Raw genomic sequence first — 72089 nt, 5'->3', positions numbered from 1 at the left:
TCTTCCAAAATGGCGGAGCGATTACCGTTTGCTGGCCTGGCCCTAATGAAGAACGTGTTAGAAGAGTCTCGATGACGAGTGATAAATATATTATTGTTGATGACTACATTGAAGATGTGGGACAAACTGAGGATGCTGGGATGTAAGCTGTCTTTGCCAATTTCCCAGCTGATTAAGTCAAACAATTCTTGTTCAGCCGTCGAATTCAAATTTCCCTAAGCCGCCATTTTGGTTTGAGAACGAAGCGACCTCATCCAGCGATTGGTGCGATTGCAAGCGGCTGAAAGTTAGCACTCCGTTGTCAGGCCAATCGCTGTACATCGCTTGCAAGCGATTGGTTGTTTGCAACGCACCCAATGTTTCACAAACAAATGTTTCACAGGCAAAATGTTTCATCCACATGTTAATAGTGAGTGAGTAAGTTTAGATTTTCCAGCTATATGGCTATATTCCAGCTATATGGCGAAACATTTTAATAGAATTTATGTTGTAGTCATTCACTACAAAACAAAAATTGATTTTCGATCAGCTTGCTTGAGTGAATAAAAGGGACAAAAAATCTATCACAGCAAAAATGCAGTAGACACATCGACGTCGACATCTCCGCTGTCAACGTATATACATTGTAAAACTCTGACGCGGAAGTATGTTAATGAAATAAACCCCTGCCTCCCGATATAGTGAATTTGCAAACAGAAAAACAGATCGGCTACGGTAATACCATTAGGCCCAGACGCAGACATATATCCTATCAACATGAATTAAACACCGGTTTACATATACCCTATAGGATTCCGTCAGACCATGGTGCCTTCACTTGCAGATACACCACTGTTGTGCTGATACCAGCATCAGTCCCATCAGACAAACTATGTGCCAGGACACGCTGTGCTGAACAGTCTGTTTCTAAAGGCGTTGAAAATGACTTTTATTTGTGTGTCTCTGATGGTAACATATTTACCCACTGGCTGCCAGAGTGCTGTCGCTTTATCTTCTCCAGTCGTTTCTTTCTCCCATTATTAAGACGAAAAGGCCGTTGCCGTTTTAGATTGATTTCTTATCTTTTTGGTGGATGTCTCATTTGTCGTGCTTAACTCCACGTTGAGTTTGACATCTTGCTGCATTTAGCTGATTCAAATTTAGATTATAGGAAATGTTGAGAACCTAAGTCAAATGATGAGGCAGAAGTGTAGATTGATTGTAATAAGACTGATGCAATGTGTGTGGAGCGTGATAAAGAGAATCACAGGTTTAGAAATGTGCGTGATGCTCCAGCTGATTATAGTGTGTCTGCAAACACTATGTGTTCATTAAGGAAATGGGAAATATTTCATCGAGAACGCTTACGCACGAACGCACATGTTCATAAAAACGACATACGTTTCCTCTCTTCATACAAGTAATTACACGTTGGCCGAAATGTGACTATTTCGATTCAGTCCAATTTTATATTGCATCTACGATAGGCCTCGTAAAGAATTTCTTGCCAACTTGTGTAATGAGTGCAAAAGAAGTATAGCACTGTTAATGTCATTCCTGACATTCATGACAATATTTGGTTTTTCGACCCTGCGTTCAGAATATAATCATATCCATCCAAATACATAGCACAACTCTATACATGGTGTCAAGTTATTCATTTACTGAGTTATTTATTCTTCGATTTTCACGCGTTATCCTACGACTATAAAATACCCCATAACACGTCCATAAACTGTGACTTTGTCCACTGGGCGCGGTATCGAATCTCACATTCCTCCCTATTATAATGTTTGGTCTGTGAGTACCACATTCGTGGGTTGCACGAATGTGGGTTGCACGAATGTCATGAACGGTTACAGTCTTTGCTTGGTTGGGTGGCTGGTTTGTTGTTTAACGCCGTACTCAGCAATATTCCAGCTATATGGATGCGGTTTGTATATAATCGAGTCTGGACCAGACAATCCAGTGATCAACAGTATAAGCATCGATCTGCGCAATTGGGAACCGATGACATGTGTCAACCAAGTCAGCGAGTCTGACCACCCGATCCCGTTAGTCGCCTCTTACGACAAGCATGGGTTACTGAAGACCAATTCTAACCCGGATCTTCACGGGTTCATCGTCTTTGGGGCTCTCCTCCAAGATTAAACTGACTCGCTGTGACATAACTGAAAAAGTTGAAAGTGTGGTGTAACCCACCAAGTCACTCACTCACTCCCTGAACTGTTTGTGTTTCGTTACTCTATTCCTAAAATTGTTAATGTTTCTAACATTATTCAATGATTCTCACATGCAATTGTTCATGGTATTTTCTGAGTATTATTTGTGCGATACAAAGGTGCAAAGTATAAAAAAAATAAGTGTATGTGGCATACAGAAACTCCCCTAGGCGTGAACTATGGTTCTCTCCTACACAATCAATACTTTTAGAAGAAAAAGTGTTCAATAATACTTTATAAATACTTTAAAATACTTGAGAATTAAATATATTTCCCCAAATTTACTCAGTCCCAGTCTAGTTTTTCAGATGAACAAACCTAAGTCGTCATGTGCTAATGTCACCTGTGGGAGTGCAAGGCTGACTGGTATTCCATTAAACTTACATTTGTTGTGAAATCTTGAGACTGAAAACAAGTTTGAGAAAGACTGAAAGAGTAAAATCTTGGATAATGTGTAAGTACGTACGTGTGAATATGTGTTGTTGTTGTTTTATTTCTTTATTTGTTTGTTTTGTATTTTGTTGTTATTGTTATTATTATTATTATTAATTTTTATTATTATTATTTATATATATTTTTTAATTTATTTATTTATTTTATTTATTTATTTATTTTATTTTGTTTATTTATTTATTTATTTATTTATTTATTTTTTTTTTTTGTGTGTGCGTCTGTTGCTGTTTTCATGACCACGGTCATTGAAAGAGAGCAACACAAGACAATCCAGTGTTGGGTGAGTAAGACTGGTTTTGTCTTTTGATCACACTCCGGCACCATCTACATAACAGTATTCTTGCATTGCCTCTAACGGCATTACTTTGTTGTGCTCTCAAGTCAACACTCAATTCCTCTGGGTCTCTTTCAAAACATTTTCAGAAATAATTAAATTATTTATTATTTTTGGCTATAATCTCAGAAAATAGTGCTTCCTAATTTAATTTCGGAAGCACAGTTACACCCTTGGGAGACACGTTTCTACACAGTATGTTCAGCCATAAAGGTAAGATAAATGTTACGAAGAAGACAGTAAACTTCTATCGAATAAAGCCGAAATTGCGATCAAAGTGCCTCACAGTTACTGAATATGTTGAAGTATTTTAGGGTTTCTGGTCTATGTTTTCCTGCTGAAATTCTATATCAAGTAAAATGATTCATTCTAACTTGAAACAAACTTGAAACTCCCCTCTAAGCAGCAGAATCGCTCCATTTTATCTGATGACCTGGAATTCAAACTGAACATAACATTTTTCACCTAAATCAGTAAATGCAGAATTAAGTCACGGGTTCTTTTGATCCGGAATCGATTGTTCACAGGCCGTCGTCGTCTGACAGTTGGGGTGGTGAGATAGCCCAGTGGTTAAAGCGTTCGAACGTCACGTCGAAGTCCCGGGTTCGATTCCCCACATGGGTACATTGTCTGAGGTCCAGTTCTGGTGTCCCCCCACTGTGATGTTGCTGGAATATTGCTGAAAGAGGGCTAAAACCCAATTCACTCACTCACTCGTCTGGCAGTTGAACTAGTGCACTACGACCAAATATCAGTAACATGTAAACAATCTTAGCGGGTGCTACCGATAAGGCAAGATATCCTTTTCGCGAACACCTGTATCATGACTTAGTTTCATTGATTTCTTAATATCATAAACTTCAGCTTTTATCAGTTTCCAGCATAGACAAGTATCGAATGAATCGGACGTTTTTAAGGAGGAATGTCATGATTGGTATCACCATACCAACTGGAGGTGAATCTGTCAAGTGTTACACACCAGTGTAAGTCTGCTTGCCACGACGACATCGACGGAAAACCATGCCTATATTCTTATCTAGTTTCATCCAATCAGAGTCATCATCAGTTCTGTTGTTTTAACCATATGTCCGTCAAAGGTTATAAACGTCAATTTGATTTAAAAGGACATTTTTACAGAGAAGAAGGAATCGACTGGCAATATTTCTTAAAAAGATATTTTCAGAAAAATATGACTAATTCCTTTGCGCTTAAGCGTGGCCTGTTTGTTAGCAAGTGATTTTGTTTTGATGTCAGAGAACTGTAAAACAGGGTCAGGGATGTTTGTGTACGATGACCTCACATGTCCACTCTGTTGTCTGCACATGGCATGTACACATAGGCTTGTAGTGTGTGCAGTTACAAACATCTGAATATTACACGCATCGGTAAAGTATATAAAGGAAAACTAAGTTCTATGGATAGGCAACTTCTTTATTGCAAGTGCTTGATAACGGTGTTAGTACCTACACCGAAACGTCGCACCCATTGCAATAAAGCAGCTGCCTATGCATAGAACTTGGTTTTCCTTCATCTTTACAACTTCTAAAATGCCTCTCGAAGAAAGTACATAAAGGTAGAGTCTGCAATGTGCAGAAACACTTGTCTGTGTAGCGTCTGCAAAGTGCAGATACGGCAGAATGAAGTGTCTGCAATGTGCAGAAACAGTTGTCAGTGTAGCGTGTGTAGCGTCTGCAAAGTGCTACAATGTATAGGCGTGGTGCGGCCGGATGAAGTGTTTGCCACGAGTACATGCATTCACTGGCAGTGAGCAGATACGGCCGTTTGTCGTGACTGCGACGTCCTAACGACTGTCTGCAGTTTATACGATGCGTAGGTACGCTTCTTGTAGTGTCACCTGTGTGTACATACGATCGTCAGTATACTATCTGCTATGTGAATATACACCCTGTTTTGTGTCTCTTTTCCTTATTACATAAAGTTGTCAATAGAGTCTGCAGTGTGCAGATACGAGTCTACGAAGGCCTCCGTGGTGTAGTGGTTAGAGCGTCCGCCCGGAGAGCGGAAGGTCGCGGGTTCGATCCCCGACCGCGTCATACCAAAAGACGTTAAAATATGGTACTTGTTGGCCCCTGCCTGGCACTCGGCATTAATGGGTACAACAAGGACTGGTCGGCTCGGAGTCAGTATAATGTGTCTGAGTGGGGTATTCATGCTTCACTGCGGCATGGTATCTCAGTGGGATAGCACTATAAAACCAGCTTAAGTCTGGGCTAGTACAAACAGTCGCACATACACATACACATGCATGCACGTGGTCATATGAGCGAACTATTCTCAAGTACGACGTAAAACCCAATTTCACCTCACCTCACATACGAGCCTACAGTGTTCAGATACGGTACTGATCGTCGGTATTTAGGGCGGGCTGTTGTGAAGTGATTATATACTCCCCATCAAAAGTTTAGACTCACTAGTGTAAATATAGCCACATACTTCAGTCAACTGATCTAAACTAGATTTTGCAAAATATTCTATACAGTTTAAGGGTACTGTTTACACATGAACTGATGTATTGAAAAACAAATTCGTAACGTTGAAAAGATTATGGTCATGAGTTCAATAAATGATGAAACTCAGTGAAAATTGGCGAATTCTTAACAAAACGTTACACCAAAACGCAGCTGTTCACATGCACGATATTTGCACATGCTTTTCAGCAAGTTGATGCATGATCATCGTGCAATTCATCTGCATAAGGTTTTTAATTGGTTCCCCCCAAGTTAGTGGAGAAATTCATCTTCGATGTAACCACATGTGTATACATAACATATAGTGAGTGCTTTAAGTGAGTCTAAACTTTTGATGGGTAGTATATGCGACTGTACATGAACACAAAACAGAAACGCCCGAACACCACGACTGTAAACCTGACTGCATCTACGTACAAGGTAAAATACAAGCAATCTTCTACTATTTTGAGAGTGAAGCAGGCGAAGTTTGGGCAACATTTTATTCGTACGGTATTAATTAACCACAAGTTTTTTAAGAACGAATTTGGTGTTCCGCTTATGACTAACCACACGTCTTTCATATGTAATTGTTAAAAGAGTACAAAAAAAAAAGTTTATTTGTTCTTTAAGACGTTGCATTAAGGTCGGAACTGACCCAAATGATGTTTATTTTAGAAACCCTGCACTAACGCTTGCTCAGGCTATCAGTCATTTGTTGGTTTAATTGGATTCTAATCTCCTTGTCGTTATGCTTTATTACAGCGGGAAGGGATGATAAACTGGAATCCAGTGGCCTTGACGTAATGCCAATCGTTCACTGCGACATTTAATCATTAATTTTCCAAACCTTCAAGAAACGTTTTGGATTTTCACTGTTTCACAGTTTGATCTCACTATGTATTCGAGAATGCCTGCCATTAATCGATCCCGAATAATATTTAAATTTGTTGTGAGAACAAAACAGTATGAATACTATTTCCACGAAATGGATGTATTCTTTCCCCCTGGTAACAAAAGGGCTGAATTTCTAAACGAATTGTTAACCCCGCGGTCAGCAATGATCAGAAGAAGAACGATGTTTTGTTTGATATGAGAGTTATATCCCTTGTTGGGAATGGGAATATGTTCTCTGTACTACTTTTTCTGGGTAGTGATTGACATGTCAGTGTTCGTGATGTGTCACCGGAGTAGTGTTATCCGCACGCGATCGATATTAGAGTAATTAACTAATCACGTAGACGTTTATTAACAGTGACAGTTGATACTTAAAAACTACATTTGAATCTCAAAATGCCTTCTGGGACAAACGCCTAATTTTCCAAATTTCTTATTTTACAGTCCAGTGGCTTAGCGCCGGAGAATGCCATTAAACAGTTGTGCGTAGTAATTGTAGCGCAACGTCACCCGGTAATCAAAACGTCGCCCTCTTGCTCTTCTTCCAATTCCTTGAAGACACCATCAAGGAATTACCTTCTCCTGCAAGAACTGCATCACTGGGTTATGAAGAACAAGCAGCTAAGGGGCGGAGGACTGGGATAGAGGAGCAAATCTGCTCCACTCACTTGGGAGGGGGTCAGAACGAAGGTATTATTGTCATGAGCGGCAGAGTGGCAGAGCGGCAGGGTGTCTCCTGTTTACATGGACTGCCATATTGATCGTATTTGTTAGGCTCCAATGCGCTGATTGTTCTCTGGTCTTGTGTGGTTAGGAATGTACTGGAGGGAGGGTACTTATCTTACCACGTTCCTGTTTTGCTCTTTGACATGTAATGCTGACCAAATATTCACCGGACACCAGTAGTTTCAATCCTTATGCCAGTCCTCATCAAACAACTGCACATTTCTGTGCCCAAATAATTTTATGGTCACAATGACTGTTTCGATGTGTTATACTGTATAAATTCTTAAAGGATACCATCCGTGCCCATCCGTGTTGTTTTTAACACGTCTTATAATTACATATATAATGGACATAGGGGTAGGCGAGTTGTTAAAACATGCGCATGTCACGTGGAGGATTCCCCGTAAGAGTACAAAGCGTGAAGCTAATTTTCAGTGATTCCCTCCGTGACAATGCTGGAATTGTGATGAAAAGCGGCATAAAACTATATTCACCCACTCATGACATGACATTATAGTTGATGTGACGTCACTCACTTGTCACGCCACACTTCACCATGACTACATACTGAGTTTTCTCAGCCAGATTCTCCGCAAAAAGATAAAAGGCGTCAATTGGAACTTTATCCTGTGATATTTTAAAGCACACATTTTAGAGTTACGTCATAATGCGCTGACGTCATAACGCTGTTCAATCGCCACAACCCCTCTTTCACTACTGCCAAGTAAGATGGCGCATCCACAACAATTTCCAAACGTGAAATGTTTCTTTAAACTGTCGAAAATCGATATTATAACCTGTGATTAAATATTACAAGACGACCTGACCGATCTCTCATAACATGGGCTTGTCCCAAGCATATTCAAATCACTAGGCCCGTTAGGCCCGTGCAACAGCAGCAACAACGCTGTCCCATCCGGGCGTTGGGGCCACAGAATTATGGCTGTGTTTGGACACAAGCATGAAGAATCCTTGAAAGGTTTCATAACCATATGTACACCTGTGGCTCAGTGCAGGGCGTTCAGCTACTTACTACGGACAAGCAAGCGACCGCTGCGGCTCTTCCAGCAGCTCTTCTGCCAGATCACACCCCTTCGTTCACGTTGGTTATGGCATCACTTAGTGCCACCAACTCGTTAAATACACTATTTCATGGTTCACAGTTATGTCAGGGTGCTGACATGAGAAGTGCAACCAAGTTCCAATGTTTATGAAAAGAAAATACCTCAACTGTCAATCCGTATCACAATAATCAGCGGCACCGACCTTCGGCACGTGTCAGCTCGGCCCCACAATCAAGTGACGTGGTTAAACGGAAGCAAATTATCATAAACACTTAACTTCAACACCTTGGTGATGTGGCATGGGCTTGTGGACAACCACGGATAATAACGTGACTCAGTTAACAATAAACTACCTGTTTCAGTAATATGTGATTATGTTATAACGTACTTTGTGTCTTAACGTAAGGGTCCAGGCAACTGTGTGGAACCGTCCGTCACCCCTGTTAGACTATTTTCAATTTACGGCACCACTTATTACAGATTCGATGTTAAATCCATATAAAACACAAGGTCAGACTTAAATTAGACACCACAGAAAATAAGTTATAAAATTTGCTTTACCCCCATGTCTAGTGGATACAGTTCAGGTTTAACTGCAACTATTAAATCGTCAAAGGGCTCCCACGCAAGCACTCCTGTGTTTTAAACATAATTAGCTCGTTGAGTCATACTATGAGCTTCTACGCATTTTCTGTTACAAAATAGAGTTGACAGTCTAAATCCGAATGCCGCAGTTCATTTAGAAACGTGTGGGCAGCAGTCTCATGACGTATACAACAAGCAGAAAAAGTATCACCCTTGCCCTCTGGCCATCTATTAAGAAAGCAAGAGTCGACCGTTAAAATGTTCTACTGTGCGTCAAAAGACCCCCGTACCCGCTATACGGATTCCATGTTGCCGATACCATGTAACATTTCAACACTTCCATTCAAATAAACCATGTTCGTGGTTTTCATCACAGTATCACAGTAAATTTCAACTGCCATCCTCATAATCTTTAAACAATCTTATACAAAACATCTAATCTGATGATGCTCCTGGAGATGTCGCACAACGATGACATTGACGTTCATACGGAGACGTTGCAAGACCAACGAGTAACACAAAGTCAGCCATCTAACCCCTCTGCCACAGCAGCGTCCGATGAAATGCCTGACTCTGAGAGTCTAGGCTAGACAGAACTAGAATATCTACTTCACGGAGAAAGTGTAATCCCAAATATGACATGTGTTACATTTGACCACTGTCTAAATTGCATTGTGTATTCAAGACGCGAGGGCGGTGGGGTAGCCTGATCGTGACACCGAAGACCCGGGTTCGATTCCCCACATGGGTACAATGTGTGAAGCCAATTTCTGGTGTCCCCCGTCGTGATATTGCTGGAATATTGCTAAGAGCGGCGTAAAATCATACTCACTCACTCAAGACATGACATATGGTTTTTCATTCAATATGTCATATGTTGGAAGGTTTGTTTTTTCGAATTCACTTTCGGGATGGAGAAGGAGAAAATTTCAATGAGATGTACTCGGACAAAGATGTAATTAATCTCATTGAAAACACACACGCGTTAATGTGTACGCTCCAGACACTGTTGAGTGGGTATTACGCAATGCAGATGTTAGCGTTGCGGGAGCCGTGCACGTAAACCAAAGGCTTGAAATACGCGTGTTAATTGGAGACATGTCAACAAGTTGTCACCTTTCAAAAGGGTGAATAACTTATCTCATTACACTAAATAAATAAACAAGAAATGCATTCCACTGAAGAAAAATAAAGAAAATAAAGAAGTTGGATAAGGGATCGACAGCTGTAAGTTTGTTACACGAGGTAAAGCGATTTTTCGTAAATTATTTTTGAAATAGTGTGATACGATAGCAGGCTAGGCTGACGCAGCTTTGAATGATTAACATTATATTACGATACATGTATAAGTAACGTTGAATACTGCGGCGTAAAACTATACTCATACAGTCCCTGTTGATGTTACGCATTGGATAAATCTGGACGATCGGACATAATCTTGGAAAGCACGTCTCACAAAAGACCTTTGATGACGTTGATGATTTTGTCGCCATCAGCTAGCAGATCCTGGCACGGCCGAGAGATGTAACTTCTCTCACTTTGAAAACGTCAGAAGATGGAATGCATGTGATCTCTTCAGCTCACATACAACATCATTTATTCAAGATGACGGAAATATGAATACGAGTGTTTGGACAGACTGGGGGACATTTATTCAACTGTTATTTGTAATCAAAGAATCTGCTTGAAGCGTTGCCAAAAGATTAGATTAAGCATACCGCGTTAATCCCTCTCTCTACGAATTGTCCTCCGCTTGAATGGGGCATCATTATTGATGATGTAAAGAGTCACTGTCATTAAACCAATACTCGCTCACTGCTACAGGCAGTAAGGAGAGATGTGTATTGATAACTCCTTAACAAGATAAGACTTACTATGACACAGAACAACAAGAGATATTCAACAGTATACGCTCCAATAATGACACTGAACCGACCTTTACTACTCCAGGACTACACAATGTCATCCATTAAACCAATATCACTCGCTCACTACCACAGACAGCTGCAGTTAAGGAGAGATGTGTTTTGGTACCACTACGACACAGATCAGCCCCTAATTCAACATACAGCAGTTATTTCAATAACAAACGCTCCACCAACTGCACTGAACCGACCTATTCTACCCCAGGATTACACATTCCTGTCGGTATTGATTTTCTCTTCAGTTTGATCATGTTTGATCACGCTAATTTAGATAATAACATTTCTCAGATAAAAACCTTGTTGATAAGGTGGGTTACGTTTAATGACTAAGTAAGGAGACAGTCGTTTCCTTTTGCGGATGTCTTAGAGAGAGCCTCCAGTGACAGAAAGATGCACAAATGGACACCACAAACACATCAACTTCAGAGGCACATGCAGTATGTAGTTTGTTCTGTCTAAATGTGAGTGAAAGTCTTGGGTATCATATTGTTTCGAAACAATCAGATCTCCAACAGACATTTCAATGTGCCTTTGTTTTTTTACTTGTTTGCCGACTTAATTATTGGATGCACAATATGAGCATAGAAAAGAACACACATATACTGGTTAACATGGTTATTTACTGAAGAGCAAAAGAAAGTATACCGATTTTTTTATTCAGTTATATACTCGATAGTTTATTCACTCGACAGTTTTATTTGAAAATACATGGGTTCCAAGAAGAAGGTAAAAATTGAATTTGCAACTATACAACCCCTTACAAAATGCCTGCGTTTTAAAACAAATTATGTTTTGAAAGATACACAAATGCCATTCAGAAGCATTTTGTGAATCGTGACTAACCAACTGTATACATAATTATTTAATATCATATCTCTACTTAAAATCTAACACTTGATAGAAAAATCCAGTTATTTTCTTCAAAGTATATATGCATCCGAATTCATACTGCTTGCCAACTTCTCATTTTAAAATGAAAGCAGATAAGGTGATTATGATGTTACACAACAAAACAAAACATTCCCCAAATCGTCATTTAAGAATATACCACTAGCTTGACAGCACCAACTTCACACGCTCTTAGTTTCATTTCGAACATAAGTACCTCTTTGCCATACCTCCGAGAGATATATGAGTTGCTCGTATATGACAGTCGACTCCTTTTGCGGATGTCTCAGAGAGAGCTTCCAGTGACATCAGAAAGACGCACATGTCGATCCCACAAACACATCAACTTCAGAGGCAGATACCGTATGTAATTTGTTCTGTCTAAATTTGAATGACATTCTTGGGCACCATATTGTTTCGAAACAAGCAGATTTTCAATACACATTTCAATATGCGTTTGTGTGCTTGCTTGCTTATTGGTTTCCCAATAGGAGTATAGAAAAGAACACACCTACACTGGTTAATATACGGAAGAAAAAAAGAAAGTATACCGATTTGTTTATTCACTGGATAGTTGTATTTGAAAATACATAGATTCCACGAAGAACTACATATTTGAATAACAGTTATATTGTGAAACATACAATAAAACCACTCAGAAGTATTATTTCAATTTATGACTATCTGCATACTTCATTGGTAAATATGATATCTCAAACGAGGATATTTACAACTGAAAATGAAACACTTGATAGAAACAGTTACTTTCTGCACAGTATATATACATCCGAATTCATACTGCTTGCCCACTTCCTATTCTAACATAGAAGCAAATAAGATGATCAGCACGTAACACAACAAAACAAAACATTCCATAAATCATCATTGGATTTCAAAGAATCTGCCACTATCTTGACAGCACCACCTTAACACGCTCTTAGTTTCCTTTCAAACATAAGTACCTCTTTGCTACACCTCTGAGAGATATATGAGTTGCTCGTAATTTTGATAACGTTTCCTATCTGTATAAACACTGAAAATCATCAGTCTCCTTAAACATGGAGTTACACAATCAACACAGGCCATCTTCGTCATGTTGATACAGACAGAGGTCACCTGTACATGTCTGTGCTAACAGGAGTAATGTGATTTGGAAGACAGTCGACGTAAACACAGGAGTGGAGCTGACAAGAAGCAGTTAGGAAGGTACATGGAGAATCTGACTTCATGACGTATAAACTGTATATGTCAACACGCTGTGTCTGGTTCCAACATTAGTGATGATGTACCTACCAGCAATGCACCTTCTCAAAATGCCTCCAGTTACATGTAGTCTGATTGCTTTGCTGCTGCTGTTGTTTATAATGATTGAGGTCACTCTCACCAATATTTCATCAGTATGACGGTGTCCTTTAAATAATCGTTTGAGAATGACACAAACCTGTGGTTGACAAAATGAGAAACATCCATCGTTACTGAGGTACGTTGCCACTGATCCAACCACGTCAAGAAGCATCACCATTCAGTCCATTACGTTGCCCCTAACGACAAGCATTGGTTCCTAGGAACAGATTCGACCTCATCATCTACACGGTGTTTTACATTTAGATAAAAACGGAAATATAGACGCCTCAGGTAAAACTGTATAAGCTGTGTGTACGCTGCATGTGACAGTATGTCAGTTATATTACGGATTTATGAAGGATAACATTCAAAAGTTAGACAGGAAAGTTTTTGTGCTTCGCTGAACAACGCCATTCTGGATTTAGTTCTGGCAAAACAGGGATGGTATACACAGCGACTCTTAAATACAAACACCTGATCATTAGATCCTGGATTCATATGGAAGGCAACTCTTTCTTTGACGAGCTTTTAACCACTAGGATATCTGAAGAAAACAAGTGATTGCCAGAGCATGTCTGACTATCATGTGATTCTTCAGTATGACAAATGACAAGCGTGGGTGGCAAACTTTGAAACCAACTCACTTCTTCTCGGGCGTCAGTATTTCCTGTAAACAATTTACACTTGACAGTGTTACCATAGCAACATAGCCAATGATTACATGTTGATATGTCTCAAGTAATTCAAAGACATGAATTCGAACAATATCACTCAAAACCTTTTTCTCAAACTTGTATGTTCTCATATTGCTCATGACGTTCATCACTGGACTTCCTGGAAAAGACTCGATAATGTTCAGACCGCCATGAAAGAGCTGGACTATTGCCGAGTATGACAACAAGGAAATAAAACACTTTACAAACCAATCCCTTCAAATCAGACTGCGTTGTTACACCTGTCCATGTATTTGTTCCAATACTTACTCGTCTAAATGATGATCGGGTGAATATAACGTAAGGCTGGATGATATCCAGTCTCAATTTAGTGTTTCTCACTCTTGGCAGTCAGTGATCAAATTCACGCACTCACACGCTCTTTCCGCCTAAAAGTCCTATTTATGTCTTTCCCAATCCATATGCAACTGTATGAGAAGTAATAACAACATTTTTTGTAATTACAAAAGACGAATATGCATTTTCGGGCACAAAGGAAAACTGACCTCATGTTTTCCACTCATGAAATATACATTTTAATTCTGAAGACGAAAACGGTTTTTGTAGCACTAATGATTGCATGTCTTTCCAATGCAAATAAACGTTGCATAAAATGATCATTCACTCAAAGCGCAAATCATCACTTTAAACCATTCAACTCCTAAATGGGACAAGTTCGGCTGTGCAAGGGCTGTTTATCTAGATCATTTAATGTCAGTTTCTTGCACGACTAATTCTACGGTCAACAATCCAGTAATCACAAGGGCTTTCTGTGTACAAGCCATCACCAAGAGAACACAAGTTACACCGTCCATCTAATGCAAGTCATTGGACACACTGCCAGAAGTGGGATGATTCTGGCGTTCACTGTAACCAAACGTCACGATCAGAAATCTCCAAAGGCGATTTCCTGAGCAAACAAGCGACCTACTTCTTTGTTTTCAATCTGCACAAGCCAGTTGCGATATGTGCACTCATTATTTGAATACCATCACACTAATGTGTGGTTGGACTTCAATACGTACATTGTGTACAGCCATCGGAGCCTCTGAGTTAACGTCACAAAGACCCCCGCCATGTTTAGAAGATACCTCTGCTGAAAATAGCAGAGTTACGACTATTGCAGTAGCTACACAGCGTTTATTAACAAGCGTTAGATTACACCTTTCCCAATTTTGCAACATCCATGGCATGGCACAGGAAACGTAGCTGGCTTTTCAGAGATATATATGTTATAGAGTGCGTGAGTTCAGTTTTACGCCGCTTGTAGCAATAGTCCAGCAATATCACGGCGGGGAACACCAGAAATGGGCTTCATACATTGTACCCATGTTGGGAACCGAACCCGGGTCTTCGGCGTGACGCGCGAACGCTTTAACCACTAGGCTACCCTACCGCCCATATGTTATAGAGAATAAAGGTAGATAAATACAGGCTATGCCTCATTTGGATGAGTTATGGGAGTCAACAGAAGTAGCAAGACGTCGAAGCGAAATTAAAAGACGAACTAGACAAACGTAATCCAGACACCAGGTGTTCCCGAAACCCGACATTGCCGTCGTGGATACTATGCAGTTGGTCCAACAAACTGGTTTATTACCACTGGTTGACTAACTCACAATAATTTACCTTTGCTCACTTGAGAGCTCGAATCTACTTAACGCATCAGGTGGGTGTCGGAAGGAATTACGATCGTTTCCAATCATCCAGGTACAATCCCGTTATGGTATAATATACAATCAGTACTCTCCCCTCGACCATTGCAGATCTGTGTACTGTTGCCAGTGGGCTGTCAAAATAAAGCGGCCGTTTACCGTTAACCAATCTATCTAATTGTATGCACAATTCTGGAACTGAAATGCATCTCCTCATTCCATTACAACATCGCCAACATGTTTCTCAATAATTGAACAACAGGCGTTCCATGACAGAGTGTACCCAACGTACTCCGTGCTTGACGTCACAGACCATAAATATGGATTCTGTGTTGTACAGGGGAATGGTGAATTGTGTGTCATGGCGGTCCAATTGCCCGAATATCAGGGTGTCATCTTGTTTACCTAACCCAGGCCTGAGTAATACCAAGACACAATCAGATACACAGATCAACTATCTCAAGCTCGCTTCCTTACGAAAGAACAAAATACCATGTGACATCCGGACGTGAAGACGTGGAGACGTCGATAATATCCAATCGCCGCTCATAATGTCCAGAATCGTCATCATATACCTTTTAAATAGCTGCTACATGAAACACACACACGCACACGCAGGCGTGTGTTCATGCACGTAAAAGTAAAAGTGTAAAAAATTGCGAACCGTAATACCTCCATTCACACGAAACATATTCATTATGAACTATTATGGATCTGAGAAATGACCGCCGTGATGATCGCATAAAGCAAGTATTATACCTGCGTTGAAGCAACATCTCGCTGTCCTCCGCTCTTTCTCTATGAAAAGATAGTATATTGCAAGTTTACGCGGAGTATTTGCGTAAACAAAAACACGCTGACAAAGGATTAGATAGACTCGTTATCTGGATCTTAAAACGTAAAACAGATCGTTAAACAGAAGTACACTCGTCATCGGAGGAGGTAGACAGGTTTCTCATGTCGCAACTACGGAAATTCTGGAGACAGGCTTACCAGGAGCTGATTGACTTTACCGGTTGTCACAAGAACGGAACAGTTCCAGAGGAATTGTCCGCAGGAAGAATAGCGAACTTATTTAGGTATGCATTGTTCGTTGGGAAACAACAGTGCACTAGTTGTATCCAAATTCGCTTCTTATGTAAAAGTAAAATGAAGAACGGGTTTGTGTGGGTGTCCATCCAACAGTACGTATTGATGGATGAATGGTTGACAAACGTTGAATACACTATTTGGTTTGAAGTCCTGACAAAAGAGTGACATCATAATTCAGGTATCATTTTCTCTGATAACCTGTCTGTTCTGTTGTCATGGAAGAATAACACTTTGGATCATGACGTCATAGAAAACCAGAATGATGTCTTGTTTATCTAAAACTGGATAAATATTACATGAATGGATACCTGAAATCAGTGATGACACCAGGTGTTCGCTTATAGGGTACGCGATGCCAGCTTAAATAAATGTAAACTCAATAGAAAATCTCAATTTGATATTTATAATTGTTTCTATAATAAAACCTCCATTGAATTTAAAAAATCCAGGCTGTATTCCATGAACTTGTTGGAAGAGTTCGTAAGTCACTTTCTCTCTCCTCAACTCTCAGCATCTTTCCACTGCAGTATAATCCCTCGACGGGTTGGTTCACGTCAGGGAGTAACCATCGCCTGCAGGCCTGGCAAGTCTATTGGTGGAGATAGCGGATCCATCGCTGATATCAAACAAGAAGTATGTTTACTTTGCCATACAAGACTGACGAGCAGTGCTTTTGATAAATAACTACAATGTTAGGCTGACGGTTTTAATGTACAGGCACTATTTTGTCCCGCGTTTCAAAAAGTCCATTTACAAAGCGCTCACACTTAAGTAAAACGTACAAGTGTTTAAGAACCAACTTCAAACAGCGACTTCGTTCGGTTCATTAATAAATATATAAAACACCAGTTTATTTGTATTCCAGTGTCAATACTATCATGGGTGCATTGTCACTTCTGTTACTGTTTTACTTTAGGCCAACATCAATGAAGTTGCTAAGATGAATAGTCTGTGCTCCGTGTCAACTACAGAGTAATGGCGATATTATTACTGTTTAAGACCATGACACACACAGATATAGACATCCATACAACAGAGAAGGATACGTGTGTTCAAGTCGTGCAAGCAGGGCTGCATTTCACTGTGGGTAGTTTCGGCTTTTATGCTTGTCAGAAACCTATGATCGTGGGTTCGAATCCAGTATTGCTGCATGTTTTTCCGATGTCGTACCCTGCTCATGAGTTTCACCAAAGGTGCATCTAAGAGCAAAATCGCTTCATACATCAAGCTGACATGATGTGATATGCACGGAGTACAGTTTAAACCAGCATTGATTGTGACGGGTTGGTGGATAGTCTCACCTCTACGTAAACACCAGACTTGCCCCTATTTGATAGTGACGGGTTGGTGGATAGTCTCACCTCTACGTAAACACCAGACTTGCCCTATTTGATAGTGATACACATTCTTATAGTTCAAATCGTAATATCCTCTAATTTTAGCAGAAACCTCTTATGGTGATGGAAAGAGTCGCTCTCATTAAACCAATATCACTCGCTCACTACCACAGACACTTAAGGAGAGATGTGTATTGATAACACTAAGGCACAGAGCAGCCCCTAATTCAACATACAGCAGTTATTTCAATAACAAACGCTCCAACAACTGCACTGAACCGACCTATTCTACTCCAGGATTACACATTCCTGTCGGTATTGATTTTCTCTTCAGTTTGATCATGTTTGATCACGCTAATTTAGATAATAACATTTCTCAGATAAAAACCTGGTTGATAAGGTGGATTACTTTTAATGACCATGTAAGGAGACAGTCGTCTCCTTTTGCGGATGCCTTAGAGAGAGCCTCCAGTGACATCAGAAAGATGCACATATGGACACCACAAACACATCATCTTCAGAGGCAGAACGAATGTAGTTTGTTCTGTCTAAAGTTGAGTGAAAGTCTTGGGTATCATATTGTTTCGAAACAATTGGATGTCCAATAGACATTTCAATGTGCATTTGTTTGTTTGTTTGTTTGCTTGCTTGCGTGTATATTAGTTTCAAAATATGAGCACAGAAACGAACACAGCCACATTGGTTAACATAGTTATTTACTGAAGAGAACATGAAAGTATACCGATTTTTCATTCACTTTATTTGAAAATACATGGGATCCATGAAAAAGGTAAGAATTTAATTTGCAACTACATAAACCCTGATAATATGTCAGAGTTTTAAATCAAATTATATTTTGAAACATACAATAAAACTATTCAGAAGTATTCTTTGAATTGTGAATAACCAACTGCACACGTCACTGGTAATATAATATCTCTAAAGAAGATAATTTCAACTGAAAATCAAACACGGACATTTTCTTCACAGTATATATGCGTACGAGTATGTACGGCTTGTCAATTTCTCATTTTAAAATGAAAGCAGATAAACTGATTAAGATGTTACACAGCAAACAAAACATTATCTAAATCTAAACTGTCATTTAATCTAAAAAATGTTGCCACTATCTTGACAGCACCCCTTAACATGTTTCATTTCAAACATAGGTACCGCTTTGCCATAATTCTGAGAGAGATATGAGTTGCTCGTAATTCTAATAACGTTTCGTATCTGTATAAACACTGAAAATCATCAGTCTCCTTAAACATGGAGTTACACAATCAACACAGGCCATCTTCGTCATGTTGATACAGACAGAGGTCATCTGTACATGTCTGTGTTAACAGGAGTAAGGTGATTTGGAAGACAGTCGACGTAAACATAGGAGTGGAGCTGACAAGAAGCAGTTAGGAAGGTACATGGAGAATCTGACTTCATGACGTATAAACTGTATATGTCAACACGCTGTACCTGGTTCCAACATTAGTGATGATGTACGTACCAGCAATGCACCTTCTCAAAATGCCCCCTGATACATATTGTCTGATTGTTTTGCCCCTGCTGTTGATGATGATAGTGATATTTACGGTCACTCTTAGCAATATTTCATCGGTATGACAGTGTGCTATAAGTAATCTTGTGAGAATGAGAAAACCCTGCGGTTGATAGCGTGAACAACATGCCTCGTTATTGAGATGTGTTGCACTGACCCAACCAAGTCAACAAGCATCACCAGTCAGTCCATTAAGTGCCCCCTTACAACAAGCATCACCAGTCAGTCCATTAAGTGGCCCCTTACAACAAGCATCACCAGTCAGTCCATTAAGTGGCCCCTTACAACAAGCATCACCAGTCAGTCCATTAAGTGTCAGCCAACAGTCCATTATGTGGCCCCCTTACAACAGCCCATTATTAAGTGGCCCCTTACAACAAGCATCACCAGTCAGTCCATTAAGTGGCCCCTTACAACAAGCATCACCAGTCAGTCCATTATGTGGCCCCTTACAACAAGCATCACCAGTCAGTCCATTACAACAAGCATCACCAGTCAGTCCATTAAGTGGCCCCTTACAACAAGCATCACCACCAGTCCAGTCCAAGCATCACCAGTCAGTCCATTATGTGGCCCTTACAACAAGCATCACCAGTCAGTCCATTATGTGGCCCCTTACAACAAGCATCACCAGTCAGTCCATTAAGTGGCCCCTTACAACAAGCATCACCAGTCAGTCCATTAAGTGGCCCCTTACAACAAGCATCACCAGTCAGTCCATTAAGTGGCCCCTTACAACAAGCATCACCAGTCAGTCCATTAAGTGGCCCCTTACAACAAGCATCACCAGTCAGTCCATTATGTGGCCCCTTACAACAAGCATTGGTTCCTAGGAACAGATTCGAACCTATCATCTACAAGGGGTTTTACATTTAGTGCCACACGGAAGTATAGACACCCGAGGTGAAAGTGAGTGAGTTGTGTTTACGCTGCTTTAAGCAGTATGTCAGTTATACTGGGAATATATAATGGATAACTTATAAACGTTAGACAAGAAGGTTTTGTGCTTGATGAACAACACCATTCTGGATTTAGTTCTGGCAAAGCAGGGATGGTATACACAAGCGTGGATGGCAAACTTTGAAACCAACCCACTTCTTCTCGAGCGTCACTATTTCCTGTAAACAATTTACACTTGACAGTGTTACCATAGCTACATGGCAATGGTAGGACTCCCCTAATTACATGTTGATATGTCTCAAGTAATTCCAAGACACGACTTCGAACAGCATCGCTCAAAACCTTTTTTCTCAAATATGTATTTTCTCAAATTGCTCATGGCGTTGATCACTGGATTGCCTGGAAAAGACTCGATAATGAACCGCAATTAAAGAGCTGGACTATTGCCAGTGTGGGCAAAAAGAAAATAGAAACACTTTGACAATCCACACAAATAAGACTGTGTTGTTACACCTGTCCATATATTTTTCCAATACTCACTCGTCTAAAATGAGAATTGGGTGAATATAGCTTAAGACTGGAATATATCGAGTCTCAATGGAGTGTTTCACACTCTTGGCAGTCAGTGATCGAATTCACTCACTCACAGTCCTTTTCGTGTCTTTCCCAATCCTTATCCAACTGTTTGAGAAGCAATAACAACATTTTTTAAACTACAAAAAAGATGAATATGCATTTTCGGGCACAAAGGAAAACTGACCTCATGTTTTCCACTCATGAAATATACATTTTAATTCTGAAGATGAAGACGGTTTTTGTAACACTAATTATTGCATGTCTTCCCAATGCAAATAAACGTTGCATAAAATGACCATTCACTCAAAGCACAAATCATCACTTTAAACCATTCAACTCCTAAATGGGACAGGTTCGGCTGTGCAAGGGCTGTTTATCTAGATCATTTAATGTCAGTTTCTTGCACGACTAATTCTACGGTCAACAATCCAGTAATCACAAGGGCTTTCTGTGTACAAGCCATCACCCAGAGAACACAAGTTACACCGTCCATCTAATCCAAGTCATTGGACACACTGCCAGGAGTGGGATGATTCTGGAGTTCACTGTAACCAAACGTCACGATCAGAAATCTCCAAAGGCGATTTCCTGAGCAAACAAGCGACCTACTTCTTTGTTTTTAATCTGTACGATCGAGTAGGGTATTAGTGCTCTCCATATTTGAATACCATCACACTAATGTTTGTTTTGACTTCAATATGTACACTATGTACTTCTATCGGAGCCTCTGAGTTCACGTCACAAAGAATCCGCCATGATAAGAAGATATCTCTGCTGGAAATGGTACAGTGCAGTGCCGACTATCATTAGCTACACATAGGTATTAACAAGCCTTAGATTACAGCTTCCAAAATTGGGATGACAGAGCCCAGGAACATTATTTGGCTTTTTTAGAAATATGACTCATGTTATATAGAATAACGGTAGAGTATATTTGGTTATTTAATCTGAAAACATCAATGATCATATCAATATGGCGTTAAAATTGGATTTGAAAAAAAAATGAGCTGTTGGCGTCATCTGTTTTTAAAAGGTCCATTTGCCGTGAGTACGTATCCTGTTAGAGCTCCTTGTTATTATCTACAATCTACTTGGAAGTGACACATTCACCCCTGACATCTTATGAAGACAGCTCTCATAATAGCAGAGATCATCTCCGACTATATCCTTAACTATGTACCAATATGCATTTGATACAGCTTTTGAAATAATGAGTTTCGATGTCAAAGAAAGTTATTTGGATGTTTATCAATATGACTTGTGATATAAGGCATAATGGCAGTGTAGACATGGGTGTACAATCTGAAAATCTCAATCAATATGCTATCGGTAGGGAAGAATATTTGGTAAGAATTATTTGTACCCAAAAACAACAGTTTGGGCGCCAGAAATGGTTGACGTGTATGTTTCGAAAACTTTTAGAATGTGTCATGGAAAAGACAATTTTTGTCAGAGATTCATTCATATATAGACACACACAAAAATAGGCTAAATGAAAACAATAAGCAAAATGGGCGCATTATCGAGGAAGTGACACAACCACAGCTAGAAGTGAGCATGCAATGCTACCCACAGAGACCATGCTACCGTTGCCATGACGATGGTGGTAAATACAGGCTCTTTCTCATTTAAATGACTTGTAAATTGCAGAAGTGGAGGACGTCAAAGCGAAATTAAAATTCGCCTGGACAAACGTAATCCAGACACCGGGTGTTCCCGAAACCCGACATTGCCGTCGTGGATACTATGCAGTTGGTCCAACAAACTGGTTCATTACCACTGGTTGACTAACTTACAATTATTTACCTTTGCTCACTTGAGAGCTGAAATCTACTTAACGCATCAGGTGGGTGTCGGAAGGAATTACCATCGTTTCCAATCATCCAGGTACGATCCCGTTATGGTGTATTAACAAACAGCTCTCTTCCCTCGACTATTGCAGATCTGTGTACAGCTGCCAGTGGGCTGTCAAACTAAAGCGGTCGTTCACCGTTAATCAATCCCTTTAATTCTATTCAAAATTCCGAAACCGAAATGCATCTCCTTATTCCATTATAATATGCCCAACATGTTTCTAAAATGAACAACAGGGATTCCGTGACAGTGCGTACCCAAGGTACCGCGTGCTTAACGTCACAGGCCATTGATGGGGATTGTGTGGTTCACGTTGCAATCTTACCCGGCCAATTATGCTTCGATAAATCCTAGTCGTTGTTCATAATATCAATCACATTTTTGACTGGTCCAGTCTCAAGTCGTCGTCAAATACCTGTTATATGAATGTAGCGAGATTCGAACCACGGACCTTCGGATCCGAAGTCATACGCCTTTTCTACATGACAAAAGAGGTAAGGATGTCATCTGTGGGATTACTTCAAGCCCTGACCCGTGAAGATCCGGGTTAGAATTGATCTTCAGTAACCCTTGCTTGTCGTAAGAGGTGACTAACGGGATCGGGTGGTCAGGCTTGCTGACTTGGTTGACATCGTATCCCAGTTGCGGAGATCGATTTTCATGTTGTTGATCACTATATTGTCTGGTCCAGACTCGATTGTTTACAGACCGCCGCCGTATAGCTGGAATATCACTGAGTGCGGCGTAAAACTAAACTCACCCCACCACTCACTTCACGCCATGCTACACAGACACGAACACACACACATGCACTTCACTGTAGAAGTATAGTACCTCCATTATAATTACCATCATATCTCCATTTACGCGCACCAGATTCATTATGAAGCATTCTGAATCTGAGAACTGGTGCGCCGTGATGCTCGCCTTACGAAAACAATAGACACATTGTGAAACAACATCTCGCTCTCTTTCTGAGTTTCTCTAAGAGAAGCTAAAGTTATTATGTGAAAATATAAGCGGAGTATTTACGTCCCCGTAAAAAACAAGCAGACAAAGGAATAGAGAGACATATTGTGTGGATCTTAAAACGTAAAACAGAACGTCACACAGAAGTGCATTCGTCAGTGGAGGAGGTAGAAAGGTTTCGCATGTCGCGACGACGGAAACTCTGGAGACACACTCACCAGGAGCTGATCGACTTTACCGGTTGTCACAAAAACGGCACAGTCGGGTCTCCAGAGAAATGGTCCGCAGGAAGAATAGCGAACTATTTAGGTATGCATTGTTCGTTGGGAAACAAAAGTACACTAGTTGTATCCAGATGCCCTTCTCATGTAAACGTAAAACGAAGAACGGGTTTTGTGTGGGTGTCCATTCAATGGTATGTATTGATGGATATGTGCGTGCAGCTGTCCGACTGTTTGACAAACGTTGTAAAAAGTTGGTACTGAACACACTATTTGATATTTAGTCATGAGAAAAGCGTGACATTCTGCATAAAAATCCTTTATTCTGCACACCCTATTCGGGGAACCTTCTCTCAGAATGACGTCATGTATATAAAAAACTGGATGAATATAAAATGAATGAAATCAGTGATGAAAAGAGGTGTTCGCTTATAGAGTATGCAATTTCTGCTGGAATTAATGTAAAGTCTCCATAGAAAAATATCAGTCATTTGAAACAAAATGTATTTGAAATTGCCTCTGTGATAAAATCTCAATATTGAATGTCTTAAAACAAGGCTCTATATGAAAACTGCAGGTCCGCTGTCTTTCCCCAGACCTCTCAGCATCTTGACAGCGTAATCCATCGATGGGCATAGTATTCCAGCGGTTTGGTTCACGGCATGGAGTGGCCATCGCCTGCAGGCCTGGCAAGTCTATTGGTGGAGATCCATCGCTGATATCAAACAAGAACTATATTTACTTTGCCATACACATGATACAAGACTGACGTGTAGTGCTTTTGATAGATGAGTAAAAAAGTCAGATGACTTTAACGTACAGAATATATTTTGTATAAGTGTATTTTGCCCTGAGTTTCAAAGAATTTATATACTTAGGTAAACAGGACATATATCTGGAAAAATATTTATTTTATTACAGTTTAATGTTATCCGGGGGTGGGTGGGGGTTATTGTCGCTTCTGTTAAAGTTACAGTTTCCGGCTTCAAAGATATTGCTACATCCACCACATTTAAGTTACACTTATGTACAGAGAGGCCTGGTCAACGTTCTTGCACGGAATACTTAATCCCCATGCATCAAGTCAATCAGCAGACTTCCAGTCGCATAGGTAGTGCTTCTTGCTTATCATCAGCCACGTGGCGAATATAGAAGAAATCTGCCCGCCTCGGTGACTATTCCGAGTAATGTTGGTTCCTAGTAACCTCTGCTTTTCGTTAAGGACGACAATATGGATGGAGTGGTAACGACCGCTGACGTGGATTTCATGTCACTGTATTTCGATGCACATGATGTCAATCACAGGATTACCTGGTCCAAATTCGATTATTTTTAATTAGCAAGAATATTCCCGAGTATGACTTAGGACAAACAACATTCAAACATAATTCACCAAAATGTAGGCAAACCTGATGCGGATATTTTGGGTTTACTGCTTTACAAGCGTTGGGATATATGAATTCAAACGATTATAGTAAAATTATACATGTATAATCTAATATCAATCCGAAACGGTAATGCATTTCATTGAAAACTCGACAAAAGTATGACACCATGTGAAACTTGATAGGCATGTGGGAGCGTGAGAACGGCGCCCATTTTGTAGTCAGCTATATGGCGTCAGTCTGTAAATAATCGAGTCTGGACCAGACAATCCAGTGATCAACAGCATGAGCATCGATCTGCGCAATTGGGAACCGATGACATGTGTCAACCAAGTCAGTGAGCCTAACCACCCGATCCCGTTAGTCGCCGAAAGAACTCAAGTTCAAAGAGGCTTTCAAAGAACCCAAATTGTTGTAAGAGCCTGTTGCTTACAATATCAGTCACTGGTTTGTCTGGTTCGATACAGATATTTGAAAGATTCACTAAAAAACAAACCGCCACTATTTCTGATACTACTCTCTAAAAGAGTAAATCCGCACACTACCAAACCATTCAGCTGTCTTCTCCGTCAGCACCAGAAGAGGCTACAATGTGGACTCTATCAACACTACTTAACCTCAGCTAGAGGACTTTGTTTTTCTTCGTGCTCTGAAACTACACACTCCATAAAACACCTTCGGGAACGCTGAGAAGGTCAGCGTCTTATAGACGCTTTTAATCTAACTTCAGGGCCACCTAACAAGACAAGAGAAGACATCGGTGTCAATGTCTCTGTTCCTAATCTCGGTGGAAAGCAACACGTAGTTTACTTGTAATTATCTGAAGTGATTCTTTCAAGTGTATTGCATCTTCTTTGATGCTGATGCCGTGCGATCAGCCTCTACCTCCGCAACTCGCTATATTGGCATGCTCCATTTCAATCATATATTTTTTCACGGGCCAGATAGGTTCGAGTCAACTGTTTGTTTCCATACACAATTTTTGGGCCTTTGTATAGGCTTGATGCTATGTGTTGATATTGTTAAACCAGTTGTGGAAGTACTGTGGGCAGTAAGAGGTTAACTCGGTCGCTCTGCATTGGTGGTGGAGATGCCTCATTCATGACAAATATTAGGTGAGGCCGTTATATTGATTGTAATGTATAGCATCCGTTTTACCGATGTAATTAATATCGATTGGATACCGATGTAACTAATACCGACTGGATACCGAAGTAACTTATACCGATGTAACTAATACCGATTGGATACCGATGAACTAATACCGATTGGATACCAATGTAACTAATACCGATTGGATACCGATGTAACTAATACCGATTGGATACCGATGTAACTAATACCGATTGGATACCGATGTAATTAATACCGATTAAATACCGATGTAACTAATACCGATTGGATACCAATGTAACTAATACCGATTGGATACCAATGTAACTAATACCGATTGGATACCGATGTAACTAATACCGACTGGATACCGATGTAACTAATACCGATTGGATACCGATGTAACTAATACCGATTGGATACCGATGTAACTAATACCGATTGGATACCGATGTAACTAATACCGATTGGATACGAATGTAACTAATACCGATTGGATACCGATGTAACTAATACCGATTGAATACCAATGTAACCAATACCGATTGGATACCGATGTAACTAATACCCATTGGATACCAATGTAACTAATACCGATTGGATACCGATGTAACTAATACCCGTTGGATACCGATCGGATACCGATGTAACTAATACCGATTGGATACCAATGTAACTAATACCGATTGGATACCAATGTAACTAATACCGACAGGATACCGATGTTACTAATATCGATAGGATACCGATGTAACTAATGCAGATTGGATACCGATGTAACCAATACCGATTGGATACCGATGTAATTAATACTGACTGGATGCAGATGTAACCAATACCGATTGGATACCGATGTAACTAATACCGATTGGATACCGATGTAACTAATACAGACTGGATACCGATGTAACTAATACCGATTGGATACCGATGTAACTAATACCCATTGGATACCGATGTAATTAATACTGACTGGATGCAGATGTAACCAATAAAGCCATGACTGCAGATCAGTAGTACAACTGATGCTATGTGAAGAACACCTGGGTAACGGGTAGGATACCTCTGTGAAGTTGGATAGGGCAAAGTGTAGAGATCAACCTTGAGAAGATGACAGTCCCACAGTCTCATACAATGGTTGAAGCTACGCTGCTGAGACGCAGCTCAATACTTGCCCAAAATAAATGTACAGAGAAACCCAATTACTTTGCCTAGCTCAATATAACGATTAGGACGATGTAACATCAACCGTGCGGTCTAATAGCGGCATCACGCTTATCTCGAATTGCGGATAATTCCATATAATGTCTGAGAATGAGCGAGTTTTCTGTGTTAGACAAAATTGACGCTTCAGCTGATTTCGCCCATCACCAAAGGAAGACTGAAAATCAACCCTCTCGCCTTCAACTCATTTGTGTATATTCTGGAAAATGGGAAGTGTTTGGGTAACTTGGTGATTAAAGTGTTCCTCGTCACGCCGGATTCGGGTTTGATTCTCACCACGAGTACAATATGTAAAACCATCTCCAGTGCAGCTACAACTGCAAGCCTCGTAAAACCATAGTACACTCATTCACTAAATACCTAATGGCAGTGGGTACGTGTACTCTCAAAATCGTAAAATCTGAACCTCGGGTTCGATTTCAAAAAGGTTTCAGCGTGTTAATCACATCTGTGAGTCACATCCATAATATATCTCAATTGTCGGGCGGTGGGGTAGCCTAGAGGTTAAAGCGTTCACTCGTCACGTCGAAGACCCGGGTTCGATTCCCCACAAGGGTACAATGTATGAAGCCCATTTCTGGTGTCCCTTGCCGTGATATTGCTGGAATATTGCTAAAAGCGGTGTCAAATCTAACTCACTCACTCACGCTATCAATTGTCGTTAGAAATGCATCTTAATTCATACTCGCTTGCTCGCGACAACCTACCTATATCCGTCTAGCAAATGTGCGAGTCATAAAAAGAGGAATAATTCCTTAAGTAATGACAAAAAACAAATTCTTTACTCAGCTGCTAGAATCGTCAACAACAAGATCATCCCAATGTACCATTTCGTACAACAAAATCTAATCTACCGTCCTTATAAGCATAGAGTATGTCATCCCAGTGCGGCAATGAAGAATATTATGTGGAAAATGAGAGTCTCGATATCCCTTTTCACACACTCGTAATCCCCCCGCGCCCTACATTTGACGGTTTAACGTTTAAGATACTGTTATACGCCATCACCAGACTAAGTGCTGTTGCAAGGCGTGTCTGGCAGCGTCAGATCAATACGAGCTGTGTTCTCATTCTGATTACCATCATCATCCAAAGTCTCACCATCAAAACAGGATTAATACTCTTTGATCGACACAAACTTGACATAACACTCAGATGCTGCTGCCACCACGCACCACACTCCTTCATCAAGAATGTTCTTCATTGTGGGCTGGCCTTCCTTAAAAAACCCACTTCAATAAGCATTTCTCGTTTGATGTATGTTACGTCTTAAAATATCTCTGTTTATTAATCATCCAACACGACTATATATCATATTTATACCGCTCAAATAACGGCCGTATATAGCGTTTTTGTAACGGAATCTCATCACGTTCTTTATTAAAGGATTCTCCAATTGGAATTTGTATACGGTTATAACGAAGAGAGTTGAATGGTATTTTTTTCAAACGAGATTTAACTTCAGCGTTATGCGCTTAGAAGTTTGGTATTACAAATTTACGCCATTACGAATCGATACATATGCAATTCGGAGTGCTTGTACGTGTAGTTAAATATGACAGGGTCTTAAAGTAATAACGATGTAAGGAGAAATAAACTACACCAATGAGGGATTCATGTGAACATGTCCCGATCCACTGACAAATACATCCATTATTCATTAAGCTACAACATTAAATGCATTCAATTCTTTTGATTTTTCATAAAACAGGAAAAGAACAATTATCCAAGAGAATGGTGGTGTAAATCGGTTCCTATATGTGGTTATTTCGAACTTAAGCGAGCTATAGATCTTTTAACCTTTAATTTCATCAAACGCTTAAACAAATAAGCTACCTCAATGTCCGACAGGAATAAGGAACAGCTGATTATATTTATGCATTTCAACAGTACGAATCATCATTGACCACCAACAAATAACGATGACATCTGGTGTCTGTAAGCGTGGAATCCGTCATTTATTTGCTAAAAACTATGAAAATAACATCTATTGTATGGCACATCTACGGCGACATATTCCTTCAGGCTCTTCCTTGTACAACATCCAAAGCCCTCTTCAAACTACAGAAGACGTGTACTGACTTCTGATCAGTTATGATTTATCAGTTTCCATGCTAATTTAGGTTCATAGTAAGTCAATCTAGTTTAAGGACATCTTCAACTATTTCCGTCACATTTTCAACAATGTCCTCTGGGAAAAGACGAATTCAAAGTACTTTCAAATCGCGACCTTGACATCAGCCATCGGTGAACAGCTGCTGCCTAGATGCAAGGCTCACTCAAAATATATTGTACAGATATGCATTGGAATACGTGTCAATGCTTATTAATTAAAGCAAGCGGCCAACTTGCATGGTCTGCAGTTGTATGCAGGGTCTATTTATAACAGTCATCCATCTCGTGGCTATGAATATTTTCGATTAATTTGCCAACACCATGTGGCTGACAGCCCAAAATATCCCGGTAAACAAATCGCATGTTCTTCCCGATGTTGTTTATCAGATGGTCAATTGGCACAAGTGTCGCCCTGACAGAGACAGGAATACTTGCATATAAATGGATTAGAGGGAACTAAGACTACAGAACAGGACTGACGCCGTCCGGTGAAGACTTGGCGCCCTGGATGTTATCAGGGAGTCCATATAAGTATTACGTAGACTCCCCGAGTCTATCATGAAATTAACATTGGAACAGAAGCCGTGTGAAAATGTCATCCTTAATAATACTTGAGAGAATTTTTAAAAGTAAAATTTGGAGCTTGGTGACATATTTGTCAAGGCATTTTCTCGTGAGTCCGAACACACGTGGTCAGTTCCCAACGCAGGTGCATGTGAAGCTCGTTCTTAGTGTCTTTGTCGTGGAATAGTGAGTGGGTTTGGTTTTACGCCGGTTTTAGCAATATTCCAGCAATATCACGGCGGGGAATATCAAAAATGGTGTCACACAACATGTGGTCGAGAGGATCAGGTGCTCAGACTCGGTTACTTGGTTGACGTCATCCACCCCGATGACGTGGACCGTTGTTGACAAAATCGTCACACGATCATTTAAGGGCTGCCTTCATTATGGTGGGAATACTGCTTTAATCTTAATCATACATTAGTTCCAAAAGTTTGAAATATCACTAACTCGGAACACCCTTTATAACAAAGTTATCAACGTCGAAATACTTTCGACAATATTTAGAATATACAGGCTAGCTGAAACAAGGCGCTACATATAGAGGTCATCATCATCAATAATCGTTATCATCATCATTATCATTTTATTTTTGTTTTTCATACGATAGATATCCTTACTCCTCTTGGCTTATTGACCTTGTTACGTTAGGAAGCCAGTATGTTAGTGAACTTTCCGCTCCATTTACACATACCTCTATACAGGAGCCATTGTCCTAATTGTCCGGATACAAATGACCCGATGGGATTATTCTGACACTCGTCGTGGTGTGAGTGGCATTGCGTCCAGTGACCACAAGCGGTCAGACAGGCCATCACCTAGTTGGTCATTATGCACGTATCACGTCATAATTGAATCTGTCAAATTGAGATTACCATACATTTCTATTTCCGGTGTTATGAGTGAGAAACATATGAAACTAATATGTACATAACACAATGATTGACAGCTCGTTAATGCAGCGGAAGGACAGGAGACATATTTCAATTGAGCACGTTCTCCGATGAGAATGAACTATTTCGGTAAAGCGGTTTCGCCTGTGTAATATTCTGTTTTGCCCTCGGTTTATTTCCTAGACAAACGTAATTATTATCGCTCTTACATATGCAATATATGCTCTTCTGCCTGTGGGTGTTTCGTGAGTGTATATTCAGCAGAAAAATAACTTCGGTTCGTTTTATGAACTGTCAGTCTTACAGGCGCCATGATCTAAACTGTGTTGAAGATTTGAAACATATCTGTAGATTAGCACCCATGGTGAATTATAGGACGATTTTCGGATCTGTTTATATGTCCTGCCTTTGTTATAGTTGACATGGGTTAGAACTTCATAGCTACTGAAAGTAAGGTAATACTAAACCCGATTGTAACAGTAGATGGTGCCCAGGCTCACAAGCGCATACGGAACAAAATGACAGAACCACAAGACACAAAAACAGGCGTCGTGTTATCACTGTAAAATGACGTCAAATGTATGTGACGTCATGACGGCATGGCGTCATTACATTGTGAGCGTACTCGACTACAAAACTCTTTCAGATTATATATCCGCCGTCTGGAATTTGTTTGTCGTTTGTTCTTTAATGCAGCACTCAGCAAAATAACGAAGAATATGATCTCAGTTAGTGAGTTTAGTTTCACGCCGCACTCAGCAATGGTCCAATATGGCGGCGGTCTGTAAATAATCAAGTCTGGACCAGACAATTCAGTGATCAACAGTATGAGCATCGATCTACACAGCTTGGATACGATGACATGTGTCAACCAAGTCAGCGAGCCTGACCACCTGATCCCGTTAGTCGCCTCTTACGACAAGCATGGGTTACTGAAGGCTCATTCTAACCCGGATTTTCACGGGTTTTGAATATCATTTATGTTGGACCGGACAACCGAGTGATCGATATTGTGATCAATGATCGACATTGTACGATGACACATTGGTCAAGGTCACACATTGACGTCCCCCTTTAAATGGAGTGAGTGAGTGAGTTAATATAGTATGACCAGAAATTATTGAGAATTTTAGGAATATGTTCAATTGGATTTCTAGTATAAACAACCTTGACCAGCTATCAAGTGCTTGGTTTCATTCAAGAGAGACAACTCCGTTAATGCTTTTTCATTAGTTTGTGAAGAGTTATCCCCCTTTGTTAACTTGCTAGCAGACGACATTTTCAGTGATCCTCAGTATGGATGATTTAGAGAAGTGGAAGTTGATTTTAGAGTATTATAACAAGGACATCAGATCAGCTAAAGTGATTTCAAGTAGAACAGGCATCCCTTTGTGAACTGTTTATCATGTTTTAAAAAATATTGTAAATGGATATATGGCATTGAGCACCAGGGAGGCGCAGGTAGGCCCAGAAAATTGACTGTCGGTGACAGGAGGCGGTTTGGTATTCTTGTTTCTATGGAAATTTTTGGATTTTCCAGCTGGACAACGACCCAAAACATCGTTCAAAGCATTCACAGGCCTTGTTTCGGACCCAAAATATGACATTATTAGATTGGCCAAGCTATAGCCCTGACCTAAATCCAATAGAAAATGTTTGGGACTTATAAAGGAAAGTGCCAATAAGAAAAATGTGACAAATATTGCTGAAATGAAGAAGAGGTGGTCCGATATTGGGACAGCATGGACCACGACTTTCTAACTTCTTTGATCAGTAGTACCCCGCCGCATTGAAGCCTGCATTGCTGCCTAGGTGACTTGACAAAATACTAACTGTTCACCCGTCTTTGAATCTGGAGTTATGTTCTGCTAATATTCACATTTAATACGTGAGTAATGAGTGAAATTTAAAAAAATTACAATCTTTAAATTCTCAATAATTTCTGGTTGTACTGTATTTAACGTCACATCCGCAATATATCAGCCATATCGTGACGAAAACAATTTATATAATACAAAAATGAAAACATTGTGAAGAGTTCCCTTTAAATGGAATACGGATATAGTTCGAGTGACGTGTCATGTTTATGAATGTACGTATCTCTGCATGCAGGCATGGGCAGGTTATGTGGGGACTTTTTGTAAAAAATATTTTCAGAATTTCAACGCCCTGTTTCCGCAAAAATATTTAGCTTCATTGAAAGATTGTATAGTTTTCGCCACCGTATCTGCTTCTCTTGCATTACAGGAGTCAAATCGATGTTTTCTAATTCTCACGCCGGGTATTAGGCTTCAGAACCCTTGAAAATGCTGTTATTCGATTAGGTCGTGTTTTGACAGGACAAGCAGAATTAGTTAAAAAAAAAATTCCTTAGCAACAGCTACCGCTTCATTACCTTCATGGGGATTTTTCACTGTCACTGGTGAAATGTTCACTGACGTACTAAGTATGTGACGTAATTCTTGAACTGACACTCATTTTGAATAAAAGTTAAAAAAAATATTTAAGTCAGATATGATCTTCTCTTGTGAAGATATTTTGCTATGGAACATACAAAATACCACTATTTTCACAGTACACTGTGAAACCTTGTTAGTACGGACCTCGACAATCTGGAAACTGTCTATACAAACCGCCCATCACTAGTTGGACTATCATGCTTGCATGTCCACATTTGAAGAGCAAATGCCAATGAAACGTAAACCACAACTTGGAACAGATAGTCGACATTTGAGCTTCAATTAACTGCCATTCATAAAAACCGTAATGTTTTGGATCGTCTTCGGTATACTCAACTCAAACGTGAAGCTAACGGTAAACATGCTGGATTACAGGTGACCAAAAAATACATTTCATTGATTGAGCTGTTTCCCTTTTTGCCTTGGCTTACAGGTACATGCCAATACCTTTTGGCTTCTGCAACTTGCCTTTAAGATGCAATGCAAAACATCGTGTTTGTCTTGGTATTCAAGACGTGAGCAGTTGCACCCTACAAGGTATGACACATATTACACATACTAAATTAAATAAAATATTTACATTTTAAAACGTTATCCATTTTTAAATGGTGTCTGTACCTACACCCATGCATTATGTATAAAACTTCAGCAAAAGGATATTGGTAAAAATACTAAATGGTGTTGACAGTCATTGACATTTTTAATGTAACTGTGAGCAATCATGATACTGGCGTGTATGCTAATATCGTGAGTCACACATACATCAATGACACATTCACAAGAACACTCACCTGCACAACACGCAACAGCATAGCGTTTCCACTGTGTCACCTGTTTTCGCGATACCTCACGCGCATCGTCTTTACGCTCTGGAGAGGTGAAAACAAAAGGAGTCCGACTTTCCCAATCCAACTTGTTCCTTAAACTTCCTTTTCCAGGTGGATAATTCATGGACACGGATAATCTCCCTCTAGCAAGCTTTCCCCGGCGTGCGGCAGTATACGTGTTTGCCGTTGGCAACGTCTGAAGACTTCCAGTGACGAAGAATACGGTATCACGAAAACCTTTCTCGACCTGACATTTTTCCTTTGCCGATATTTCTCTCTGCAAATTCTCTATTATCTCATCAAAACAGTGTGTTTGGGTCTCATGGGGGCTGTTCTCCCGGCGGATCTTATCGGTCTTCTTAACGCTGCGGTCCATGTTCACTGCCAACTTATCACAAACAAGCGCCTGAAGCCTATTGATCAAGTTAGGGAGACGAAGTATCCTTGCCCCACTGTTCACATCGTGCCAAGTCCGCACAACGTATTGTCTGACGCTTGCCGCTGCACAAATCTCCTTGCCGTAACAGGGCGTCTGTTGTGAGAATTCATTCAAGATTGGTCGTCTGCTAATTGGGAGTCACGTGACCCCTGACAGTCCTTGCAGCCAGCTGGTAAGGTGGGCGAAGGGTGATTACAGAATGCGCATCGGTTCTTTAACAGTTGTGCTTGTTTCTTCCTTCAGTTCAAAGCGATGAATTTGTTCGTGTTTGGGAATCTTCTTAGAGGCATTAACACCGGTCAGTTTGAATTTGGATATTGCCATCATTACCTGCCAAAACGTAAGATTAGTGGCACTTTTACATGAAAAAGCTTAGATTAAGTACACTTGTACCAGAATGTTAAATACAACTCGATTACAAGAACCCCCTTAACTCGAAGTGTCGTCATGATATTTAATATTGAATCTCGACAGAATTCTTATGAACAGATACCAAAATAATGCCAAAGTCATTTTCCCCAAACCCTTAATTCGAAGTATCGTCAAATAATATGAAACTTTAATCTTACCAGAATTCTTAAGAACACGAAACAAAATAATAGAAATGTCAGTTAACTAGATTCATCTTTACAGAATGTGAATCGTGAATCTCGACAGAATGTTTAGGAACATCGTGGTTTAATATCGTCGTGACAACATGGCTGAAATGGTGTCGACGTCATGTTGCCATTTACTCACTCCGCTCGTTCTGAACCGTCCCGAGTTGACAAGGTTTCAATATATTTAGATGAAGGTTCGACTAGCTCAATCGTTCACGTCATTCGGGATAAGAAAATGCTTAGTACCTATTAATGCAGTTCAGTGTCTTTGATAATTCAGAGACTTTTTGAATTAATACTCTTGGTAGTCTGGTGCAACTGGACTGGTTTGCGAAAAAAATGATAAATTTTGAATGAAACGACTTACACCATCAGTCAATAGAAATATGACTTAATTCTCGATACCGCTAAACCCTGAGATTATCTGTTACGGGTCAAGGTAATCTCTCATCCAACCAGAGCGTCCCATATAAGATTAGGAACGTGACAGTCGGCTTGTGTTTACTAATCATGTAACCTCGATATTCCGAACGACATTTTGTGGCTGTTTGACTGTATTGGTTCAAATTATCGCCCCTCTCTGGCTTGAAGACCCGTGAAGATCCGGGTTAGTATTGACCTCCATTAGCCCATGCTTGTCGTAAGAGGCGACTAAGGGATCGGGTGGTCAGGCTCGCTGACTTGGTTGACACATGCAACCGTATCCCAATTGCGTAGATCGATGCTCATGTTGTTGATCACTGGATTGTCTGGTCCAGACTTGATTATTTACAGACCGCCGCCACATAGCTGGAATATTTCTGAGTGCGGCGTAAAACTCACTCACTCACACTGGTTTGAATGGGATAGTTATGTAAACGAAGAAATTCCTGCCATACAATCTATTTAACCTAACACACATCCCAGACATTCCAGAAATTAAATGCCAGTTTGTTCAGCTTTCAAATTCAAAGCGAGAAACTTGTCAAAATATTTTCTGAGCGAAGTCTGGAATGGAGGTCGCCAGTTAGAAGCTATCGTGTATTAGAGCCTGTGCTAGTTGTTTTACGAACGTATCGAATGTTTAAGGATGTGTATGGCTGTGAAAGTTATGTGAGTATGAGTATGCCCCGTTCTTACCGCTCTGCCTTCTCCAAATTCAGATCAGGTACTGCTCCTCTGCATTTGGAAACCGGCAGATATACAAATGTGAATGTGAATGAGAGGGTATGTTTTCAGTGCAGTGAGAGTGTTGAGGATGAAAGACACGTTCTGTTGTATTGCCCTATGTATGATGATTTGCGTGAAGGTTTATATGAAAATGTCTGTTTTAGCTATCCCAACTTCTTAGATCTTTGTGATGATGATAAGTTAGTTTTACTTTTTAAACACCATGTATATTTTAGTGCCAAAACCTGCTTTTATATCTTGCAAAGAAGAAAACATATTTTATACGGATAGATTTTACACTGTATGTACCTATATAATTATTTATTATTTAGTATTTATAATGTTTTTAATACATTAGTCTCTCATAACCCTTAAAGGGTGGCTCACTTATATGCTATATTTTATAAATATATTTATATATGTATTTTATGTGAGGTGAGACTGAAATAAAATATCTGTCTGTCTGTCTGTCTGTTTTCTGATAAGCTTATATCGACTTCGTCGTCATATCACTGGTCGGGCAAAATTTGCGAAAGGTCGTTTGAAATAGCCTGTAATGGGATGACTTTATGTTTGTGCTATATCATGAGAGAAATTTCGTAAAATGTCTAATTTTTAATGAAAAAAAATGAACTTTCATTAATTGTTAATTAAATAATTAAATTACAATTTCTGTTTTCGTATTCTAAAGCAGCACATTTCTAGTAATAGTTTTGAACAGTTTGTCGAAATTGTTTTCGAGATATTTGATATTTTTGGTGTTTTAAAAAGAAATGTTCTAGAAAAAGCATTGACCGAAATAATATTTTTGCCCCTCCAGCACAGTTATAGCAAAGATAGGAAATCTTCGTCCTTTACTTACAAATAATGATTTCAAGAAACGCGTAATAACAGACACTTGTAGAGAATGTATTATAATCATGACCCGGGGATCTCCGATACGTCGCTCGGCGTCTAACGTCGCCTACAGTTATCACGTCGTCTGTTGATGGCTTACTTCTGTCATCCTTTTGTTCACAACCCAGTCCGAACATAAACACACAGAAAGAGTTATTCAAGGGAATAATCTATATATCCTGTTCTATGGATAGAATGCAAGGAAATGAAGTATTTCGGATTGAATGAGATTTGTCATTTCGATCCGCTCTTTCTCCCGTAAGTCAATATGGCTGCAGTACCGAGGTGTAAGCGCTGGGGAGAGCGTGTTGACGTTGGGATATCAGTGAATTTAGTGGTATTGTCAATGGGATTTAGTGCACATAGTTCAATTTTATTCACGTAGAAATAAACAATGCAGGTTCTAGACAGTGTATACAGAGTATTACAAATGAACAACTAAATGTCTTTTTTCGCGCCATCATCAGCATCGATTTGAAGAATCCGCAGCTCAGAACCGCATCCATATATAAGTTTCTACTGACGTTTGCCGCTTGAATGTATGGATAATAGTTGTGTTTCTCTAATAGATTTTCCACACCAATCACATCTAGGTAATGCTAGCTAGTGCAGTATTATATGACATAATTGTCTCAAATCCAAATAATATCAATGCCGTGATTATACGACTAATGAGGGGATATTGTTGTCTTAATTAGGGACAGCGCTTCATCTATCTGTTGTGAAACACGACCCTTAGGGCGTTGTACTCAACACAGTATGGTCGTAACTACATCTCAAGTTCATCAATATGTACCCATTTGTATTTGCGTACAGTATACCATGATGCATTTTTATTCATTTCCAGTCGTACTCATTATATTATACATGTATTATATTTTCAGTTGCACAAAATATATCAACATACGTGTATATTCATTTCTACTTGTCTTCAGTATAATTAAACACATGTACACATGTATATGCATTTTCTAGCTGTCTACAGTAAAACAACATGTGTGTATGGTAATTTCTGGTTAAATAGAATATAACAATATACATGGATATGTATTTTCGAGGTGTCCAATTTATAACAACACAATTTATAATATTATTCATTTCCAGTTGTACACAGTATAACGACATCCATGTATATGTATTTTCTAAGTGAATACAGTATAGCAACATAGTTGTATATTTCATGCTAGTTGTATACAGTATAACGACACACATGTATATGTATGTATTTCATAAGTGAATACAGTATAGCTACATACATGTAGTTGTATATTTCATTTCTAGTTGTACACAGTGTAACGACATACATCTATATGTATTTTCTAAGTGAATACAGTATAGCAATACAATTGTATATTTCATTTCTAGTTGTATACAGTATAACGACATACATGTATATTCTAGGTGTCTACAGTATAAGAACCTGAATGCATGTATATTGTATTCATCTTGTACATCAACGTACATGTTATATGTATTTCTAGTTGTCTACAAGATAACAACGTGAATGTAACTTTACTGAAATATAATTTCTATAGAGCACTTGACTTAGGCAGACAGGCAGACAGACAGATATTTTATTTAAGTCTCACCTCATGTAAAAGTACAGATATATACACACATATACATAAAATGAGCCACCCTTTAAGGGTTATGAGAGACTATTACATAGAAGTGACATATATGATAAAAGTAACAATATTAATTAGTTGTTTTCTTCTTTGAAGTATATAAAAACAGGTTTTGGCTGTAAAAGAAACATGTTCTTTAAATAGTAAAGTCATTTTTTCATTATCACATAAATCTAGGAAGTTGGGATAGCTGAAACACATATGGCCATATAAACTTTCACGTAGATCATCGTACAGCGGACATTCCAACAGTACATGACGTTCATCCTCAATCTTACCACTACATTTAAAACACACCCTTTCATTTACATTCATATTTGAATATCTTCCTGTTTCCAGCTTTAGAGGTGCAGTACCGGATCTAAACTTGGAAAGGGCAGATCGATAGGAGCGAGGCATTTGCATACTTACATAGCTTTCGCAACCATACACACTTTTAAACATTCTATACGTCCGCAACTTATTGATACCCACTCTGCCTTCTTGTTTATACAATGCTTCATACCACTCAGACATATACTTTACACTCAAGTAATCTGTACCCGCTCACATACATTCTTCACACTCACACCCTCTTCCATATTCAGGCCCCATAGGCATATATGTTGATGACAGAATACAAGAAGGAAGCTCAAACATTAAAATACTTATCTGTAAACCTGAATGATATTTTATCCACACTTGGTATTTTATCATACTAAACAATATAAAAATAGTTAATTCATGAAATATTTTGTTAATTCAGTTAGTGATTTCCTCTATATACAGGAGTTGTAAAATGTGCATTTTGATGTTAGGTCAAAGGCTGTAAGGGGTGAGCCGAACTCAGGGTATGGCACAATAATTCAGATTTTATGAATATTAAGGTTGAGGAAGAAACCAATGGGGACGCTCAATCAGACTGTACCTGGGATTGGAAGCATTGCTCAACGTATCTGCAGAGAGAATTTCATCCACTCCGACCAATAAATGTCCTTTCAAGAAATAGACAACACAGGCCATAGTTTATCGATATATCAAAGAAATCAATAAGCATTTGATGTGTCTTATCCCTGTCTGGTCACTAACTGGATTGTCTGGTCCAGATTCGATCTGTTTCGGAACCAGAATACAGATGACCAGTGTTAATCACCAGAGAAGCACATCTGTAATGCCGTATGTTTAAGTAACTTTACATTGTGCACCCTGTTAAATGTAACTGAGTCAACTCCAGCTCCTAATAACGTTAAATAATATGTTTCAGCCTTTCATTTTCCGAAAATATCTCAATTATAGTTATCGCCATGTTCTATGTACCAGGTACTTATGAACGGAAAATTATCTACATGATAACCACCTTATCGATGAGTGGAACGCAGAGTGCCCTAGGCCCAGATTAAGCAATGTATTACGGTCGGCGTGATGTGGCTAAAACAGAGGCCGGTTATTGAATTAATAACAGAGAACAGCGTTGTAAACCTCCAGTGAGCGAGGCCTGAGGCAAGGTACCGTTCTCCTGCCCTTTCTCACAGGCGGATCGCCATACTCCTACAGATAACTGTTATTTTGGGCATCTGTATGGTTATATAAAGGTAGTGGTATATTAGTAGAGGCCACAGCAAATTATGCTACGTTATAAGCGTTGTGTTGTACAAGCGAATATAGGACAGTGTTTCGTTCCGTCTTTGTTTGAAACTAGTTTATGGTATAATATCAATATGGAAGAAAGGTTTTCGTCACTATGCCGCATTTGAAGTTGTCATGACTTTCATTTAATAGTACATAATCGTAAATTGGACCATTTAAAAAATAAAAATGTTCTATCATCTGTAATTTTATATTTTGTAATCTGTATATTGTATGTTTGTTATGTCCATATGAATCTCTCCTCTTATTGTTAGCTCAACATGTAGAGGTGTCCTCCCATACGACCTACATCCCATAAGAACTACAGCTTTTATAACAACACATGTTGTGGTCCAGTGCACAGATTAACTACATGCTGTCACCTGCGTTTGCTTAATGGATTTAAATAAATATTAATGTTTATTTATTTATTTGTCACTCACTTGCATAGATCTTTCAAGCTCACATTACATCCAAATACAAAATTATATAGATAGATAGATGCATAGATGTATAGATAGTTCATCTATAGATAGGCTTACATATTTAGTGTGATAATTTAGTGTCACTTTCATCCTCAGTGTTCAATCTGATCCAGGTAGAATTAGATTAGCCCAGCTTTAAAAGAATAGCCAACTACATCGAAGTACTGGTCTCCTCTGCAGCTGGGCCCACTTGCACAAAGCGATCTTAGCTCTACGATTATCTTAAGCCTATGTGGGAGAATGGGAGTTACAATCATTGTAGTGCTAAGATGGATTTGTGCAAGTGAGCCCTGATCTTTCAGTCTCTGGAGTCTGTTCTCGGAGTCTCGGTAGACACGCTTCTGTGTAGGGGTGCAGCTCCTAGGCCAATATGGGCAATCTTGATCCGCTTAACTTTCTCAATCCCAGCGAACAAGCCATTGAATTTGTACAAGTTCGGGAACATGGCAGGGAACGGTTCATCCGTGAATGAAATCCTTCCAAATTGTTATTGGTTCTTGGGCCTACTGCAGTGAAGTGGTTCGACAGTCCTATTGGAAACAAGGCATCATAGTCTGCCCATGTTGACACAACATAGTCGTTGAACTCGTCAGCTCTTGCTATCTCGGGTCTTGCGTTCATCGACTCCAGTCAGGTGTGAACCAGATTTGCAGGAACAAGTGGAAGATCGGCTGCTCGGCGAATCCATTTCTGTGCATTAGGATCTTCGCTGTATGGGACAGCCGAACCAAGAGCATGAGTCTTTATTCAGATCGCTTGAGTGTAATGTAAGAAAAATACTGACACAAATACTGATCTACCGCTTGAATGGTAGGAATTTTTTGTCCATATTTCTATGTCGCCACCGTGATTCCTGATAAATACATATTTTTCTTATTTTTCTTTCTTTTCACAAGATACATATACAGTGAACTCTCGTTAGAGCGGAAACCCGCTTCAAGGACGATGACTGAACGCTTCAATAATTGGATTACTATTTCACCATTTCACTGTAGCCTTGATCAAATATATACTTTGTGCAAGAGTCGTTTACCATTAAAATTGGGATGGAAAAGCAGGTTCGATAGTTCGGTAAAAGTTGTGAAATGTAACTTTATAAAGTTAGAACGGAAACCCGCTTCAATGACGATGACAGCATGCTTGAATACTTCGAATATTATTGCACTGTATCACTGTAAACTGCAAACCACCCCTGAGCTAGAGTCGTCTATCATTTAGTTTGGGTGGAAAAAAGCAGGTTCGACTGTTCATCAGAAGTTGTTAAATGTATTCATAGTTTGGTGATGTAATGAGTGAGTGAGTTTAGTTTTACGCCGCGTTTAACAATATTCCAGCAATGTCACAGCGGGGGACACCAGAAATGGGCTTCACACATTGTACCCACATAGGGTCTTCAGTGTGACCAGTGAATGCTTTAAACAAATGACTACCCCACCGCCCTTGCTTGAGCTGTAAGAATATCACTCGACATAAGAGGAATGTTGACTATTGGAAGGTCGCCCTCATCCCCTTTGACATAAATCCTGTAGAGAGTGTTTCAGTGACTTGATGAAACAGAATTATACATAATGTCGCGTTAGTGAAGGGTGAGTGCGTTACCTTATGCCATCTACGTCATTTCAGTCACCTAGAGACGAAGTTTATGCATAAAAAAGTGGATCACAAATACAACCCTATTTTTATGAGCAAATGTGTTGTAAACATTCACACATTTGAATATTATTTGCAGCTCTTTAGGACATAGGGCATAAGCCACCAGTAACCAAGGTTACATTACCTCACTTGGAATGACCCAGTCTTCAGTAACCCATGCTTGTCGTAAGAGGCGACTAAAGGGATCGGTGGTCAGGCACGCTGACTTGGTTGACACATGTCATAGTATCCCAATTGCGTAGACCTGTGCTCATGCTGTTGATCACTGGATTGTCTGATCCAGACTTATTTACAGACCGCCACCATATAACTGGAATAGTGCTGAGTGCGGCGTAAAACTAAACTCATATTTATCTAAAAGCACCAACGACAGCATGAACAAATTATCATATACGATCTTCAATAGATATAGAATGGCTTTAACAAGAGTACTGAAAATAGAATTCGTAGATAATAATAGTTTTACTAATTATATTACACAGACGATAAAATAATTTAGAGAGACCTTTTAAATCTTTTACACTGTTAGTGGTCTAGTTTCTTAAAATGGAACAGATACTTAGACATACGATACTGCTCCCTGAGAGCTCATGTCGCTGTTGGCTAAATTCCTCAAATTTAAATACATAACTGAATTTGATCTCCCACTGCAATTACGTCACAGCGTGGGCACCGGTGGTCTGCACTGGATCCCTCTCGGCAAACGACCAGTTTCTATGTTTAGTACTTTGGAATTTTTATATTGGAAAAATAATTATTTTGAGATTAAATATTTGGAGCTCAATTTCTCCGTGGATTTCTAGTTCTGAAGGAATTGGGATCTCTATGTATTTTTAACCACAGAGGGAAATATACCGATAGGTTTTGAATACACATCATAGACTACATTTATGTAATATGTACAGACATATACGAGATCAAAGCAGGTTTAATGTTTCGTCTCAATATGTAACCTTAATATAGTTCAGGTCATAGTGAGTGAAGATGCTTTTACGATGCTCTTAGCAATGTTCCAGCAATACCAACAGGAATGGGCTTCACTTGTATGTGTCCAAGTAGGGAATCGAACCCTGATCTTTGACTGGACACTTTAACCGCCCCTTTTCCTGGCTTAACAATACGATTATACTTCTTTGATGGGCATTTTAGAAGTTGAGTTGATGAAGAATGATGACAGTTTTTATGGATATACAACTTCTTATATTCTGTGAAGGGCGACGTTTCGACATAGATTGGGGATGAGTTGTTTGTACAAGGTTGATGTACAACGCTTGTATAGGAGATTGTGTAAGTGATTGGAAGCCAGTTAGGTGTCATACAAGGATAGAGTTAAAACTTATACAAATGGTAGGAAGCCAGATAAATGTTTATACAATGGATGGGGTTGATGTACATAGCTTGTATGAGATGTTGTATAGAAACAGGTGATGTACACAAGAAATATAATTATGAATTATAGATGATTCCTTTATCAAGTGATGGTAGGCATTAGGAATGTAGTATCCTCCGTCTCTGTTGATGGCGGGTCCTATCATCTTGACATGTACAGCTTCCAAATGTTTACGAACAGTAATTAGTAATAAGAAGTCATGTATATACTCTCTATTTGTTTCTCATGTATCACTTGCTTGACAACGACATTAGAATCTATGTCGAAACGTCGCCCTTCACCGAATAAAAGAAGTTGTATATCCATAAAAAGTGTCATCATTCTTTATACGATTATACACCACAGAGGTTACCGAAACCTATTTTAGTTCGATTATCTAGCCTTCAGTGTGTTATACCAAGTTTATAAATTTTCAAATGTTATATATAGTAGACAAAATGTCCACAAAAATATGGTTGAACTGAGTTGAATGATGTAACAACTAGTGGCAATTAGTCGGTAATATTTATTTTCTTTTTTATATAATGATAAATCCAATCGATAATGACCCCTATTGAACCGGACACTTTGAGCACGGGGTGGGTGTGGTTCAACTGTGTTGACAGTATTGTTCTTGTTCAGTACATGTAATTACCCGTAAGGCGGAGTCTTTGATCTCAACTGTGGTAAACTAAATCATTAAACAATAATATACCTCAAGTTGCTTTGAAGTAAATATGTTCGTTCATGCTCCACTAATTATTGTCTCATTAGCCTGTACATGTTGTGCTTGTCAATCTCTCTTTGTCATTACTGAGATGCATACGAAACAAACATATTCTTTTTCATCTTTTACATATGAAGGTACCGATTGACCTGCGATACATTTTCTGTGTATTTGCCTCTTGTATGCCAATATTTTATCAAGACTATCAATTGAGAAGAATATGTTCTATCGTCAGCAATACATAAAGACTAGTTCTTTCCTCATGCGAAGAACTTCTTATTTTCACGCGTGAGCAGGGATTATTGGCTCCCATGTAAAATAGACCGATTTTATAATTACAACACAGAAATTGTCCTTTGATGGCATTGTATATTCATGAGTATGTGAAGTCCTACCAGTCTATATTATCACAGGGCGGTGGGGAAGTCCTACCAGTCTATATTATCACAGGGCGGTGGGGAAGTCCTACCAGTCTATATTATCACAAGGGCGGTTGGGTAGCCTAGTGGTTAAAGCGTTCACTCGTCAAGCCGAAGACCCGGGTTCGATTCCCCACGTGTGTACAATATGTGAAGCTCATTTCGTGATATTGCTGGAATATTGGTAAAAGCGGCGTAAAACCATACTCACTCACTATATTATCAGATATAACAGATATCCACATATACACATTGTACACATACTGAACACTAAACAGTGTCTCACCTCCGTATGACAAACTGCAAGCTAACCGCCGTATACATTCTCTGCCTTCTCAGAGTGAGTGAGTGAGAGAACGTTTAATTGAACGGCGATTTGAACTTATTCCAGTTATATGTGTTAGCTTCACGTGCTAATTACCTTGGTTTGTTGTTTCTGTATAAAGAAAAATACGACGATCACATGTTACGGATAAATGGACCATCCGCCATGAACGTGTCAGTAAAACATACGATATAACGTACCACCAACACCAATACACTGTACATCGGTCAGGGTTTCAGATCCTACTACTGCCGTACTAATCAGCCGAGTTGAAGTGCGAATTTTCAAGTACATAATTTCTTTTGTCTTTGTTAGTTCACCTGCATCCACTCAAACCCCAATATCTCGTATATCTCTTTCCCTGCTGGTGAGTGAGTGAGTAAGTATGGTTTTACGCCGCTTTTAGTAATATTCCAGCCATATCACGGCGGGGGACACCAGAAATGGGCTTCACACATTGTACTAATGTGGGGAATCGAACCCGGGTCTTCGGCGCGACCATTAGGCTATCTTACCGTGCCTCTTTTCCTGTTGGACCTTGGTTTCAAACTCTTCATGGTTCAGAAATGAAACGATCGCATGTGATCAAATGTGATCATTACATGTATCATTAGCACACACCAAGAAACGACACAGAGTAATACGAAGAATCGTGAAACATGCATTTCCATAGGTCAGGATATCAGTGTATAACTCTTATGTGGGGCCATGAAAATAGGCATTAGTTTTCGCAGAAACCATTGGACTTATATTCATTTAATTTGTGTCAGTTAAGGATAGGTACACATGTACTGATATTACTGAAGGTGAACGTTTATGAGGAGGGGGATACAGTTAGGTATTAACTCTGTGTGTTTTAGGCTTCAAGCTTATTAATGATCCATGACCAGGGATGGATGCTTTGGAAGTCAATGATAAAACAGGAGTTGGCTTCATTCGTGTATTCAGCCATTACAAGTACATCCGGGTCACAATGCGTGCTGGTAAATACAGAACTGGTTACAATAACAAGATGCGCTAACTCTATAATGTACCCCTTTTCGACTGGTGTGTTGTCTCTGGCAAACCAACTTTACCCGTGGGATATGTCCATAACGACGATCCCTTCCCACCAGGTATATAACGTACAAAAATATCAAGTAAATGGAGATTGATTGCGTTGGGAGCGTTAGTTTATCGCCGTATAGCCGAGTGAGCTTTAATCCACACGCGTATGAAAGGTAGAGTTAAATGTTTCTCGCTATGAAGACATATTAAGTTTGAAACATGAAAGGTAAGATGAGGTGGCACAGTCATAGATCAGATCAGGTATGTGTATCAGCGTGTGGAGTCATCCTGCAGATGGCATCCTTACGTTGTCAGCTTGCTGACTGGGATAACTTCTTTGGTCATGTGGACAAGGCATCCAACTTCGCATCAGAAGGTCCGCGGGGTTTGAATCCCATCACGGGTCTCGCAATCTTTATGCCAGATGAGAAGGCCGCTATATTCGAGTAAACATTGGGGAATGAACACGCTTATAATAAATTTGAGCAAAATAAGTTTCAATACCCAGCTTTGCGGCCCGGGACGTGTCTTCTGTTGACGGGGGAGTATGTAGCAGGGAATGGAATCATCCCATAGAAGACATCCTTACCGTGTTAGCTTGCTGACGGGGTTATCTCCCTTATTCATGTTCATATTTGCCATGTTTTTCTTGAATATTGTCAATCCAAATATCGTCAAAAGGGACAGAACATTCAATGTTATCTTGCCTCACACATAAATGGCGTTTTCTGATTGGCTGAGCGCTCTTCTGTTATTTTCAATGTACCCCGCTTACAAGCGAGTTACACTTTCTATGTACCCCGCTGGGAATGCCGAACTCATTTGGTACTTCGTAGTAGTAATTCATTATCTCGAATGACATTGAATCACGTATGATGTACGGAAATTACCGATGATTTGCGAATGCAAATCGATAGAAGGGAGGACTCTAAATTTGTTTTTCTTGTCATCTTGTCATCTGGTACTCCATACTATGATCCGATACCCCTGCGTCAAACAGTGCTAAATTACCATTGAGGTTTTCGGTAAGATAAATACGTTGTTCACTGATCCCTCGGGGCCCATGGGTTGATGTACCCACGCTGTTTCTTTATGTTCCCCTCGCCCTTTGCGCTCAGGGAACATAAACAAACAACGAGGGTACATCAGCCCATGTTCCTCTCGAGACCAGCGAACAACTTATAATATAAGTATCATCATACACGACACGGTTTGTTGGCCTGTATATGTCTAAGGCTGTATACGGACCTATTTCAAAGAATTTTTTATTTGTCATCTTCCATGACGCCATCTACATAAGTTGGGTCCTACAATGGATGGACATCTGTGTCAAACCACAAGCATGGCGGTAATTGAAGGCCCGAGCAAGGCCATCAGCATGATCATGTTGCTTAAATGTGATTGTGCCAGCAGTGGATATCCACTGATCATTTGAAAAGTCTCTATAAATTCATTTATACATTATCTTTCAAATTTATATTTTGCAAATGTAAAACAATGCAAATTCGCGCACTGACAGTTTCGTGTAGAAAGCGACTAGTCTTGAGCAGCAAACAAAACGCGTTCTGTTTGATTTATAAGCCAATCGACTTCATCCAAGTGAAGACCTTTGGGGTTGCTGTTCTTCTCAAGTGTCTTCCCTTGAAAACCCGAGCTTGTCTCTGATACGACACTGCGCCAGGTTGATGACACTCATCAACAAAATCAACATTGACGTTGTGATTATGTCCTTTATCCTTTGCTCGTTTCAGAAAACTGTAGAATGTCATGTTCTTGCCATGAATTGTGACATGCTTCACACGATAATTATCACACAAATACATGCTTGCGGAAGTGCACAATAGCATTCTGTAATGAAGAATCACCACTTTAACCAAACATCGTCACCACCACCAGCAGCAGCAGCACCACCATCATCATCGTCATCATCATCATGCGAAGTGAAACGATTTGATACTTTGCTATTTGATAACAGCAGGGTTTCAGCAATGCTATGTCAGACATGCCCCAAAATATTTCTCTCCGTCAACTATCTTCATGTCATGCTCACACGACATTAACATGACAGATACATGACGGCAGTGAGCGGCGGTTACACTGTAGCATACGAAACGTATTTAAGACGTCATAACATGATGTCACAATACCACTCAACATTGACAGAACGTCAATGCATGGTATTCGTATATTAAGTAATTTCATTTGTAACAATACATCACAATGAATGCTCCCTCACTGCCACATACATAGAGAATATTGGTATTTTGTGATCACCTCGGCGAATGACTTTTAGTGCATTATGAGACGAGATTAGCAAGTTATTTCACAAGAAGAACAAACAAATGAATTTTTAAGTATGTCGGTTCCTACTGATCTTAGCCATCGCATCAGTGTCGCTGACGAAAATGAAAATGGTAGGGCAAACAAAATCTAATTGAAATTTCAATTTATATAATAATTTACAAACGTTATTAAAGCAGTACTGACCGAAGTCAGTTGAAACCACAGCTGTGATGCCCGTATTACCTACATCAAATGAGCCCTGTAGTGCTCCGGAGTTTAGATCCGGAATAAAGTTTAGGTTTCAAATATATAATTATAACAGTACGGAATATCAACGCAATTGTGCATGTCCACGTAAGTAGGGCGGTGGGCGGTTGATTGGAAGGTTGGTAAAAATGTAGGTATCGGTATTAATGGTATATCGGTAAACAGGTATATTGGTATTAATGCTGGAAATGGTAAACTCCCCATTCCCCCCTCTCCCCCCCCCTTATTTTGTATGACACAAATCGAAATTCGCATTGTCTTTCACAGCCCATAAGAAGGCCTTTCACTTTCCCATGATCTCATTTTAAGAAATTAAAATTAAATATGTACACAAACATATATGTTGTTCTTTACGACTTCTATCGCGTTGGGCACATGGGTGATAAAAGATAAGTTTTGTGTTTAGATGTGAATTCTTGTGTCTCACAGGCACCTGTTTTCGGCTTGCTTAGGGGATTAATGCAGGGGTCAGGCAGTTTCGCTACATTTGGTGTAATGTCTGGATCGGTCACGACCCACAGAATATTATGAAGTGAGTTTCAGTTTCACGTCTCATGGCCACTATTTCAGCCATATATCGAATATAATGACGATTCTGCTGCCATTCAATTTCACCTAAGTGATTTACGTCTGTCTTTCGAGACGTTGTCAATTAGCTAGATGAGATTCTTTCGTGTCACATTTGTAATCCATGCTGTGAATACACTTCCTGGTTCACAGGACATGATATTGGTTTCAGTTACAAAGTTCACTCGGGTGCATATTGCCTTGGTTCCGAGAAGTTAATTGGATCCTCACTTCCATCAGTAATGACACGATTCTAAATTCGATGTCAAGGCAAGGTCAAGTTTTTGTCCCAGCTATGTAACGTTTTGTTTTTCAAAAACGGTTTTCTTTACTCAGAAGAAGCGAACTCTCTGTAGATTCCACACACAAGTCGTAATTTAAAACTATTTAGCTGGAGTTTCCGGTCCGTCGATCAATTGATTGTCTGGTTTGTCAGACCGCCGTCGGAATACAGCTGTGTGGTGTCAGGCAAAATACTTCCATTTTAAGGCAAGGTTTATGAATGACAGGACATTTTAACCTTTTGGTGAACAACAGGTGTCACCACTAAGTTTCAGTGATCCATTCATAAACATTTTCACTGCTATTTTTCCATGAACACCAAAACTGCTTATTCTACAGCATCGACGTTTTATTTTGTAAACATTCTCAAGTCTGGGCCTAGATTTTCGAAGTTCTCTTAGCGCTAAGATAGTTGTAAGTGCCATACCTTAACATTAACTTACGACTATCTTAGCGCTAAGAGATCTTAAAAAATCTAGGCCCTGGATCGTAAGTCATTGTCTAACATGATAGTCATCGGTCTCCGCAACTGGGATTGGCTGACTTGCCTTGACCCTGTCAGCAAAAATTACTACCCGAGCTTCTCAATACCATATCATTTTAATAATCTTTCATTTCAGCTTTGATTTACAGAATCATAACCAGTTGTTTATGTTGTGAAACAAAGGAGTAGTTCTGAGGCGTTGCGAGTAATATTCAACACAGCTCTGAACAATGCTTCATATATAACACGTGGTGTTAGCGTGATGTTGATGGATAGTCTGATGTATCATTTCATTGATGAAACTAAACATGCTGAGCTGACAAATCAAGAACCACAATCAGTCAGAATCCTAGGAGTGAGTGAGTGAGATTTTACGCTGCCTTTAGCAATATTTCAACAATATCACAGCGGGGGACACCTGAAATGGGCTGCACATGGGACCATGTGTTAATCGAACCGGGGTCTTCTGAGTGAACACTTTAAGCACTAGGCTGCCAGCCGCTATAATCCCAAGGTCTGCATTTATTTCTTCACAGCGGAGTTCGTAAGGCCCGTCAAGTTGATATAAATAATTGTATTTTCGGCTTTGGTGTTTTGCTCTGGAATTTTGTTTAAGTATATTATCAGCGACAGCTAATGAACCATTTATCAAATCTTCAGTCGCTATGACGAATAGCTCGATGTGGAAGAATGATGGTGTTCCGATTTTTCTTCCATAACTGACTTTCAAACGTTATATTTAAAGTACAACCTTAAACAGGGTTATTTGTGTCAAGTCTCCGGTTCACAGAATATCAGACACAGGTCACAGATATACCTGTCACGTCATCACAGTGTGATCTTTTCATGATGTCCACAAGCACATGCACTAAGACATCTACAGTTAGAACCCGTTATACCCCGGCCGTTTAACTGTAATTGAGTAGTCGTTATCATCCTGGCCACCTTTACCCAACCGCTTCAAGGGTCTATCTCGCCATAATGTCACACTCTTGACGGCACTTGACATTAAAATAAGACATTACCGTATACGATGCATCGGTTGCAATGCTCTTCAACCCCCACTCTCGTGCTGATTGTATTCAGTAAAGTGACAATCGTCTGAGGCATGTGTTACTACGGTTTGTCCTCCAATAATAAACAGACCGTTTCGTGATGTAAGTGATGGATCCGGCCAAGATTGCCCCCCTCCCACCTCCTTGTTGAAGACTTAACTATAGGATTACACAAAACAAAGGGTACCTGAGATTATTTTAGTTCGATTCACTTGCCTTGAGTGTGTTATAAGTAACTTATATATTTTCATGAAATCGTTTTGGAACAATTAGAAAGCCTAAACCAAAGAGATGCATGGAGAGAAATAAACCCGGATATAAGAAAATTTACGTGGTGGAAGAAGAACCCTCGCCAACAAGCGAGGTTAGATTTCGTTTTAGTAACTGAAGATCTCTTTAATATGAGTACTGATATCTCCATTATACCTGGCTACAAACCTGACCATTCCGTTATAACTCTATCTCTATCGACACAGAAAAATAAAGAAAATGGACGCAGTTATTGGAAGTTTAATACGTCACTGTTAAGGCGTGAGGAATATAGAGCATTAGTTACCGACGTACTAAATGATACTAAGCGTGAATGCGCAGACCCTATATATACAGACGATGAAGTGAATAAGACTAATGATGAAGACTTGCTTTTAATTATCAATGCCACGTTATTCCTAGAAAACTTTTTAATGAAAGTTAGAGGCAAATCCATTTCTTATTCGTCACATCTAAAGAAAAATAAGAACGGTAAATATAAAGAATTGGAACAAAACATATGTTTTTGGGAAGATGAATTAAGAAAAGATTTTCAAAATGTTGATGAAACACTTCTTGCAAATCTTTCTAAAAATAAAATCGAACTTGAAAAAATGAAAGAAGGAGAATTAAAAGGAATATAAATTCGTAATAGGATACAATGGTATGAAAAAGGAGAGAAACCAACACATTATTTTTGCCATTTAGAGAATAGAAACTACACAAATAAACTTATCAACTGTCATTATTGACAATGGTCAAGAAATAACGGATGGAAAAACAATCGTTAATCAACAAAAACGATTTTACGAAAACCTCTATAAATCAAATAATGATATATATAATGAGAGTAGAGCCATATTTACAGAGATAGTGACACCTTCCTTGAAAAATGACCAATCAGATGAACTGGAACGTGTAATTTACCTTGAAGAAATTTCACATGCTATTAAATCAATGAAAAACAACAAAAGCCCTGGATTGGATGGATTTCCCATCGAATTCTTTAAATTTTTCTGGAAGGATCTTAAAATATGGGTTTGGAGATATGTTAGGGACACTTTTCACCGGAATTCTATGACTATGACGATGACTAGAGGAGTGATTACTTGTATCGCTAAACCAGGCAAAGATAGAAGATTTCTGAAGAATTGGCGTCCTATCTCACTCCTAAATGCATTATACAAAATGATAAGTACATGTTTAACAAACAGAACTAAAAATGCACTAATTCTCCTTATAAATGATAATCAAACTGGGTTCATCCCTGGAAGGTGCATTTCAGAAAATATCGGACTTCTGTGCGATATAATGTTTGAAACCAAAAAACAAAACGAAAGAGGTCTTTCGATCTTGATAGGTTTCGAAAAAGCCTTCGAGTGAGTGAGTGAGTGAGTTAAAATTTAACATCACCTCGGCAATATTTCAGCCATATAGTGACGAGAAATGTTTTACATACACAATAAATTTAAGTTGCTAAATAAACAGTCATCGAAGGACTGTAAAATAACTAGAGTATCAAAGATGGAGTCTAAAACTCGCATGTACATGTAAAACTAATTTATTTACGAAGATAATACAATATAAAAACGGGCTATAGGTCGCCAACAACTGAAGGTAGATCACCATACTAGGGACCAATGGGACTTACAGTACATTTGCTTCCTGCATGGACCCTAGCTGGATAAAAAGCCTTCGATAAGTCTCTAAAAAAATTATTATGATGGTCTTGGATAAATTCGGTTTTGGTTGCAACATACAGAAATGGGTTAATATATTGATTTCCAATGCTTCATCATGTATCATACAGAATGGGCATTTGTCTTCGTTTTTAAATAATGAAAGGGGTTGTAGACAGGGTGATCCAATCTCTCCCTATCTATTTTTACTGGTAGCCGAAATACTAGGTATAATGATAAGTGACAACAAGAAAATTAGGGTATATTGTTAAACGAAATTGAATATATCATTGGCCAATATGCTGACAATACTGAATTATTCTTAAACGGTTCGGAAGCCTCTCTTAATGAAGCAATGAAAACACTTATCACCTTCTACAATACGAGGGTCGATCAAAAGGTACGTAGCCTAACTATATTCTCGATGTCCAATGTTTGAAAAGCTTCCACTTTATTTTGAAGGAATCGTTAGCAAAGCCATATCCAAAATTTCACATGTGTGGGTAATGTGGTTAACCAGATATTTGTCACCACAACACATTGGGGAATAATATTTCTAACAAAATTGCAGAAAATGAAAAACGATTTGTCTTTTGGTACCTCTTTGATAATGGTATGCCCTCAGATAATGTCATATAAAATATGTTCAGTATAGTATTGGATGACTGCCATGATCATGATCAACAGTGAAAAATTTGGATTGCCTGATTTATATTTAAGCGGGTGCTATTTTTTAAGGACACCCCCATTTTAATCTTTCAAAAACATTGTGTTCAGATAATCAAGTTGGCACTGTTTACAATATATTGTGAGCTGACACTTGTGTGACCATTCAGTATTCAGTAACCAAATTGCTTGAACTTGACAGATAATATGTAGAAAAATAAAACATACAAATAACTGTATTTGTATCGTTTTCTTGGTGATTCTACATACTTTTTGATCGCCCCTCGTATGTCTGGTCTGAAGATAAACATTGACAAAACAAAAGCGGTTTGGATTGGCGCAATGGCTGGTTGTAAAATAACTGTATCCCATGATTTCAAACTGGACTGGCATTGTGACAATTTTGATGTTTTGGGAATAGAGCTAAATGCTCATTTAGAAAATTTGTGGGTGATCAATACAAAGACGAGACTTTAAGAATAAAATCTTTTGAACTGGAAAAAACGAAACTTAACAACCCTGATTGGAAACATAACCGTTATTAAAAGTTTAGCTTTACCAACTATAGTTCATGTTCTCACATCTCTTCACAATCCGGGCGGTGGGGTAGCCTAATGGTTAAAGCGTTGGCTCGTCACGCCGAAGACCCGGGTTCGAATCCCCACATGGGCACAATGTGTGAAGCCCATGTCTGGTGTCCCCGCCGTGATGTTGCTGGAATATTGCTAAAAGCGGCGTAAAACCAAACTCAGTCAGTCAGTCAGTCAGTCTTCACAATCCTCCGAAAGATGTCATTACAAAATTGAATAATGAATTTTTTTAAATTCCTATGGAATGATATGAAAGACAAGATAAAACGAATTAATTTAATGCGAAAATATGAAGATGGTGTTGTGAGAATGGTTGATATCAAAACTTTTATTGATTCACTAAAAATTGCATGTTTAAAGAGATACGTGTCAAATTCTAAGTGCTATAGTTTAGCTGGTTTCCCTTTAAAAGACATTCTTTTATTAGGTTCAAATATTAGAAAACAATACAAACTAGAAAACCCGTTTTGGAAAGACGCACTCGATGCATGGAATAGATATATTAAGGGCTATGAATGGAACAAAGATATAAATGAAATTCTTATGCAACCCATTTTGTTGAATCACCTGTGTAACCACCCTAATTTGATTATATTGAACTGGTTCCAAAAAGGAATTGTACACATTAAGGATATTTGTAATGACCATAATTTCCTTACATTTTCAGAACTTAAATTTGATATTTGGGGTACGATACTTGACCTAAATCGTGTTCTTCTCAGTATTCCCAAAAAATATAAAGAGGTTATACGAACGACAAAACATCCCAATAAATCAAATTGTCAATATGTTCCCCTTGGAATGATTTGAACAACCCCAGTAAAGGCTCAAGATTATTTTATGATAATTTCATATCTGAAAATAATTTTCCCAAAGTCTGCCATAAATGGGACAGCGAATTGAGTGATCATTTAAATTGGAAGACTATATTTCTACAATATAGACAATCTAACAAAGACACAAAACTCCTAGAGTTTCAATATAAATTTATATATAAAGCCATTTATACAAAAAGGGTGTTGCTTAAAATGAAACTGGTTGATAATGATTTATGTTCATCGTGTGGTTCGATAAGTGAGAACATATATCATGTATATATTGAATGTCCAGCTATTAGACTGTTTTGGAAAGACTTCATCAGTCTCGTTAATAGACTATTGAGCATAACATATGGACTTTCTACTATAGATATTTTATTTTGCTGCAATAGCAACCACCTACTCAACCACATGATTTCATTGGCCAAACGCCATATATATGTGATGAACATAAAGGGTTTGAAACCCAGTTTTAATATCTATAAAGCAGTACAAAAGATGTGTATCAAACTGAAATATATTTTTGTTTGCAAAATATCAACATGGATTTGTTTAATAGAAAATGGGATGTAATATCACCAGCAATGTCACTGTTATGACTTCATCTTACAATGATGCAGTACTTGCATTTCCTTGTGATTCCACGATCTTGCATATAGTCTACTATTCTCAGCACATGATGTAATTCAATATGTAAGTGTGCCTTTCCATGCATGTTGTCTCCAACTTTAAGGCTCGCAAAATTGATGCTTGTATCCAACTGAAGTGAATAAAAAAACAAATACCCCCAAAAAACAACAACAACAACAACAACAAAACATATATTTTCAAACGTTAAGTCTAGTAGAGAACGTGACCACACACAACAGACAGAACACCCATTCACGTGGCTATACGACTGTCATAAACTTGAAGCCCATTCCACTGCACCTCACCTCACAAACTCCTTGGTAAATTGAGGCAAGTCGGTAATATGGTTTTGTCGGCGATAGGTGTGTCGCGTATATTTTAAGTACGCTTCATCGCTTGAAACAACGTGGCCTTGACATCGGCTTTAGTAATGGGATCATGTCAGTACTGTGATGGAAGTGAAGCTTTAATAACTTCACGAAATCCATCAGTAAACAGACCAGAGCAATTTGGACGTAAAACAGAACTTGTGATACGAAACACTCGACAAATACGACAGCGGATTTAAATAACAGTCAAGCAAACAAACCCTTTGTTCTCCGTATAAGAGGTTTGTTTTGCCAACGGATATCATACATTGTAAACAACGCATGTCATCAATTATTGGTTAAAATGTAAATGGATACTTTGTTTATGACATTTATACATTTTACTCATTCACCTCAAATAGATCGATGAGAAAAATATTGTATTTTAATTATTAATTAATTATTCTTAAGTTTGCTTTTGGCTACACGGCAGAATCCGAGAACTGAACATATTTACATAAGTGTTGAGTTAAGATACCCTAAATCTAATTCGAGGAGTCACATGTAATTATCTCAAAATTTAATAATATGTATAAATGTAACAGCACGTCAACGAAGGGAATTACCAGTATCAAGTATCCCCGAAACAAACTCCATTAAAAGCCACAGTAGTGGCCAAATGAATGGATCAGTAAGAATCAGTTTTAACACCAACGTTTAAAGACTCACAAGTTCTGCTCTACAGGCAGTACCCGCCTACACTTTAACTGGGTTTCTTTGCATGAAAAACAAATACAAATCAACAACAAACGCACACACACACACACACGCACGCACGCACACACACACACACACACACACACATTCCTAGATGACCATTCTACTTTCACTCTTGTTTACCTATTGTTTAGTACAGCCCCAATTCTCTGCACATCAACAAATGTAAGATCAAGGACACTGAACACTGGAGATCTATAACCAGATGCTATGTTTGTTTGTCAGTTTCCTAACTTTGTTAGCATTCATACCCCATTCCCAACAAGTTCCCACTGTCTGCATGCGATTGCAACACAGTTATTATCCGTGACCGACTATGTCTACAGCTTTTAAGTAGCCTAAATACCAGCTCTGTGGTCGTCATCTCGTCACAACTCCGTGACCGACTATGTCTACATCTGTGAAGTAGCTTAAATACCAGCTCTGTGGTCGTCATCTCGTCACAACTCCGTGACCGACTATGTCTACAGCTGTGAAGTAGCTTAAATACCAGCTCTGTGGTCGTCATCTCGTCACAACTCCGTGACCGACTATGTCTACATCTCGTCACAACACCGCTGTGAAGTGAGCTTAAATACCAGCTCTGTGGTCGTCATCTCGTCACTACTCCGTGACCGACTATGTCTACAGCTGTGAGTAGCTTAAATACTAGCTCTGTGGTCGTCATCTCGTCACTACTCCGTGACCGACTATGTCTACAGCTGTGAAGTAAATACCAGCTCTGTGGTCGTCATCTCGTCACTTCTCCGTGACCGACTATGTCTACAGCTGTGAAGTAGCTTAAATACTAGCTCTGTGGTCGTCATCTCGTCACAACTCCGTGACCGACTATGTCTACAGCTGTGAAGTAGCTTAAATACTAGCTCTGTGGTCGTCATCTCGTCACAACTCCGTGACCGACTATGTCTACAGCTGTGAAGTAGCTTAAATACTTAGCTCTGTGGTCGTCATCTCGTCACAACTCCGTGACCGACTATGTCTACAGCTGTGAAGTAGCTTAAATACTAGCTCTGTGGTCGTCATCTCGTCACAACTCCGTGACCGACTATGTCTACAGCTGTGAAGTAGCTTAAATACCAGCTCTGTGGTCGTCATCTCGTCACAACTCCGTGACCGACTATGTCTACAGCTGTGAAGTAGCTTAAATACTAGCTCTGTGGTCGTCATCTCGTCACAACTCCGTGACCGACTATGTCTACAGCTGTGAAGTAGCTTAAATATTACTAGCTCTGTGGTCGTCATCTCGTCACAACTCCGAGACCGACTATGTCTACAGCTGTGAAGTAGCTTAAATACTAGCTCTGTGGTCGTCATCTCGTCACAACTCCGTGACCGACTATGTCTACAGCTGTGAAGTAGCTTCAATACTATCTCTGTGGTCGTCATCTCGTCACTACTCCGCGGAAATTAGTATTCCCACGGTCAACAGACTAACATACAGCCCCAGTCTCAGACACTGTGTCATTATTGTGATCAGTTTACTGTTACATGTCGATTTTAAAATTTAATGTCAGTTAAAGCACTAAGATGATCCAGAAGTCATCAAGTAAAACAATTAGTTTTAAACAAGTAAACAACAAAAGAGTCAAACAATTGACATTTGTAGTATATAATTAAATATGTTTACAAAATCAATGCAAATTACTACAAAGTAATTACAATGACGGGTCAAAAGGGTTCAGAGCGGCGGTACAATGAGAGCACTCCTAATGGCAATAATATTCAAACAACAGCATCAGTAATAAGTGAGTGAGTGAGTTGGGTTTTAGGCCGCTTTTAGCAATATTCCAACCATATCAGAAATGGGCTTCACTCATTCTACCCATGTGTGGAATCGAAAACGGGCCAAGGCGTGAGGAGCGGACGCTTAATAACCCAGCCGCCCCAGCAGTGATAAGACTCCCGAAACAGACCCAGATTAGACATCCAATATGACAATTTAAAGATGCACAGACTATTGGATTGGATATAATTTATAGACGAGACAAGCGTGTTCCCTTATATACACGTACATAGAGTCCAGACTTTTCTCTGCTATGATGCATTATTCCGGAAGATCTAGAAAGTGACAGATTACTCTTCACCCATAGTCTAAATATAGCATGAGTGAGTGTGTTAAGTCGGACTCAGCAAATAGTCCAGCTATATGGCGGCGGTCTGTAAATAATCGAGTCTGGACCAGACAATCCAGTTATCAACAGCATGTGCAAAGATATACGCAACTGGGATACGATGACATGTGTCAACCAAATCAGTGAGCCTGACCACCCGATCCTGTTAGTCGCCTCTTACGACAAGCATGCCCAATGGGCTACGGAAGATCAATTCTAACCCGGATCTTCACGGATCCTTTTAAATATACTAGCACACAACTACTTTCTACCGATTCGTAACAGAAACAAATTAGTACAACACTGTTTGATAAATTAATGAATAACTCTGATTCATAACAATACCACGCCTGGGTCTAGAATGATATGATGGTATCCAGTTAAATATGCTGTGGGCCGGATTCGCAGCTACGTGCTTCATCATGCCAACCTCCGGCCCAGACTCGATTGTTTACAGCCATATACAGTCAAACCCCGTTGCGTCGAACCCGTCGGGACCAAGGGGAAGTTCTACTTGAGTTCGACACAAGCGAGAATTCGTCCAAACCGAGTTCGAGACATTGGGGTTCGACTGTACGTTGTTATAGACCTGCAATATTGTGGTTGCTGTTGAGTATTTGTAGTTTATAGCTGCAGAAGATTCGGCACGTGGCTGTCCCTCGACGGTTCACTGAAGTACCATGTGGTTTACGTCAATAATAGAGAAGCATTTGAAAGCAAAGAAGATAACACCAGCTTTTCCTTCAAACTCTTTTTTCAGGATGGCATGGAGTGTTTTCGGTTCATCTAAGTAAGAATCGAAAAACGATGTCTTGCGTGTCATGCTTTTTGCATGCTCACAATAAACTTATAATTGAAGTCCACAACGGAGACTTGTTTTCATCAATATTTTACTGTCAATATAAATAGAGAAAAACAGATTTTCATGTTTGAGATCGATAAACATTCGAGGTGTAGGAATACATTTGTTTGTCGTGTGGATAACTCGATAGTGCTCGATAGACTCTGCTGTGTGTGTCCTTGAAAAACAGACAGCATGAGGAAATACTTGTTTTCATTTTTCAACATAATCACCCTTTACTTCAATACATTTGGTCGAACATATTTTCAAAATCGTTTACCAATCCTGAAATCACTTTGGCAATGTGACCCTGAGCAGTCCTTTTTTGCAGTCGAGCAGTTTTGAGTCGAGGAAAGAGGATGGAATCTTCAGAAGTGGCAGCATCGGTCTGCATACAACGTTCTTGGGACGTGCTGAGACATTGTTGACAAGTAAATGTTTGTTAATAAATGTTTCCCTGGTTGACAGTAGGTAAAAAAGCGGATGTCTGTCTTGCATGATGGTATCGTGGGCGTATTTCGCACTTGATCGATCAGATCATGGCTCATCGTCAGTGCTCTTTCTTCTGTAAAATCTGCAGGAGCAATATTTACAAATGGTTAGGACCCGTGAAGATCCGGGCTAGAATGAACCTTCAGTAACCCATGCTTGTCGTAAGAGGCGACTAACGGGATCGGGTGGTCAGGCTCGCTGGCTTGGTTGACACATGTCATCAGTTCCCAATGACGCAGGTCGATGTTCATGCTGTTGATCACTGGATTGTGTAACCCAGACTCGATTATTTACAGACCGCCGCCATATAGCTTGAATATTGCTGAGTGCGGCGTAAAACTACACTCACTCACATAATCCAAATGGTTGTATATTGTCTTTGGGGTTTATCTTTATAATTTAAAAGATTGAAAACAGCTCTATTTTCTATTTGCCCATCTTGAAATCATGTGAGAGGGTAGTAGGTAGCGTATATAAGCGCATTAACATCCAATCAGATTTAATGAGATTAAGGAGGGCTGTATTTTAAGATGTTTATCAACTGAAGGCATTGGTATTTGATGCTTCACGTGATCTTGAGGGACACCCCTTGTATACTCAGATTGAGACAGACAATGTTTTCAATGGCAATCTTATGAGTGAACTTTTGAATTTGAAACCAGGGAAAGAATCTTTTAAAATGGCCAAGCAGTTTTTCGAGAAAAATGGCCATCATATTCACTTTACAAGGCCGGTCGGAAAGAACACCTTTAGCCATCGTTCTCGAACACGTTTGAATAGGTATCTCGCAGCGTGACATTGCTTGTCGATTCTACGTCCATGAAACACCATATTTTCAGCAAAACAATGAAGTTATTGACCATCCCAGTAGTGGCCGCCCACCAGTTGCAACCCGAAGACCGATGGATTCGAATCAGGCACGTTCGACACAGGCTTCAGCCAACATTCCTTACAGTCTGTACAACGCCAGGCAACGAGAACATCGACGTCGACGTCTTCAGTGGAGCAGAGATTCGATGGAGAGCACTGGAGCAGAGAAGAGTTCACCGTTCAGAGCGTCATCTTGCGTATGTTTCAAAATCTAAAAAGGAAATATTCTCTGATATTTCTGAAAAGCATATTTGTGATCTCGGGTACATCAGTGACTCTGCAACGTTATCCTTGAATCGGCCAGAATGTTTCTGGAAAATACTAATGCCGAAGTGAACTTTCCGCCGTATTGCAAAGTGTCTTTCATATCGAGTCACACATATGTCGGTTATGTCACACACATTTACTGGCAAACAAGGATAAGATGAGCACCGACCTGACAATTGACCCGTATTAGCATGTATTAGTGCCGCCCACTGGCGCTTGCCATTGTTAGCGAAGGGGCCCCAGGTTGTCCGCGATAAAGTTTAGTGCGACTTGCTACACCGACGTGAGAGTGTTATGAGCAAGGCGTGTGCAGCAACGCGCGGAATCAATTTCATCGTCGTGCAATGCACGTGCACTAGCCTACATCTGCTCTACCTTTCACAAACCGATTGGGTTTGGTCATTGCCATGCACCACCTACTTCTCGTAAACACGTTCTCTGCGCCGGTCCAACTTATCCTTGTTTGTCAGTACATCAGTGAGTTCTCTTCACCGATGAGTCACGCTTCCTACTTAACCGAGTAGACGACAGGAAAGGTGTGAACGTAACGTAAAAATTCTTAGTGTCTGTCCCTATAACAGTTTTCCGTGAAACTAAAACTTTTGAGCCCAAGATCCCATCTAACTTCATTCAATCATCAATAATTTATAACTATAGTGAGTGAGTTTGGTTTTACGACGCTTTTAGCACTATTCCAGCAATATCACGGCGGGGGACACCAGAAATGGGCTTCACACATTATACCCATGTGGGGAATCGAACCCGGGTCTTCGGCGTGACGAGCGAACGCTTTAACCACTAAGCTATCCCGCCGCCCCACAATAACTATATATCCAATGAAACACATATGTGTTTATCCAATAAAATTGCCAAACACCTTTTCCACTTTGTTCTTTATCCACGAACAGTAGTTTCCGAGTAAAACAATATATTAATATTTAACGCAAAATTAATTTAGGTCGTATTATGATTTAAATGCATATATATGATTTTCAAGAATAGTTTACAAAATACTACCTAAACACTGTCGAAAAGTTCACCTATTTGTTGTAATTGTTTTCAGAGAGGCTTTCACATGGGCAAGTCATGTTCGTCGTGTCTCTTAGAAATTCTTTTCAAATTTGGTTGACATGGCATCTTTCTTCACTTTTGCTTTCTCATTTCTCGGTCGTTTCGCTTTGAAGTCTGATGAAATGACACTTTGTACCTTTTTGTGATGGACTGAGACACCCCGGCCCAATACAATATCGCAGCTCGAGTCGACTGCACACGGCGAATAAGATTACTTCATTGTCATGAAGATGGATCAGTGTAAAGAAAGAAAAATGGCAAACATCTCTGCACTATGATGCCACTGCCTGAGGCTGGGATTACCATAAACATAAGCACAGGTTGTGGGCCTTAAGCAGTTGTTTGTTGTTTTGCAGATAACAATAAAATCACTTACGAACTTTTCATGTGTGTCAATAAGTATACTTTGTTTGTCTATTTAACAATGTAAAGAGGTTTAGATATGTCACTTAGTATGAGACTCAGATATGATGTTTATATATTTAGAACGTCTTCCATAGGAGAATGAAGGCATCCTTTCGATGTTTACTTCTAAAATGGACAACAAGTATACTAGCCACATAAAGAAACTGTGCACACAGAAAATTCCTTCAGAATTGGAATACAACACAGAAAACACGACATGATGTAGACACTTTATAAGCTGAAGTATCGGGCCTCAACAACATGTCAAAAGAACATGAACAATATCCGTAACGATGACGTCAGAAGTTCAAAATTGAGTCGGGGGTCACACGTCGAAGTCACAAAGTCAATAACGGGTATGACCATCATGCGCGTGAAGCACAGCAGTGCATCGACGACGCATAGAGGCTACCAAATTTTCCAAATGAAGGCCTGGGGAATGGTTTGGGACGTGGTCACTGCCGTCTGGAACCTGTGTCTGATATGAGTCACCCGAATCTATCTGTCCTGTATTGGCGTCGTTACTCGGGGCCGCCCAGAACGTGGGTGGTCGGCGACGTCATTACTGTTTCCCTAACGCCTGACCAATGCAGATATCGTGTTACGATGGCATTGGAAATGCGCTGCCACCTGTTGTTGGCTCATGCCTACTCGAACCATTCCAATGGCTTCATGGCGTTGAGCACATGTTAATCTTGGCATGATGTGCATGTGACATTTCATGTGAATTTGTGAACGTTTGAATGACCAAAGATCAAGCTTTCGACAGTGACATCAATTTCTGAGTTTCACATGTTGTGTGCAGCTGCACAGGCTGCACGTGCAGTAACACATTGCAAGTCCATAGGCCACCATCAATGACGTCACGTCGCCTGGCACCTGCATGAGCGTTTGATTGTCTCCAATACTTGCTATGTTCACACCTATATGTATGCATAAAGACGCTGTCTGCCTATCTTTATATTTTCTGTGTGCACAGTTTCTTTATGTAGCCAGTATACAAGCAGTGACACTTTAGCCCTGACGTCACGGAATGTGATAGAATAACTTCAGATGTCAAGATGTGTTGCTGCACTCCACAATAGACTCTCGTCCTTGATGTTCGTAGGGTTTTCAGTCTGAAAAATTGCCAGACTTACTATCCATAATCTTGAAACAGAAGCACTGTATTCTGTAAAATCAATTTTTTGAAATTGCCTGGAAGTGTTTTCAAATACTTATTTCCTGTGACGGTGATCAGGAAAAAAACTAGCCAGTGTATAATCAATAACTCTGGCGGACCAGTCAAGACGAAATTTCGAACCTAAAAACTGTAAACCGGTACATGATTGTCTTCGTCAGTCAATAAAAATATACCATAAAACAGCACGTATTTACAACCTGACGCCATGCAACGCATGTCAGTAAACAGTCAAGTGATCGATGAACCAGAAAATCAAGTTGTTTATTTTGAATAAAGACAATTGTTTAAAGTTCAGCAGTTCCTCTGTTCACAATTAAGAAAAGCGTCGAGGAAATACAATACCAGGTTTATGGATAGGGTGAGTGAGTGAGTTATTACTTAACGTCACATCGGCAATATCTCAGCCATATCGTGACGAGAACATATTTGACATTGAAATGGAATATTTATATGATAAAAACCTGTCGACGAAGGACAGTAAAACAACTAGAATATCACAATTAGAATTGAAACTAGCGTGGAAAGTTAAAACTAATAGCACTATTTGGACAATACAATATAAAAACAGGCTATAGATCGCCAACAACTGAAGGTAGATCACCATACTAGGAACCATGGGGACTTACATTACTTTTGCTACCTGCATGGAGCCTAGCTGGATTTACACCACCCCTTCAGCTGCTGGCGATTGTAGGATAATGTAGCCGAAATTAAAAAGAACAAAAATACTACGATGAAAAACTTGGTACGTGAAAAGTTTACTTTGAAAGTTTTTTGGGACTTACGTACCCTCTCAGGAGGACAATAAGTTTACACTACTTCAAGCCCCTTTGAGGATACAGCCACTAACAATCGAAGTTGAAAATCTGAACTACCAATTATAAAACCATATCTATTTACAAAACATATATCAAAATTCATTTAACAAGTCTATCTCTTTTACAAAATCAATGATTAAATGATAATTAACTTTATTAAAAAGGTCCTTTACTGTTTTGATATTGAAATATTTATCCCTTATGATGGAGAATTCAACACAGTCAAGCAGGACATGCTTGACCGTGGTTCTCTCATCACAAGGGAAACAAAACGGAGGATCCTCACCTTTCAATAGGTAGTCATGAGTATATCTGGTGTGGCCAATACGACATCGTCGTATGATGACCTCTTCAAATCTGGACTGACAACCCAAGTAAGTGTAACCGATATAGGGTTTTATTTCATTTAATTTGTTAATACCTACTTGGGTGTCCCACTTCTTTTGCATCAGATCACGGATGTAGGTTCTAATGCTAGCTTTGTAATCAGAGTATGGAATAAGAAGTGGTGTCACAGATTTGTTGAGTGCTGCCTTGGCATCAAGATCAGCCATTGTATTCCCAGAAATGCCAACGTGGCTGGGTAACCAACAAAAGACGATGTCGCATTGGCCATGAGCAAGCTCATTATACAATTCAATAATTTCTAATAAAAGTGGATGTTTACAAGAAAGATTTTTAATAGCCTGAAGACACGAAAGAGAATCGGAAAAGATAATGTATTGTTTATATTTACGGTGTTTATTAATATATTGAAGAGCTGTTAATATGGCGTTAGCTTCTGCTGTGAAAATAGAGCTGTTATTTGGTAGTCGAGAAGATATTGTTCGGGATCCAATGACAGTGGCACATGCCACCGCGCCACCATCCTTGGACCCATCTGTAAATAAGGATTTGTATGTATTATATTTATTTCTTAATTGATTATATTCTTGTTTATACTGTAATTCATTAGTTTCAGATTTCTTAAACTTTGTCAGAGTTAGGTCAACTTCAGGCCTCACCAGTTGCCAAGGAGGAGAAGAAAGAAGACGGGAAGGAGATATATTTTCCAGCCCAAGAGGCGGAACAAGAGAAGGCTTTTTGTTGTATAAATCCTCATAAAGATGATTGAAAACACAGTTAAATGCAGGATTAGACTCGTTAGAATAGAGTTTTGTTACATACTGAAATGATAATTGTATACGGCGGTGTGTAAGAGAAGGCTCATCCGCCTCGACATAGAGACTGTCAACAGGAGAGGTTCTAAGGACCCAAAACAAAGTCTAAGGCTTTGGTGGTGGACAGAATCAAGTAGTTTGAGGTTGCTTTTTCAGGCTCCACCATATACGATGGAGCCATAATCAAGTTTCGAGCGGACCAATGATCGATATAGGTGGATGAGGGTAGTTTGATCCCCTCCCCACTTTGAGTTGGAAACAACTTTCAACAAATCAAGGGCCTTCAGGCATTTAGCTTTAAGGGATTTAATATGCGGCAAAAAAGTTACATGGTCGAGTCGAAAAACTTTGGCCTCCTTGGGAACTTTGATTTAATTTAAAGATAGTTCTGGGTCTTTATGTGGTTTATATCTACGGCAGAAATGTATACAATTAGTTTTTGATTTAGAAATTTAAAGCCGTTTTCAAGACACCATTTATTTATTTTATTTAAACACAACTGCAGTTGCCGTTCAATAGTATGCATAGTTTAACCACGATAAGAAATATTAAAATCATCCACAAAAAGTGATCCATCGATTGAATCGTTTAAAACCTTAGATAAACTGTTGATCTTGATACTTAATAAAGTGACAGACAAAAACTGCCTTGAGGGACACCCTGATCCTGATTGTAATGATCAGACAGGGTTGAACCAACTCGGACTTGAAATATCCTGTGTCTTAAAAACTGTGATATAAAAAGAGGTAAACGACCCCTCAAACCAAAGTCATGTAAATCCTTCAAAATGCCATGCTTCCAGGTCGTATCATAAGCTTTCTCAAGATCAAAGAAAATTGATACAGCATGTTGTTTATTTACTATAGCATTTTAAACAAAGGATTCTAAACGTACCAAGAACTACGATTTTTCCTGAAACCACATTGAATATTTGTTATAACGTTATTGGTTTCAAGATACCAAGTTAATCTATTATTCACCATACGTTTCATGGTTTTACAGCTAGTTAGAGATATCGGTCTGTAATTAGACGGATTTGTATGATCCCTGCCAGGTTTTGGTATTGGGACTACAATGGCATTACGCCATGAAGGAGGAAATTCTCCAGACGTCCATATTTGGTCAAATATATCTAAACGTGTCATCAGACATGGTTCAGGTAAGTGTTTCAGTAGCTGGTAATGTATATTATCATCACCCGTTGCAGTGTCACGAGCTTGCTCAAGAGCAGTATGTAGCTCATGTAATGAAAAATCTTCATTATAATCTTCACCGTTATTTGATTCGAAATTTAGTTTTGAATTTTCCTGTTGTTTCTGATATCTCTGAAGCTCAGGGACATAATTTGCCGATGATGAATTTTTGGCAAGAGTTTCGCCAATTTTATTTGCAATTTTAGACTTGTCAGTAATTACATTATCACCATCTTTAAGATGGTGAACAGCAGATTTTGAACCTTTGCCTTTAATTCTTTGAACCATGTTCCATACCTTAGACATTGGGGTGCGTGAATTAATTTTGGAGACATCATTTCTCCAAGATTGCCGTTTGTTTTGTTTAAAGGTACGACGCGCCTTTGCATTGAGTATTTTAAATTTATTTAAGTTATGGACAGTTGCATGATGGCGGAAATAATGCTCTGCCTTTTTCCTCGCTTTTCTGGCTTGTCTACAATCTGTATTAAACCATGGTTTTCGTACATGTGGAGTCGTAGAGGACTTTGGTATACACTCATCAGCTATTTTATTTAAAACGTCAGCAAAGGTTTGAATGGGATCAGTTATATCACTGAAACATTCAGGTCGCAATTTCGATTTACATATAGTTTTAATAAAGACCAGTTAGCCTTCGAAAAGTTTCCATCTTGTATACGATGGAGAATCAGATGGAGTTATTTCTGTAAGGATAGTTGGGAAGTGGTCACTTCCACAAAGGTCATTATGAACAGACCAATCAAATTCATTCAGGAGGTTAGAATCTGCAAGAGACAAATCCAGAGAAGAATAAGTGCCAGTTGCAGGATACAGATAGGTGCTTGAATCATCATTAAATATGCACAGGTCAATATTAGGAATGAAATCTTCAAGTATTTTGCCTTTAGTATTAGTGTTAGTACTGCCCCAGAGTGGGTTGTGACCGTTTAGGTCACCCATAATAACACAGGGCTTCGGGAGTTGATCATAGAGTGACTGAAGATCAGTCTGCCGAAGTGCCGATGAAAGCGGAATATATAGAGAGCATAATGTAAATGCTACACTCAGAGTAAGTCGCACTGCGACAGCTTGGAGATTAGTGTTAAGTGTAACAGAGATGTGAATAAAATCTTGTGGAATAAGGATAGTAGAACCTCCAGTGGCTCTATCACCCAGAGGGGAAATATATTGATAAGCTTTAAACTGACGTAAGTTAAAATGATCTATCTGTTTCAGATATGTCTCTTGGAGACAGAATGCTGATGGTTTTAAATCTGGACTTTTAGCTGTATTTCATTAAAATTGGTCCGTAGTCCTCTACAGTTCCACTGGACGATATGTCTTGAAAAACTATCTTTTAGGTGGATTCATAGGGGATCTACCCCGCACCTTTTTGGAGGGCGACAACCTGTGTGCCCTTGAATGGACGTTTTCGGACACGTCCATGTCCTCGAGGGATCCATATTTGTTAAATAATTGAATTTTATCGTCTGACCCTTTTGGGGCTCTGCAACCTTGTTTCTTCGAAGAATCTGGCTTCGGTTTGCTTTTGTTTTTAACGATGTGTTGAACGTTTGACGTAGATTGAGACCTTTGAGTTGACTGAGAAAATGTGTCACGGTCATAAGATTTACTTTTGGTTGTAGTGATACCTTGTTGAGACCTTGTTGACGGCTGAGAAGAAGTTTCATGTTTAGGGGATGTCTCTAATTGTATTTGAGATGTATCTGGCAGTGATTCTCCTGTTTGAGTAGATGTAGAAGGTGAGAAAAGGTTAGGAGAATCCGTTTTCACCCAAGTCAAGTTTGTCTGACAGCTTGTGGATATTGTAACTACTCTAGATGTTGTATCAGGCGTTCTTCTGGCAATGGAAGAATAGCTTTCAGTTTGTTCTGAGCTTAGGACTTGTCTTTTTGCATCTGCAAAAGTGATGTTTTGGATGAAGTTTATTCTATTAATTGCCAGTTGCTGTTCCCAAATAGAACATTCCTTAGAATAAGATGGGTGATTCTTTGAGCAGTTGGTGCATTTTTTGACAGTACTGTCACAATCTCCTGTTGTGTGTGTCTTTTCACCACAGTGAGCACACACAACAGTCAATGTGCAAGAATTTACACCATGGCCGAACTTTTGGCATTTGAAGCACCTGAGACGATTCGGAATGTATGTGTCAACATTTAGATTACAATAGCCTGCCTTAAGTGATCTTGGAGCAGAAGGTAAAGAAAAGGAAAACAGATAGTGTTGGTTTTAAAGGTTTCATTTTTTTTACGATTTGAAAAACGTTTCACATAGAGAACACCCTGATCTCTCATCTCAGAGACAATATCCAATTCCGACATATCAGCGAGTAATCGATCACGGTCCCTTACGATTCCTTTACTCGTGTTATGTGTTTTGTGGGTCGTGATGGTGACCGGAATGCCGACAAACGTTTTAGTGTTCAACATTATGGTTGATTGTTGCTTTTTGGCACACTCAATCAACGGTGCACCAGAACGTAATCTTTTAATATTCTTCACATCACCAGCAATGCCTTGGATACCCTTAGACACAGTAAAAGGGTTTAATTTCAACGGTGTGCTATCTTCAGTCTCAATGACTAGAAAACGTGGCCAATAATCGATAGGTTTGGGCAGTCTGAGGTCAGTATCAGTAGGATCTGCTTCAAGCGGACGTTCGTTTTTTTTATGGGGGGTTTCATAAGCCATGGTAATTTTTTTAGATTTCATCATCCTACCTCCCCACCCACCACGGAGTATCACAAGGACAATGCTAAAAACAAGTGGGTTTCCAACTTGCAGCACCAAGGATACCCGGATGATATACTCCAGCAGAAAAACTAAAAGAATAATTATTCCACCAGATTGGCCCATCAGCAACCGCCTTCTGGGCATAAGACTCTAGGCAAAGTTCATGTGAACATACTTCAAAATCAAATTAATGTTCTATGAATACAGGGCGCCAAGACCAAAAAAATTAAACCATTCCAAATAGAGTTTTGTGCAAGTACATAAAATATATGCACAGGGCCAGCCGATTGATTGAACCGGGCCCATTCAACCACCCGTCTAGGTGAAGTAAGGGGCGAAGTGGTGTGTTGGGCAAAGGAACGCTATTCCTGGAACCAGTGCCCTCAACCACCTGACTCCCGTCCTCCACCGACACAGGGGCGCAACCCACGGCAAACAGGTTGCCAAATTCGCCCTAAGGCCAGCAACGGGGTGCTGTGGACCAAATATACCCCCGGGTCCATACGGGGGGTTGAAGAGCGCTTAGCGTTATCCAGCACCCACCACGAGGAGGTGGCTCTTCACGGGTGCCTTATGGATAGGGGTATATTTCCTTTAATGCAGAATTTGTTTTATTAGCGAGTAAGAAGACTCGTCCGCCGATGCACAGAGCCGGACCAGTGGGATTGGTCTAACGTAATATGTTGAATACTAAGGACCTCTTGGTTTGAACAGTGATTGGAAAGTGTAAAATACTGCATTTAAATGCCATACTAAATAACAGCCGTCTTTATGATAATTGTTCTCATGTTTTCTGCGAAGATTCATTGGGTGTTTTAACTGTGATGCCAACTCTTAACTAGAGAACTGCGGATGATAATTTAATTTGGAATCATATATTATCTTAATATTCTTAGTTTGGAAGACACTTACATATATCATTCCGAAGTTCTTTCGGGAAGCTGGAATCCTTGGAGAGGTGACGGGTATGTAGTTGTATGATAGGATTCAGATTAAAACGGGAACTAGTAGAGATAAAGTACTTCGAACCGTGTGGCGCGTATACCATGGAATATCAGCAAGACACATGTGATGCTGAAACCGATGGGTAAGTGAGTGAGCTTAGTTTTACTCCGCTTTTAGTCATATTCCAGCAACATCACGGCTGGGGACACCAGAAATGGGCTTCACACAATGTACCAATGTACCCCACCACCCCTAACACCGATGGCCACGGCTGTAGCACCCATTATTCGGTAAGAAACCAGATTTTGAACGAACAAACTTAGTATTCTGACACGCCTAACAGGTGAACTTTAGACGACTGCGACACCCGAGCCAAAGATATATTTAACTACCTGGTCTGGAAAATAAGAGCCAGCAAACACTTAACCATTATTAAGAAATATTTAGCTCAAAGCAGAACCTGTTGTATGATCCAAAGACTATTACAAGCGCGTGTGTACAAATCACTTTCAGATACCATTGATTAAATGCTCGCGTACCATCTTACACCGTGACAAACACACAGAAAGTCATACCTGACAGATTTACAGGGACATACCCTTCAAAACAAGAATTGCCACATGCATCGTTCGTCACTCATGTGTCA

This window comes from Haliotis rubra, unplaced genomic scaffold (assembly GCF_003918875.1).
Source record: "Haliotis rubra isolate DU_JTF1 unplaced genomic scaffold, ASM391887v1 Scf193, whole genome shotgun sequence".
Classification (NCBI taxonomy): Eukaryota; Metazoa; Mollusca; class Gastropoda; order Lepetellida; family Haliotidae; genus Haliotis; species Haliotis rubra.
The sequence above is the reverse complement of the archived record's forward strand: the minus strand, read 5'-3'. Positions refer to the sequence as shown.